Source organism: Triticum urartu, chromosome 1A (genome assembly GCF_056163025.1).
Source record: "Triticum urartu cultivar PI428250 chromosome 1A, HENAU_Tu73, whole genome shotgun sequence".
NCBI classification, from domain to species: Eukaryota; Viridiplantae; Streptophyta; class Magnoliopsida; order Poales; family Poaceae; genus Triticum; species Triticum urartu.
This window is the reverse complement of record NC_141873.1, coordinates 51,200,266-51,272,354: the sequence shown is the minus strand read 5'-3', so window position 1 is coordinate 51,272,354 and position 72,089 is coordinate 51,200,266. Positions and strand designations below refer to the sequence as shown.

The following is a 72,089-nucleotide window of genomic DNA, read 5'->3' as shown; positions in this document are numbered from 1 at the left end:
ATAAATAGGCCCTCCCCGTCCATTTTCGCGGACGAAAACCTAGATCCCACCTCCTCGCACCGACAGACACGTCCACCCCCGCGCCGGACATGTCCGCACCGCCATACCCGACCAATCCGCGCCGGCCACCTGTCCACCACCGCCTTTCTCTCTCCTCCCCTCTTCCCACGGCCCGCCGGGCCCAGGGCAGGCCCGCCCGGGCCCGATCTGCTCCGCCGCCGCTCGGTCGCGCGCCCGAGGCACGCGCCGCCCCGCTGCCGGCCGTTTCCTCGCTGCTTCGCCCCTCCCCGCCGCCTGGAGCCGCGCCTCGCCGCCCGCCATGCGCCTAAGCTCGCCGGCCGCTGCGCGCCTGCTCCGCTCGCCTCGCGTCGCCGCCTCGTTCGCCGCGCGCCGCCGCATAGCCTCGCCAAGCTTGCCGCTGCCGCTTTGCTCGCCGGCCTCCTCGCTGGAATCTCGTCGGCGACCGCTTCAAGCTTGCCGGAGTTCTCTCTCCGGTGGATTTGGAAAAGGTGGACCAGATCCACCACTTCCACGAACCAAACACGTCCCCCTCAATCCGGATCTCCTCATCCCGCTTCGCCTCATCCCCGCGTTGACTTTTCGCGGAGGTAATATTTCACTAAGTCCTGAGATTTCCTGATTCATATGCCTCTATTCATCAGGCCATAACTCATCATCCATTGCTCCGATTCGTGCGTGTAGCATATCAAAATGTTCATCTCGACGAGTACATCATTTCATCTCATTGCATCATTTTCATTTGAGCTCATCTTGATGCCCGAAATGCTGTTGGAAGAGGGCTATGTGATGAATTTGTCAGATCTGTTTCATCAATTAGACTTTTGTCATTTTTGCCATGTTTAATGTGTGCATGATATGATCCCGAGCTCTACATGTGTTTTGTTATATGCCATGCCATCTTTATAGAGGTGCTTTCCATGTATTTTTGTGGTGTTTGTGGTGACTAGCACAAGCTTGCAAAGTAGCGTAATCGGTAATGCTGATTTCAGGGACTTAGTTTTTCACTTTGTCCTTGTCTTGATTTTTTGTCGTTAAGCCATATGTTCATGTTGTTTCCTAGGGATCCGTGCCTCTTTTGAGGATGATCAGTAAGGATGTTTTGTTAATATTGTGGTGCTCTATCCATCCATGTCTTTGTTTGCATTTATGGAGCACCCTAGCTCGAGTCAATCGAGCTCTACTTTTGCTATAAAATGTTCCTGGCAGATTGTTAACATGTTTAGCGATTTTGCCAAGCTTGTTTTTATTGATCCGTGCATGCTGTGTTGTTGTTCTTGCCATGTCTAGCTTCTATGCCATGTATTCTTGTTGGGTGTGTGCTTAGTTTGTCATGCCATGCTCTGTAGTGAGTGCATCGAGCTCGTAAACATGCCTACTCATTAACTGTTTTGCATGCTCCTGTTTTTCCCTAAGTCTGAATCTGTTTATGTTTTTGCCATGTTCACGTGCTTGCAATTGAATGTTCTGATCCCTTTTGTCTCAAGGTCACTAAGGGAATTTTGTTAAGTGCTTTGAGTAGCTCCATGCCATGCCTTGTTTTGCCATGTTAAGTTCCTGTACCTTATAGTTTTCATGCTCCAAAGTATGCTTCCTGATGATAAATTCCAGACTTGTGTTAATTTCACAAAGTCTGAAACCTGTTGTCTTTTGCACTTTTGCCATGCTTGTTTGAACCTGTTAATGGATGAATTAGCCGTAGCTCAGTGTTCATCTTTTGTGAAGCATCTCGAGTGGATCCCTGCCATGTATTTTAATAAAGGAAATCTTAATAAAGGAAAATGACGCTCCAAGCAAAACACATATCATGCGGTGAATAGAAATATTGCTCCAAGTAAGGTTACTGATGAACGAAGACGAAAGAGGGAATGCCATCCGGAGCATCCCCAAGCTTAGGATCTTGTTTGTCCTTGAATATTACCATGGGGTGCCTTGGACATCTCCAAGATTAGGCTCTTTCCACTCCTTAATCCGTAGTTCATCAAAACTTCACCCAAAACTTGAAAACTTCACAACACAAAACTCAACAGAAAACTCATAAGCTCTATTAGTATAATAAAGCAAATTACCACTTAGGTACTATCAAGACAAGATTCATAATTTTTCTCACATGATGCCTACTGTACCCTGTCATTTCTACAATTTATATTAAGCAATATAAGCCATATAAACTAGAAAACAGGCAAACTATGCATCGAAAACAAAATGTGTCAAAAACAGAACAGTCTGTAGTAATCTGTAACTCTCGAATACTTCCGTAACTCCAACAATTCTGAAAAATTAGGAAAGCCTGAGAAGTTTTTTTATTAATCTTCTTCAAAAAATAAGTATTTTATCATGCTTTTGGTAAAAATGAGATTTTTTTCTGAGCACAAAATTTTCTGTTTTTCAGCAAGATCGAATCAACTATCATCGTAGATCATCCCATAGGTCTTACTTGGAACTTTATTGACACAAAAGCTATAAAACATGATTACTATAGTAGCCTAATCATGTGAACACACAAAAATAGTAGGTATAAATGTTGGGTTGTCTCCCAACAAGCGCTTTTCTTTATTGCCTTTCTAGCTAGGCAGGATGATTTCAATGATGCTCACATAAAAGATAAGAATTTAAACATAATGGGAGCACCATGAAGCATACGACAAGCACATTTAAGTCTAACCCACTTCCTATGCATAGGGATTTTGTGAGAAAACAACTTATGGGAATAAGAATCGACTTGCATAGGAAGGTAAAACAAGGATAACTTCAAGATTTTCAACACATAGAGAGGAAACTTGATATTATTGCAATATTTAGAAGCATATGTTCCTATCTCATAATAATTTTTAGTAGCATCGTGAATGAATTCAACAATATAACCATCACATAAAGCATTCTTTTCATGATTCATAAGCATAGAAATTTTATTACTCTCCACATAAGCAAATTTATTCTCATGGATAGTAGTGGGAGTAAACTCAATGAAATAACTACCATGTGAGGCATAATCCAATTGAAAATTAAAATCATGATGACAAGTTTCATGGTTATCGTTATTCTTTATAGCATGCTTGTCATCACAATAATCATCATAGATAGGAGGGATGCTTTCATCATAATAAATTTGCTCATCAAAACTTGGGGGACAAAAAATATCATCTTCATCAAACATAGCTTCCCCAAGCTTGTGGCTTTGCATATCATTAGCATCATGGATATTCAAAGAATTCATACTAACAACATTGCAATCATGCTCATCATCTAAAGATTTAGTGCCAAGCATTTTAATGCATTCTTCTTCTAACACTTTGGCACAATTATCGGAATCCTTATTTTCACGAAAGACATTAAAAGGATGAAGCATATGAGGCAACCTCAATTCTATTTTTTGTAATTTTCTTTTATAGACTAAACTAGTGATAAAACAAGAAACTAAAAGATTCGATTGCAAGATCTAAAGATATACCTTCAAGCACTAACCTCCCCGGTAACGGCGCCAAAAAAGAGCTTGATGTCTACTACGCACCCTTATTCTTGTTGACTCGTGTTGGGCCTTCAAGTGCAGAGTTTTGTAGGACAGTAGCAAATTTCCCTCAAGTGGACGACCTAAGGTTTATCAATCCGTGGGAGGCATAGGATGAAGATGGTCTCTCTCAAACAACCCTGCAACCAAATAACAAAGAGTCTCTTGTGTCCCCGACACACCCAATACAATGGTAAATTGTATAGGTGCACTAGTTCGGCGAAGACATGGTAATACACGTGCAATATGGATAGTAGATATTGGTTTTTGTAATCTGAAAATATAAAAACAGCAAGGTAGCAAGTAACAAAAGTGAGCGAAAACGGTATTGCAATGCTTCGAAACAAGGCCTAGGGTTCATACTTTCATTAGTGCAAGTTCTCTCAACAATGATAACATAATTAGATCATATAACAATCCATCAATGTGCAACAAAGAGTCACTCCAAAGTCACTAATAGTGGAGAACAAATGAAGAGATTATTATAGGGTACGAAACCACCTCAAAGTTATTCTTTCTGATCGATCTATTGGGCTATTCCTATAAGTGTCACAAACAGCCCTAGAATTCGTACTAAAATAACACCTTAAGACACACATCAACCAAAACCCTAATGTCGCCTAGATACTCCAATGTCACCACAAGTATCCGCGGGTTTGATTATACGATATGCATCACCAAATCTCAAATTCATCTATTCGAACCAACACCAAGAACTTCAAAGAGTGCCCCAAAGTTTCTACCAGAGAGTCAAGACGAAAACGTGTGCCAACCTCTATGCATAAGTTCACAAGGTCACATAACTCACAAGTTGATCACCAAAACATACATCAAGTAGATCACGTGAATGTCCCATTGCCACCATAGATAAGCACATGCAAGACATACATCAAGTGTTCTCAAATCCCTAAAGACTCAATCTAATAAGATAACGTCAAAGGGAAAACTCAATCCATTACAAGAAGGTAGAGGGGGAGAAACATCATAAGATCCAACTATAATAGCAAAGTGATGTCGCTTGAAGCTACGGCGGTATTTCCCCAAAGAGGAAGGGATGATGTGAAGGAAATATGCCCTAGAGGCAATAATAAAGTTGTTATTTATATTTCCTTATATAAATGTTTATTATTCATGCTAGAATTGTATTAACCAGAAACTTAGTACATGTGTGAATACATAGACAAACAAACTGTCACTAGTATGCCTGTACTTGACTAGCTCGTTGAATCAAAGTTGATTAACGGGATCACGTCATTAGAGAATGATGTGATTGACTAGACCCATTCCGTTAGCTTAGCATTTGATCATTTAGTATATTGCTATTGCTTTCTTCATGACTCATACATGTTCCTATGACTATGAGATTATGCAACTCCCGAATACCGGAGGAACACCTTGTGTGCTACCAAACGTCACAAGTAACTGGGTGATTATAAAGGTGCTCTACATGTGTCTCCGATGGTACTTGTTGAGTTGGCATAGATCAAGATTAGGATTTGTCACTCCGATTGTCGGAGAGGTATCTCTGGGCCCTCTCGGTAATGCACATCAGTATAAGCCTTGCAAGCAATGCAACTAATGAGTTAGTTGCGGGATGATGTATTATGAACGAGTAGAGAGACTTGCTGGTAACAAGATTGAACTAGGTATTGATATACCAACGATCTAATCTCAGGCAAGTAACATACCGATGACAAAGGGAACAACGTATGTTGTTATGCGGTTTGACCGATAAAGATCTTCGTAGAATATGTAGTAACCAATACGAGCATCTAGGTTCCGCTATTGGTTATTGACCGGAGATGAGTCACGGTCATGTCTACATAGTTCTCGAACCCGTAGGGTCCGCACGCTTAACGTTCAGTGATGATCAATATTATGAGTTTATGTGTTTTGATGTACCGAATGTAGTTCAGAGTCCCGGATGTGATCACAGACATGACGAGGAGTCTCGAAATGGTCGATACATAAAGATTGATATATTGGACGGCTACATTCGGACACCGGAAGGGTTTCGGGAATCTCGGAGAAAACCGGAGTGCCGGAGGGGTTACCGGAACCCCCCCGGGGCTAATGGGCCTTGATGGGCCCTAGTGGAGAGAGAGAGGGGCCGGACAGGGTAGGGTGCACCCCCCTCCCCTTGAGTCCGAATAGGACAAGAAAGGGGGGCGCCCCCTTGCCTTTCCCCTCTCCCACTCCTTCCTTCCCCCTCCTAGAGGGACTAGGAAAGGGGAGTCCTACTCCCACTAGGAGGAGGACTCCTCCTCTTGGCACGCCCTCCTAGGGCCGGCCGGCCTCCCCCCTTGCTCCTTTATATACGGGGGCAGGGGGCACCCCAGAGACACACAAGTTGATCATTGATCTTTTAGCCGTGTGCGGTGCCCCCTCCACCATAATCCACCTCATTCATATCGTAGCGGTGCTTAGGTGAAGCCCTGCATCAGTAGCTTCATCAACGCCGTCATCACGCCGCCTTGCTGACGGAACTCTCCCTCGAAGCTCTACTGGATCGTGAGTTCGTGGGACATCACCGAGCTAAACGTGTGCAGATCGCGGAGGTGTCATACGTTCGGTACTAGGTTTGGTCGATCATGAAGACATATGACTACATCAACCGTGTTGTCATAACGCTTCCGCTAACGGTCCACGAGGGTACGTGGATGACACTCTCCCCTCTCGTTGCTATGCATCACCATGATCTTGCGTGCGCGTAGGAATTTTTTTGAAATTACCGCGTTCCCCAACAGTGGCATCCGAGCCAGGTTTATGTGTAGATGTTATATGCACGAGTAGAACACAAAGGAGTTGTGGGCATGGGTATATACATATTGCTTGCTGTCACTAGTTGATTCTTGATTCAGCAGCATTGTTGGATGAAGCGGCCCAGACCGACATTACGCGTACGCTTACGCGAGCCTGGTTCTACCGACGTGCTTCGCACACAGGTGGCTAGTGGGTGTCTATTTCTCCAGCTTTAGTTGAATCGGATTCAATGAATAGGGTTCTTTCTGAAGATCGAAAAGCAACCACTATACCGCGTTGTGGTTTTTGATGCATAGGTAAGAATGGTTCTTGCTCAGCCCGTAGCAGCCACGTAAAACTTGCAACAACAAAGTAGAGGACGTCTAACTTGTTTTTACAGGGCATGTTGTGATGTGATATGGTCAAGACATGATGCTAAATTTTATTGTATGAGATGATCATGTTTTATAACACAGTTATCAGCAACTGGCAGGAGCCATATGGTTGTCGCTTTATTGTATGAAATGCAATCGCCATGTATTTGCTTTACTTTATCACTAAGCGGTAGAGATAGTCGTAGAAGCAATAGTTGGAGAGACGACAACGATGCTACGATGGAGATCCAGGTGTCGCGCCGGTGACGATGGTGATCATGACGGTGCTTTGGAGATGGAGATCAAAGGCACAAGATGATGATGGTCATATCATATCACTTATATTGATTGCATGTGATGTTTATCTTTTATGCATCTTATTTTGCTTAGATCGACGGTAGCATTATAAGATGATATCTCACTAAATTTCAAGGTATAAGTGTTCTCCCTGAGTATGCACCGTTGTGAAAGTTCGTCGTGCCGAGACACCACGTGATGATCGGGTGTGAAAAGCTCTACGTTCACATACAACGGGTGCAAGCAAGTTTTTCACATGCAGAATACTCGGGTTAAACTTGACGAGCTTAGCATATGCACATATGGCCTCGGAACACTGAGACCGAAAGGTCGAGCGTGAATCATACAGTACATATGATCAACATAGTGATGTTCACCATTGAAAACTACTCCATCTCATGTGATGATCGGACATGGTTTAGTTGATATGGATCACGCGATCACTTACATGATTAGAGGGATGTCTGTCTAAGTGGGAGTTCTTAAGTAATTTGATTAATTGAACTTTAATTTTTCATGAACCTAGTACCTGATAGTATTTTTGCATGGCTATGTTGTTGTAGATAGATGGCCCGTGCTGTTGTTCCGTTGAATTTTAATGCGTTCATTGCGAAAGTTAAGTTGAAAGATGATGGTAGCAACTACACGGACTGGGTCCATAACTTGAGAATTATCCTCATTGCTGCATAGAAGAATTACGTCCTGGAAGCACCGCTAGGTGTACCACCCGCGCCGACAACTGCAAACATTGTGAATGCCTGGCAGTCGCGTGTTGATGACTACTTGATAGTTTAGTGTGCCATACTTTACGGCTTAGAACCGGGACTTCAACGACATTTTGAACGTTATGGAGCATATGAGATGTTCCAAGAGTTGAAGTTAATGTTTCAAACAAATGCCCGGATTGAGAGATATGAGGTCTCCAATAAGTTCTACAGCTGCAAAATAGAGGAGAATAGTGCTGTCAGTGAACATATGCTCAGAATGTCTGGGTACTACAATCACTTGTTTCTACTGGGAGTTAATCTTACGGATGATAGTGTCATTGACAGAATTCTTCAATCACTGCCACCAAGCTACAAGAGCTTCATGATGAACTATAATATGCAAGGGATGGATAAGACTATTCCCGAGCTCTTCGCAATGCTAAAGGCTGTGGAGGTAGAAATCAAGAAGGAGCATGGTCAACAAGACCACCAGTTTCAAGAAAAAGGGTAAAGGGAAGAAGGGGAACTTCAAGAAGAACGACAAGAAAGTTGCTGCTCAAGTGAAGAAGCCCAAGTCTGGACCTAAGCCTGAGACTGAGTGCTACTACTGCAAAGGAACTGGTCACTGGAAGCGGAACTGCCCCAAGTATTTGGCGGATAAGAAGGATGACAAGGTGAACAAAGGTATATGTGATATACATGTTATTGATGTGTACCTTACTAATGCTCGAAGTAGTGCATGGGTATTTGATACTGGTTCAATTGCTAATATTTGTAGCTTGAAACAGGGACTACGGATTAAGCGAAGATTGGCTAAGGATGAGGTGACGATGCGCGTGGGAAATGGTTCCAAAGTCGATGTGATCGCGGTCGGCACACTACCTCTACATCTACCTTCGGGACTAGTTTTAGACCTGAATAATTGTTATTTGTTGCCAGTGTTGAGCATGAACATTATATCTGGATCTTGTTTGATGCGATACAGTTATTCATTTAAATCTGAGAATAATGGTTGTTCTATTTATATGAGTAATATCTTTTATGGTCATGCACCCTTGAAGAGTGGTCTATTTTTGATGTATCTCGATAGTAGTGATACACATATTCATAATATTGAAGTAAAAAGATGCAGAGTTGATAATGATAGTGCAACTTATTTGTGGCACTTCCGTTTAGGTCATATTGGTGTAAAGCACATGAAGAAACTTCATTCTGATGTACTTTTGGAATCAGTTGATTATGAATCACTTGGTACTTGCGAACCATGCCTCATGGGCAAGATGACTAAAACGCCGTTCTCCAGAACAATGGAGTGAGCAACAGATTTGTTGGAAATCATACATACTAATGTATGTGGTCCAATGAATATAGAGGCTCGCGACGGGTATCGTTATTTTTCTCACCTTCACAAATGATTTGAGCAGATATGGGTATATCTACTTGATGAAACATAAGTCTGAAACATTTGAAAAGTTCAAAGAATTTCAGAGTGAAGTGGAAAATCATCGTAACAAGAAAATAAAGTTTCTACGATCTGATCATGGAGGAGAATATTTGAGTTACGAGTTTGGACTTCATTTGAAACAATGTGAAATAGTTTCACAACTCACGCCACCCGGAACACCACAACGTAATGGTGTGTCCAAACGTCATAATCGTACTTCACTAGATATGGTGCGATTTGTAATGTCTCTTACTGATTTACCGCTATCGTTTTGGGGTTAGGCTTTGGAGACAGCTGCATTCATGTTAAATAGGGCACCATCTAAATCTATTGAGACGACGCCTTATGAAGTGTGGTTTGGCAAGAAACCAAAGTTGTCATTTCTCAAAGTTTGGGGCTATGATGCTTATGTGAAAAAGCTTCAACCTAATAAGCTCGAACCCAAATCGGAGAAATGTGTCTTCATAGGATACCCAAAGGATACTGTTGGGTACACCTTCTATCACAGATCCGATGGCCAGACATTCGTTGCTAAAAATGGTTCCTTTCTAGAGAAGGAGTTTCTCTCTAAAGAAGTGAGTGGGAGGAAAGTAGAACTTGATGAGGTAACTGTACCTGCTCCCTTATTGGAAAGTAGTGCATCACAGAAATCTGTTCCTGTGACTCCTATACCAATTAGTGTGGAAGCTAATGATGATGATCATGTAACTTCAGATCAAGTTACTACCAAACCTCGTAGGTCAACCAGAGTAATATCCGCATTAGAGTGGTACGGTAATCCTGTTCTGGAGGTCATGTTACTTGACCATGACGAACCTATGAACTATGAGGAAGCGATGATGAGCCTAGATTCTGCAAAATGGCTCGAGGCCATGAAATCTGAGACGGGATCCATGTATGAGAACAAAGTGTGGACTTTGGTTGACTTGCCCGATGATCGGCAAGCCATCGAGAATAAACGGATCTTCAAGAAGAAGACTGACGCTGACGGTAATGTTACTATCTAGAATGCTCAACTTGTTGCGAAAGGTTTTCGACAAGTTCAAGGAGTTGACTACAATGAGACTTTATCACCCGTAGCGATGCTTAAGTCCGTCCGAATCATGTTAGCAATTGCCGCATTTTATGATTATGAAATTTGGCAAATGGATGTAAAGACTGCATTCCTAAATGGATTTCTGGAAGAGGAGTTGTATATGATGCAACCTGAAGGTTTTATCGATCCAAAGGATGCTAACACAGTGTGTAAGCTCCAGCGATCCATCTATGGACTGGTGCAAGCATCTCGGAGTTGGAATAAACATTTTGATAGTGTGATCAAAGCATATGGTTTTATACAGACTTTTGGAGAAGCCTGTATTTACAAGAAAGTGAATGGGAGCTCTGTAGCATTTCTAATATTATATGTGGATGACATATTGTTGATTAGAAATGATACAGAATTTCTGGATAGCATAAACGGATATTTGAATAAGAGTTTTTCAATGAAAGACCTCGGTGAAGCTGCTTATATATTGGGCATCAAGATCTATAGAGATAGATCAAGATGCTTAATTGGACTTTCACAAAGCACATACCTTGATAAAGTTTTGAAGAAGTTCAAAATGGATCAAGCAAAGAAATGGTTCTTGCCAGTGTTACAAGGTGTGAAGTTGAGTCAGACTCAATGCCCAACCATTTCAGAAGATAGAGAGAAAATGATATGTGTTCCCTATGCTTCAGCCATAGGCTCTATCATGTATGCAATGGTGTGTACCAGACCTGATGTGTGCCTTGCTATTAGTTTAGCAGGGAGGTACCAAAGTAATCCAGGAGTGGATCACTGGACAGCGGTCAAGAACATCCTAAAATACCTGAAAAGGACTAAGGATATGTTTCTCGTTTATGGAGGTGACAAAGAGCTCATCGTAAATGGTTACGTCGATGCAAGCTTTGACACTGATCCGGATGACTCTAAGTCACAAACCGGATACATGTTTATATTGAACGGTGGAGCTGTCAGTTGGTGCAGTTCTAAGCAAATCGTCCTGGCGGGATCTACATGCAAAGCGGAGTACATAGCTGCTTCGGAAACAGCAAATGAAGGAGTCTAGATGAAGGAGTTCATAACCGATCTAGGTGCCATACCTAGTGCATCGGGTCCAATGAAAATCTTTTGTGACAATACTGGTGCAATAGCCTTGGCAAAGGAATCCAGATTTCACAAGAGAACCAAGCACATCAAGAGACGCTTCAATTCCATCGGCGATCAAGTCAAGGAGGGAGACATAGAGACTTGCAAGATACATATGGATCTGAATGTTGCAGACCCGTTGACTAAGCCTCTCTCATGGGAAAAACATGATCAGCACCAAGACTCCATGGGTGCTAGAATCATTACTGTGTAATCTAGATTATTGACTCTAGCGCAAGTGGGAGACTGAAGGAAATATGCCCTAGAGGCAATAATAAAGTTGTTATTTATATTTCCTTATATCATGATAAATGTTTATTATTCATGCTAGAATTGTATTAACCGAAAACTTAGTACATGTGTGAATACATAGACAAACAAAGTGTCATTAGTATGCCTCAACTTGACTAGCTCATTGAATCAAAGAAGGTTAAGTTTCCTAAACATAGACATGAGTTGTCATTAGATTAACGGGATAACATCATTAGAGAATGATGTGATTGACTTGACCCATTCCGTTAGCTTAGCATTTGATCGTTTAGTATATTGTTATTGCTTGCTTCATGACTCATACATGTTCCTATGACTATGAGATTATGCAATTCCCGAATACCGGAGGAACACTTTGTGTGCTACCAAACGTCACAACGTAACTGGGTGATTATAAAGGTGCTCTACAGGTGTCTCCGATGGTACTTGTTGAGTTAGCATAGATCAAGATTAGGATTTGTCACTCCAATTGTTGGAGAGGTATCTCTGGGCCCTCTCGGTAATGCACATCACTATAAGCCTTGCAAGCAATGCAACTAATGAGTTAGTTGCGGGATGATGTATTACGGAACGAGTAAAGAGACTTGCTGGTAACGAGATTGAACTAGGTATTGAGATACCGACGATCGAATCTCGGACAAGTAACATACCGATGACAAAGGGAACAACGTATGTTGTTATGCGGTTTGACCGATAAAGATCTTCGTAGAATATGTAGGAACCAATATGAGCATCCAGGTTCCGCTATTGGTTATTGACCGGAGATGAGTCTCAGTCATGTCTACATAGTTCTCGAACCCGTAGGGTCCGCACGCTTAACGTTCGATGATGATCGGTATTATGAGTTTATGTGTTTTGATGTACCGAAGGTAGTTCAGAGTCCCGGATGTGATCACGGACATGACGAGGAGTCCCGAAATTGTCGAGACATAAAGATTGATATATTGGATGGCTACATTCGGACACCGGAAGGGTTTTGGGAGATCTCGGAGAAAACCGGAGTGCCAGAGGGGTTACCGGAACCCCCCCCCCCCCCCGGGGGGCTAATGGGCCTTGATGGGCCCTAGTGGAGAGAGAGAGGGGCTGGCCAGGGCAGGCCGCACCCCCTCCCTTTGAGTCCGAATAGGACAAGGAAGGAGGGGGGCGACGGCCCCCTTGCCTTTCCCCTCTCCCACTCCTTCCTCCCCCCTCCTAGTGGGACTAGGAAAGGGGAGTCCTACTCCCACTAGGAGGACTCCTCCTGTTGGCGCACCCTCCTAGGGCCGGCCGGCCTTCCCCCTGCTCCTTTATATATGGGGGCAGGGGGGCACCCCAGAGACACACAAGTTGATCATTGATCTTTTAGCCGTGTGCGGTGCCCCCCTCCATCATAATCCACCTCGATCATATCGTAGCGGTTCTTAGGCAAAGCCCTGCGTCTGTAGCTTCATCAACATCATCATCACACCGTCGTGCTGACGGAACTCTCCCTCGAAGCTCTATTGGATCGTGAGTTCATGGGACGTCACCGAGCTGAACGTGTGCAGATCGCGGAGGTGCCGTATGTTCAGTACTACGATCGGTCGATCGTGAAGATGTATGACTACATCAACCGCGTTGTCATAACGCTTCCGCTTACGGTCTACGAGGGTACGTGGACGACACTCTCCCCTCTCGTTGCTATGCATCACCATGATCTTTCGTGCGCGTAGGAATTTTTTTGAAATTACCGCGTTCCCCAACATGATGCAGCATAGCGGTGGTAGGTATTTCCCTTAGATATGAAACCAAGGTTATCGAAGCAGTAGGAGAACCAAGCAACACAACATGAACAGCCCCTGCACACAGATAACAAAGCCTCGCAACTCGATGTGTTAAAGGGGTTGTCAATCCCTTTCGGGTAACGGTGCCAGAAATTGGTGCGTGATGGGAAAAAGTTGTAATAGATTAAATAAATAGATTGCAAATAAAATAAAGTGCAGCAAAGTATTTTTGAGTTTTTGGATTAATAGATCTGAACATAAAAGCAAATAAAAATAGATCACAGAGGCAAATAATATGATAAGGAGACCCGGGGGCCGTAGGTTTCACTAGTGGCTTCTCTCGAGAAAAATAGCAAACGATGGGTAAACAAATTATTGTTGGGCAATTGATAGAACCTCAAATAATGATGACGATATCTAGGCAATGATCATTATATAGGCATCACGTCCAAGATTACTAGACCGACTCCTGCCTGCATCTACTACTATTACTCCACACATCGACCGCTATCCAGCATGCATCTAGTGTATTAAGTTCATGGAGAAACGGGGTAATGCAATAAGAACGATGACATGATGTAGACAAGATCTATCTATGTGGAGATAGACCCCATCGTTTTATCCTTAGTAGCAACGATACATATGTGTCGTTTCCCTTTCTGTCACTGGGATCAAGCACCATAAGATCGAACCCACAACAAAGCACCTCTTCCCATTGCAAGATAAATAGATCAAGTTGGCCAAACAAAACCCAAATATCGGAGAAGAAATATGAGGCTATAAGCAATCATGCATAAAAGAAATCAAAGAAGCTCAAATACTTTCATGGATATAAAAAGATAGATCTGATCATAAACTCAAAGTTCATCTATCCCAACAAACACAACGCAAAAGAGTTACATCATATGGATCTCCAAGAGACCATTGTATTGAGAATCAAGAGATATATATATATATATATATAGAGAGAGAGAGAGAGAGAGAGATAAAGCCATCTAGCTACTAACTATGGACCTGAAGGTCTACAAAGAAATACTCACGCATCATCGGAGAGGCACCAATGGAGGTGGTGAACCCCATCCGAGATGGTGTCTAGATTGGATCTGGTGGTTCTGGACTCTGTGGCGGCTGGATGAATATTTTGTCGACCCCCCTAGGGTTCTGGAAATATTGGGGTATTTATAGAGCAAAGAGGCGGTTCGGGGGGTGATGACCCACAAGTACAGGGGATCTATCATAGTCCTTTCGATAAGTAAGAGTGTCGAACCCAACAAGGAGTAGAAGGAAATGACAAGCTGTTTTCAGTAAGGTATTCTCTCCAAGCACTGAAATTATCGGTAACAGATAGTTTTGTGATAAGGTAATTTGTAACGGGTAACAAGTAATAAAAGTAAAGAAGGTGTAGCAAGGTGGCCCAATCCTTTTTGTAGCAAAGGACAAGCGTGGACAAACTCTTATAGAAAGGAAAGTGCTCCCAAGGACACATGGGAATTATCGTCAAGCTAGTTTTCATCACGCTGATATGATTCGTGTTCGTTACTTTGATAATTTGATATGTGGGTGGACCGGTACTTGGGTACTGCCCTTACTTGGGAAAGCATCCCACTTATGATTAACCCCTCTTGCAAGCATGCGCGACTACAAAATAAGTATTAAGGTAAACCTAACCATAGCATGAAACATATGGATCCAAATCAGCCCCTTACGAAGCAACGCATAAACTAGGGTTTAAGCTTCTGTCACTCTAGCAACCCATCATCTACTTATTACTTCCCAATGCCTTCCTCTAGGACCAAACAATGGTGAAGTGTCATGTAGTCGACGTTCACATGACACCACTAGAGGAGAGACAACATACATCTCATCAAAATATCGAACGAATACCAAATTCACATGACTACTTATAGCAAGACTTCTCCCATGTCCTCAGGAACAAACATAACTACTCACAAATCATATTCATGTTCATTATCGGAGGGGTATTAATATGCGTAAAGGATCTGAACATATGATGTTCCACCAAATAAACCAACTAGCATCAACTACAATGAGTAATCAACACTACTAGCAACCCACAGGTACCAATCTGAGGTCTTGGGACAAAGATTGGATACAAGAGATGAACTAGTTTTGAGATGAGATGGTGCTGGTGAATATGTTGATGGAGATTGACCCCCTCCCGATGAGAGGATCGATGGTGATGACGATGGTGATGATTTCCCCCTCCTGGAGGGATGCTTCCCCGACAGAACAGCTCCGCCGGAGCCCTAGATTGGTTCTGCCTCGTGGCGGCGGAGTTTCGTCCTGAATGCTTGCTTATGATTTTTTCCAGGGCAAAAGACTTCATATAGCCAAAGATGGGCACCGGAGGCCTGCCAGGGGGCCCATGAGACAGGGGGGCGTGCCCAGGGGGTAGGGCGCGCCCCCACCCTTGTGGATGGTGGGTGGCCCCCCTGTGGTGCTTTCTTCGCCTAATATTTTTATGTATTCTAAAACCGACTTCCATGGAGTTTCAGGACTTTTGGAGTTGTGCAGAATAGGTCTCTAATATTTGCTCCTTTTCCATCCCAGACTTCCAGCTGTTGGCATTCTCCCTCTTCCTGTAAACCTTGTCAAATAAGAGAGAATAGGCATAAGTATTGTGACATAATGTGTAATAACAGCCCATAATGCAATAAGTATTGATATAAAATCATGATGCAAAATGGACGTATCAACTCCCCCAAGCTTAGACCTCGCTTGTCCTCAAGCAGAAACCGATATCGAAAAATATGTCCACATGTTTAGAGATAAAGATGTCGATAAAATAAAATACGAACATGAGGGCATCATGATCATTCTTAGAACAGCAATATGTATATATATTGTGTCATATGATTTCTTATGCTAAAGTAACAATCTTATTCACAATGTAAAGTATGAATCAGAAACTTCATTGAAAACTAACAAACTATAATCTCAGTCATTGAAGCAATTGCAATTTATCATAACATCAAAAAGAGTCAATCACTACTGGAATCTGCTTCTTTGCCGTCTGCCATGGCGGATGGCAAAGGCATGCATGCCGGATGGCAAAGTCCTTTGCCGTCAGCCAGTGGACGGTAAACTGTCCGTCTGAACAAGTGCCGGCAAAGGCCTTCTTTGCCGTCTGCTTCATAGAAGCGGACGACAAAGGGTTGTGCCGTCCGCCGTTGAAGGCCAGCAGACGGCAAAGATCATGGATGGCAGTGGGGTGGGATGAGCACCGTTAGGGGTTAACGGTGTGCTTTGCCGTTTGCCAGTGGACGACAAAGAGCCAAAGGTCTTTGCCGTCTGCTGACAGACGGCAAAGAGCTCAGCTCGGCCAGCAATGGGAAGCTGCCACGTTGCCAGCTATGCCGTCTGCCAGCGGAAGGCAAAGATTCGAAGGTCTTTGCCGTCTGCTGGCAGGAGGCAAAGTGCCCAAATAGGCAGCCCAGTGTTCCCAGTTTCTACAGGTAGCTGCCATGTGGCCTCTTTGCCGTCTGCTATCAGTCGGCAAAGATCTTTGTCGTTCACTAGCAGACGGCAAATAGGCTATATATCCCCTGTTTTTATTTGAATCCATTTAATTTGACAGGATTTCACACACAGATATACATACATACATATCCAACATATCCAACAACATATAACAGCATGTACAACAACATATTTCATCAAATCCAACAAATCCAACAACATAGTTCAACAAAGTCCATCCTATCCAACATATCCATATATACATACATATCGAAAAACAAGGTCACAACAACATATACATATCCAAACAAGTTTTCATAAACAACAAGGAAGCCCCAGAAGAATAGTACATTCCATGAATCCAAGCTTCCTCATCAAGCAAATCTGCAAATTGGGAAAGATGAAAGTTAGAAGAAGAAGAAGACTAGCTAGAAGAAAAGGAAGAGGAGGAAAAGAAGAAGAAGAATTTATCTTCTCTTACTTTCTCTCCTCTCCTATTCTTTATCTTCTTCTTTTCTAACTAATGTCGGTAAAAATGCCATTTTTGGGCTAAGTTAGGTAAAAATGCTAAGTGTGTAGGTCAATTTAGAGCTAAGCTAGGTAAATAGGTCATTTTGGAGCTAACGTAGGTTAAATGGATCATATTGGAGCTAACCTAGGTAAACATGGTCATTTTTTAGCTAACCTAGCTAATTATACCATTTTTGACCTAACTAAGCTTATTGTGTCATTTTTTAGGACAACAAGCTAAGTATATGACATTTACAAGTAAGAGGAGGAAAAGAAAAGAAGAAGAAGTTCTTCTTCTTTTCTTATTCTTCTTCTTCTTTTCTTCCTATTCCTTCTTTTCTTACTCTTCCTTGATTTTCTTCATCTTATTATCTCATTTGTGGACTAAATAGGATCAATTATGTCATAAATGGACTAAATAGGCTAAATAAGAAGGAAAATACCATTATCACGGAGGTGAAGGAACAGTCCGGGCTGCGCCAGTGGTAGACGGAGGTGAAGGATCGGTCGGGGTTCCGTCATTGGTAGACGCAGAAGGATTGGTCGATGCTTGTCGGGAGGCATGCTGCACCAAAGATCATTTCCAATAATGTCTCGTTAGCATGATGCAACTGAAATGTGAATACTAGTAACTAACGACCATTCAAATCAAACTCACCGTGGTCGCCGGAGCAATTTGGGGCATCGGCGGAGGGGTCTGACCGTTTTTCTCGCACATGGTCTGCACATTTGGTTCTCACGAGTCAGTCATATTAGTTAGTAATGCGAACATTATGTGCATGATTTGGCTAATATGCATGAGAAACGTACCACGAGGAGCTTGTATAGGGCCCGGTGAAACGCCTCGTTCCGGTTCCTCTCCTCCTCCAACAGCTTAGCCGTCCTCTCCTCCATCTCCCTCTCCCTCTTTGACGCCTCCCTTTTTGCCTCCTCCAAACGCGCCTGGGTGTTCAATCTCTCTTTCTCAACCAATGCTTGCAACACACCACTCCTCGTTAGCATTGTAATCATCGACGGACGCACACACAATGTAATGGAGGAAAGGTGAGAGAGTTCGTATAACTAACCGCCATGGCGAGCTCCGCGGGCTGTGCACGCGGCGTTATCTCAGGATCAGAGCTACTCTGGCGCTTGTTGATCTGCGGGAGAGTCCTAGGACAACGTATAATTCCATCACCAATGGCTATGGAGCCATGGGACCTCCCACCACCAGATATCATCACCAGCTCTGTATCAAAAGGATCCTGGCTCGGCTTAAAGTCCTCCCCTTTCCTCGCCTTCCCCTCGTCTCTGTACCTCACGAGCTTGTGGTGGGAGGAGATGTTGGTGAGGCTCTCTGGATGATCTAAGTCAGACTCCGAGAATGGCTTGGCCTTCTTGTATGGGGCAGTAGGGCCATGCCATAGAGGTCGAACATATTTGGCACGGGCTTCTTGTTATGGTGCACCTGAGAGAGAGAGGAACAAAATATTGGTTAAGGGCTCAAGCTAGCATGAAGAATGATATTGCTATGTAAGTGGTCATTTTGGAGCTAAGTAAGGTTATTATGTCATTTTCGAGGAAAATAAGCTAAGTTTAGGTCATTTTGGAGGTAACCAAGATTATTATGCCATTTTGACCAAAGTATGCTAATTATGTCATTATTGAGCTGTCGGAGGTAGTTATGCCATTTTGCTAACTAAAGCATATTTAGGCATTTTATAGAGCTATCTAGGGTTATTATGTCATTTTAGAGCTAATTATGTCATGAATGAAATAGCTAAGATTAGTTTAGGTCGTTATTAAGCTATCCAAGGTAGTTACGCCATTTTTTAACTAACTAAAGCATATTTAGTCATTTTATAGAGCTATCTAAGGGTATTATGTCATTTTAGAGCTAATTATGTCATAAATGAACTATTCAAGGTAGTTATGCCATTTTTAACTAACTAAGCATATTAAGTCATTTTGGAAGGGATTGCATGAATCATGTAGCAAACCACATACCTAGTGATCCCCATACTCAAATAGGTTGGAGCTCCCGTGATGGTGTGGCACACCTTCCATTTGGTCATGCTTATCCTTGGCCCTATGGTGTTTGGCTAGCCATTGGGGAGAGCAGCACGCATCCACCAACGCCTCCCAGTAGTCCATCTTATCCGCACACCATCTCGGGGGCACCTAAGTTAGTCAAGAGAAATTTCAGGGCTACACCTACGAATCAAATCAAGAAAACTAAGTCCAAGGCCTTAAGAATAGGTAATTACCTGCATGTACTTCTCCTTACTCAAAAACTTGCCGCGACACTTCGTCTTGGCCCTCCTAATACCCTTCGAGGCGTAGTAGAATCGAACGGCCTGCACCTAAGCCTCATGCCGTAAGTTCTGAAGTAGGCGCTTGCACTCCGCTTCGACAACCATACACGCGGCCTCCTGCTCTCCCTGTGAAACCCTGTAGAAGGTCTGCAATCAAACAAGACAACACTGATTAGTACAATCACTAGGTAGTGTTGATTTTTAATTCTGTAAAGGAGAAATTACCCAAAACTGATGGAACACAATGTCGGCCACCGTCTCGCACAAGACACCGACGACCATCTCCTCCGGTGGGGCCGAGGCAACCGAGTATAGCTCCAACTCAGTGCTAGCTGTGGAACCTGACCCTCACCGGGCAACGTGACCCACCCAGGGAAGTGCTGCCGGCAAATCACACCAAGGACCTGGTTGGGCCTACGAACACCACGAGGGCCCCTGCAGTACGACAAGGCCAACGCATTAGATATTAATTTGAAGAAACGTGAAGGCAAAAGGTTAAAAAAGAGTAAATGCACTTACTTCAACCCATTAGGCGCAATCAATCACCTCTGGTTGGGGGTCGTCGGCACGGGCGGGAGCTTTGTACCGCCACGCTGGTAGACCTTCTTGCGCTTCTCAACCAGCTTGTCATCACTGTAGCTATCATCAAAAAAGGTGTCCTCGCTAGCATCACTAGGGCCACTAGCCTCCGGAGTCTTGTGGGAAGAAGACTCTGGGACCGGAGTCTTCTAAGACGAAGACTCTGGGACCGGACTCATGTGGGGCGAAGAATCGGCGACACGAGTCTGGTGGGGCGAAGGATCGGCAGAGTCTGGTGGGGTGAAGGATCGACAACCGGAGGCTCATGGTCCGGAGTCCGAGATGGGTCCACGTCAGACGGAGTAGTCCTATGGTCGGGTGAATCAGCTGGGGGTGGTGGCAAGGAAGGCGTAGCAGCCTTCCTACCTCTCCCGCTGCCATGTCCACCTCTAGCAGCCTTCTTCGTCCTACCTCGACCTCTCCTAGCCGAAGAAGAAGCGCTCGCCGCTGCTATCTGCATACTGTCTAGAAGCGCTCTCCGAAGGGGCTGGGGTGGAATAATGGAACCACCCCTCCCGGTAGCGTAACTTCTTCTTGTTCTGGCTCTTCTTGTTCTGGCTCTTCTTGTTCCGGCTCAAGGGTGAAGTCGGATTCACTATCGTTGTCTACTTCAATGTTCTAGGGTGGAGTAGAGCGGTTCTTGAAACGTTTTTTGGAAAGACGTGTTTCTTGGAAGAATTATCCTTCGTCATATGTGTCTTGGTTAATGTGAGGTTCATAATCCTCTTCATTGGGGGGAGGTGGTCTAACACGTGGCTTCACTTCATAAACGACATCCCAACCACTGAGATTTGGATCACTTTGACAGGCTCACGGTATATAGAAAACTTGGGTTGCCTGTTGAGCCATGATATAGACAATGGGAACATCAAAATGGGTGCTTTGTTTGATTTCGACTAGCTTTATATGTTCATGAGTCCTTCTAGTCTCCCTCGGCTGGAACCAATAACATTTGAAGACTATGATGTTTGGTGGGTTTTCACCATAGAATTGAAGTTCATAAATTGCTTCAACTCTTTCATAATATTCGATATCTCCTTCGCCGATAGCAGAGACACAACAATTTGTAGACTTTCGGTCGGCCATAGATAGCTCTTTGCCATAGGTACGAAAGCGATACCCGTTGATGTCGTATTTGTCAAATGAACGGACCTTATAGTCAAAACCATTAGCTACTTGTCTCAATTTGGCATCCATAATCTATGAATTAGCCTACAAGTTTAATACGAAAGGATTGTTGCATTAGTCGCAAATTAGCCAAATAAATGAAATGGTCTAATGGAAATTACCATTTTTTGAACCAAGAGATGAAACTGGGATATTCGCCTCCTTGCTTTGCCAGAAGCTCATACTCTTTGACGGAATCCTTTTGGATCACCGCTCCATACGAGAATATGACGACGTATCGACTGCATCAAATATCCAGGAATAAGAGTAGTTCAAATGAATTAGAAGTTGTGAAACAATGTACCGAGATCTTACTCGATGTACGGCCGCACTTCTGTTAGGTTGTTGAAGAGATACAGCAAAATGGTACGCCATTCTTCAACATCCAACGATACTGGTTTCCAACCACTGTAACATCCCAAATTTTCAATTTGGAATGTTATACATTAGATCATCATTGCATATCATAATTTTATTGCATTTTGGCTTGATCCTAGAAATTCTACGCAACTCAAGGACCTACTGAGAGAGTTGGGGATTTCATTATTTTCATATTCGAGTTTTCTCGAATTTTGAAAAGAGGATCGTTTGATTTTAATTATTTTCTCTTCGAATATTTCTTTTATAAAAATAAAAGAGAGGGGATAAAATGGCTTCCTCAAAATAGAGAAATATCAAAGATTTAATATTAAAAATAAATAAGATTTTTATTCGGAGTTTTATCGCTATTTTATTTGAATTAGGAAAAAATGCGTTTTTTAAAATTGCATTTTAGGCCCAAATAAATGTTCACCTTGTCCGGCTTATTTTTAGAGGACGGGGAAAATTTATTTCGGGATTTTTTGGAGTACGTTTAGTATTTCTTTTCTTGTTTTTTTCTACACGTCGGAATTATTTATAAAAAAGGGAAAAAAAGTGAACCGACTCCGCACCGTACCTGAGTGGTACTCTGCCCGAGGGGCCTTTTTAAGCCGCGCCGCCGAGCCCACCACAACCCAAACCGCGCCGCCGCCCAAACCCAAACCCTAGCTGCGCCGCCGCCGATCCGTGCCGCCGCTGATCCAACGCCTCGCCTCGCCTCGCGCGCTACCGCTGCCGCCCGCCGCCCGCACCGCCGTGCCCCGCCGCCCGCGCTGTCGTGCCCCGCCGCCACCACCCTCGCTGCTGCCGCCGCCTTCAGCCGCCCGCGCCATCTGCCACCCCATGCCGCCGCATTGGAGCCGCCCCGCCGTCGCTGGACCTCGCCGGACCCGAGGTAGCCGCCTCGGTTTTCGTGAGAAAACCGTTTGGTTTTTTGAAACTCTAGATCCGTTTTTTAGATCCGGTTCGGTTTATTTTTTTCGGTTTAGTTATTTAGCCTGTTCGTCTATGGTTCGAAAATCCGAGAAATGGTCGTTTGTTAGCCTGTTCGTCACTTTTTCTTTTTTCTCGGATTTTTCCGCGATTATTTTCGATCGCGATTTCTGATCCGATTTTCGTTCTAGTATAAATTTTCGCTCGTTTATCGAAATGAGGCGATTCAAGCGCCTAGAGTTTCGTCTCAAAACCCTCTTTTCGTTTAACCAACTTAAACAAGTTTTTGCTACTGTAAAATTTGAGTTTAGTCCATATTAGTAAACGAAGCTTGTTTCTTTCGCCGGTTGAGTTTTGTTGCTTCGTTTGATTTGATTCTTTTTGCAAACCGGAGTTCTTAAGTTGAACTTTCTGGTTAGATCTCTTATTTTAGTTTTACCCGTGCCCTTGCTTGATTGCTTATTGTATGCTTGTTTGATTGTGATAGAGTAACCGGAGTGAGAAGCGTGCTACATTGAGTCTCTAGGTTTCACGGATCATCAGCAAGGCAAGTAACACTTTGATCATACTTCTTCACTACCCAGTTTTATTGAATTAGATCAATCCTCAAACAATTGCATGGTTAGGATCTGAATTTAATTTTTGGGTTTGGGAAGTAGATGAGGTAGTACCTATTCACCTGTTTATTATCAAACCCTTGGAGCTACTTCTACGTTATGCGTATATTTCCATGCTATGCTCGTAGACGTGGATTGGGTTTGAGTGTATCCATGACAGATGTGAGATTGTTAATTAATGGTTCAACTTAAGGTGGCAACTTAAATACACATCTAGGTGGATTGAGGCACTCGGGGTATCCATTGATTGCCTGTTTTTTTGGAAATCCCGGGGTACCGTGTGATTTTCCTATGGACCGCCACCCAGGCTCAAAGGGATCATAAGATTATTCATACTGGAAACTTCCGTGTGCAGCCACATGCCATTATGGGCTCTGGCATAGTTGAGTAAGTTGTGGGAAATCTTTCCATGATGGGCTAGCAGATCTAGGGGATTGTAGGTGTACCGGCCTATCTATCGGTTAAGGGGACCTCTTCAGAAAGACTGTGCTCGGTCATCCGTTTCTCAAACATTATGTAGTGCGAGAAATCCAACAGAGGAGATCGAGTCTTGTGGGGAAAAGTGCACAAACCTCTGCAGAGTGTACAAACTAATCATGGTTAGCCGTGTCCCCGGTTATGGACATCTTGAGTATCTGATTTTTGGATTATCATGTGGATCTCATCACTCTTTAATATAATTTGATTGGGTTAATGATTACTTTTAATTGGGATTGAGTGGGTTTACCTTCTCAATGTTTTCAACCAACTTTGTAGTTAAATAAAATATATTCCTTTACAGTAGGGAAAATTTGGCTTTTCGCAAAACCTATTAACCATACAGCCTCCACCAGCCATATATGCATGTAGTGATAACTTTATTCTGTTCATTACTCTCTTGTGTTACATTGCCAACATATTCCATGTGCTGACCCGTTTTCGGGCTGCAACGTATCATGTTGCAGATTTTTCAGACGATGAGTAAGGAGCCTTAGGTCGTGGTCTTTCACTCAGTGATGCCGTTGGAGTTGATGGACTCACTTTATCTTCCAAGCCTTCCGTTGTTATCGTACTAGATGGCCTTAAGCCATAAGTATTGTAATAAGTTCTCTTTTGACACATTCGATGTAATAAGTGTGTGATTGCTACTCTGTTATAAATCCTCAAGTACTGTGCGTGTCAGCATTACCGATCCAGGGATGACATTGATGCACAGAGATCAGACTGTTTGAGGTCTGGTCGCTACAAGATGGTATCAGAGCACACGCTGACTGTAGGACACAACCACTAAGCTAAAGCCCTAGATCACTACTCTCTTCTCATTTCTGACTCCTCTCCATTTTCTACTCTTTAGGATGGTGGACGCAAGGAACAGTTTGCACAACCAGATGAAGATATGATACGCCTCCAACGTATCTATAATTTTTGATTGCTCCATGCTATATTATCTACTATTTTGGACATTATTGGGCTTTATTATCCACTTTTATATTATTTTTGGGACTAACCTATTAATCGGAGGCCCAACCCAGAATTGTTGTTTTTTGCATGTTTTAGGGTTTCGAAGAAAAGGAATATCAAACGGAGTCCAAACGAAATGAAACCTTCGGGAACGTGATTTTCTCAACGAACAAGACCCAGGAGACTTGGACCCTACGTAAATACACAAAAGAGGAGGCCATGAGGTAGGGGGCGCGCCTACCCCCTAGGCGCACCCTCCACCCTCGTGGCCCCCTGTTGCTCCACCAACATACTCCTTCCTCCTATATATACCTACGTACCCCCAAACAATCAGATACGGAGCCAAAACCCAAATTCCACTGCCGCAACTGTCTGTATCCACGAGATCCCATCTCGGGGCCTATTCCGGAGCTCCGTCGGAGGAGGCATCGATCACAGAGGGCTTCTACATCAACACCATAGCCCCTCCGATGAAGTGTGAGTAGTTCACCTCAGACCTACGGGTCCATAGTTAGTAGCTACATGGCTTCTTCTCTCTTTTTGGATCTCAATACAATGTTCTCCCCCTCTCTTGTGGAGATCTATTCGATGTAATCCTCTTTTTGCGGTGTGTTTGTTGAGACCGATGAATTGTGGGTTTATGATCAAGTCTATCTATGAACAATATTTGAATCTTCTCTGAATTATTTTATGTATGATTGGTTATCTTTGCAAGTCTCTTCGAATTATTAGTTTGGTTTGGCCTACAAGATTGATCTTTCTTGCAATGGGAGAAGTGCTTAGCTTTGGGTTCAATCTTGTGGTGTCCTTTCCCAGTGACAGTAGCGGCAGCAAGGCACGTATTGTATTGTTGCCATTGAGGATAACAAGATGGGGGTTTCATCATATTGCATGAGTTTATCCCTCTACATCATGTCATCTTCCTTAAAGCGTTACTCTGTTCTCTTGACCCTAATACTCTAGATGCATGCTAGATAGCGGTCGATGTGTGGAGTAATAGTAGTAGATGCAGGCAGGAGTCGGTCTACTTGTCTTGGACGTGATGCCTATATACATGATCATACCTAGATATTCTCATAACTATGCTCAATTCTGTCAATTGCTCAACAGTAATTTGTTCACCCACCGTAAAATACTTATGCTCTTGAGAGAAGCCACTAGTGAAACCTATGGCCCCCGGGTCTATCTTCATCATATTAAATCTTCCAATACTTAGTTATTTCCTTTCCTTTTTTACTTTGCTTTTATTTTACTTTGCATATTTATCACAAAAATACCAAAAATGTTATCTTATCATATCTATCAGATCTCACTCTCATAAGTGTCCGTGTAGGGATTGACAACCCCTTATCGCGTTGGTTGCGAGGATTTATTTGTTTTGTGTAGGTGCGAGGGACTCGCGCGTAGACTCCTACTGGATTGATACCTTGGTTCTCAAAAACTGAGGGAAATACTTACGCTACTTTGCTGCATCATCCCTTCCTCTTCGAGGAAAACCAACGCTGTGCTCAAGAGGTAGCAAGAAGAATTTCTGGCGCCGTTGCCGGGGAGGTCTACGCAAAAGTCAATATACCAAGTACCCATCACATACCCTTATCGCCTGCATTACATTATTTGCTATTTTCCTCTCGTTTTCCTCTCCCCCACTTCACCCTTGCTGTTTTATTCGCCCTCTCTCTCTATCCTCCTTCTCTTTCCCGTTTGCCTCTTTTTGCCCGCTTGCTTTTTGTTTGCTCGTGTGTTAGTTTGCTTGCTTATCACGATGGCTCAAGATAACACTAAATTATGTGACTTCACCAATACCAACAATAATGATTTTATTAGCACTCCAATTGCTCCTCTTACCGATGCTGAATCTTGTGAAATTAATACTGCTTTGCTGAATCTTGTCATGAAAGATCCATTTTCCAGCCTTCCTAGTGAAGATGCCGCTACCCATCTAAATAGCTTCGTTGATTTGTGTGATATGCAAAAGAAGAAAGATGTGGATAATGATATTGTTAAATTGAAGCTATTTCCTTTTTTGCTTAGAGATTGTGCTAAAGCTTGGTTTTCGTCTTTGCCTAAACATAGTATTGATTCATGGAACAAGTGCAAAGATGCTTTTATCTCTAAGTATTTTCCTCCCGCTAAGATCATCTCTCTTAGAAACGATATTATGAATTTTAAGAAACTTGATCATGAACATGTTGCACAAGCCTGGGAGAGAATGAAACTAATGATACATAATTGCCCCACTCATGGTTTACATTTGTGGATGATTATACAATTTTTTTATGCCGGATTGAATTTTTCTTCTAGAAATCTTTTAGATTCGGTCGCGGGAGGCAATTTTATGGAAATCACTTTAGGAGAAACTACTAAAATCCTAGATAATATTATGGTTAATTATTCTCAATGTCATACTGAAAGATCTACTAATAAAAAGGTGCATGCGATAGAAGAAATCAATGTTTTGAGTGGAAAGATGGATGAACTTATGAAATTATTTTCTAGTAAGAGTGTTTCTTCTGATCCTAATGATATGCCCTTGTCTGCTTTGATTGAGAATAATAATGAATCTATGGATGTGAATTTTGTTGGTAGGAATAATTTTGGTAACAACGCATATGGAGGAAATTTCAATCCTAGGCCTTATCCTAGTAATCCCTCTAATAATTATGGTAATTCCTACAACAATTCTTATGGAAATTATAATAAGATGCCCTCTGATTTTTAATCTAATATTAAAGAATTTATTACTTCGCAAAAGAGTTTCAATGCTATGATTGAAGAAAAATTTCTTAAGATTGATGAGTTGGCTAGGAACATTGATAGAATTTCTCTTGATGTTGATTCTTTGAAACTTAGATCTATTCCACCTAAGCATGATATCAATGAGTCTCTCAAAGCCATGAGAATTTCCATTGATGATTGTAAAGAAAGAACCGCTAGAATGCATGCTAAGAAAGATGCCTTTATAAGAGCGTGTTCCTCTAGTTCCTATGAAAATAAAGATGAAGATATAAAAGTTATTGATGTGTCCCCTATTAAATCTTTGTTTTGCAATATGAATCTTGATAATGATGGGACTGAATATGATCCACCTTTACCTAGAAGGCGTTCCAAGAATTCGGAATTTTTTGATCTTGATGCTAAAATTGATAAAAGTGGGATTAAAGAAATTAAAACCCTAGATGTTGCTAAACCCACTATTATGGATTTCAAGGAATTTAACTATGAAAATTGCTCTTTTATTGATTGTATTTCCTTGTTGCAATCCGTGCTAAATTCTCCTCACGCTTATAGTCAAAATAAAGCATTTACTAAACATATCGTTGATGCCTTGATGCAATCTTATGAAGAAAAACTTGAATTGGAAGTTTCTATCCCTAGAAAACTTTATGATGAGTGGGAACCAACTATTAAATTTAAGATTAAAGATCATGAGTTCTATGCTTTATGTGATTTGGGTGCTAGTGTTTCCATGATTCCAAAGACTTTGTGTGATTTGTTAGGTTTCCGTGATTTTGATGATTGCTCTCTAAACTTGCACCTTGCGGATTACACTATTAAGCAACCTATGGGAAGAATCAATGATGTTCTTATTGTTGCAAATAGGAATTATGTGCCCATAGATTTTATTGTTCTTGACATAGATTGCAATCCTTCATGTCCTATTATTCTTGGTAGACCTTTCCTTAGAACGATTGGTGCAATTATTGATATGAAGGAAGGAAATATTAGATTCCAATTTCCATTAAGGAAAGGCATGGAACACTAAAGAAAATAAAATTACCTTATGAATCTATTATGAGAGCCACTTATGGATTGCCTACCAAAGATGGCAATACCTAGATCTATCCTTGCTTGTTATGCCTAGCTAGGGGCGTTAAACGATAGCGCTTGTTGGGAGGCAACCCAATTTTATTTTTATTCCTTGCTTTTTACTCCTGTTTAGTAATAAATAATTTATCTAGCCTCTGTATAGGTTGTGTTTTTTTGTGTTTAATTAGTGTTTGTTCCAAGTAGAACCGTTGGGAGGACTTGGGGAAAGTCTTGTTACACTTGCTGTAAAAAACAGAAACTTTAGCGCTCACGAGAACTGCTGCCATTTTTATTTAGAAAGTGCTATTTAGTTAATTACTTTTGCAGATCATTAATATATAAATTACTCACGTCCAGAAATTCATTTTAGAATTTTTGGGGTTCCAGATCTTGCGCTAGATACATATTACTATAGACTGTTCTGTTTTTCGTGTGTTGTTTGCTTATTTTAATGAATCTATGGCTAGTAAAATAGTTTATAAACCATAGAGAAGTTGGAATACAGTAGGTTTAGCACCAATATAAATAAATAATGAGTTCATTACAGTACCTTGAAGTGGTATTTTGTTTTCTTTCGCTAACGGAGCTCATGAGATTTTCTACTTTGAGTTTTGTGTTGTGAAGTTTTCAAGTTTTGGGTAAAGATTTGATGGATTATGGAACAAGGAGTGGCAAGAGCCTAAGCTTGGGGATGCCCATGGCACCTCCAAGATAATCTAAGGACACCTAAAAGCCAAAGCTTGGGGATGCCCCGGAAGGCATCCCCTCTTTTGTCTACATCTATCCGTAACTTTACTTCGAGCTATATTTTTATTCACCACATGATATGTGTTTTGCTTGCAGCGTCTTGTATGATTTGAGTCTTTACTTTTTTGTTTACCACAATCATCCTTGCTGTACACACCTTTTGAGAGAGCCATACATGATTTGTAATTTGTTAGAATACTCTATGTGCTTCGCTTATATCTTTTGAGTTATATAGTTTTGCTCTAGTACTTCACTTATATCTTTTAGAGCACGGTGGTGGATTTGTTTTATAGAAACTATTGATCTTTCATGATTCACTTAGATTATTTTGAGAGTCTTAAATAGCATGGTAATTTGCTTAAATAATCCCCATATGCTAGGTATTCAAGATTAGTAAAAAAATTCCTAGGAATGTTTTGAATACTAAGAGAAGTTTGATGCTTGATGATTGTTTTGAGATATGGAGGTAATAATATCAAAGTCGTGCTAGTTGAGTAGTTGTGAAATTGAGAAATGCTCGTGTTGAAGTTGGCAAGTCCCGTAGCATTCACGTATGGTAAACGTTATGTAACAATTTTGAAACATGAGGTGTTATTTGATTGTCCTCCTTATGAGTGGCGGTCGGGGACGAGCGATGGTCTTTTCCTACCAATCTATCCCCCTAGGAGCATGCGCGTAGTGCTGAGGTTTTTGATGACTTGTAGATTTTTGCAATAAGTATGTGAGTTCTTTATGACTAATGTTGAGTCCATGGATTATACGCATTCTCACCCTTCCATCCTTGCTAGCCTCTTCGGTACCGTGCATTGCCCTTTCTCACATTGAGAGTTGGCGCAAACTTCGCCGGTGCATCCAAACCCCGTGATATGACACGCTCTTTCACACATAAACCTCCTTATATCTTCCTCAAAACAGCCACCATACCTACCTATTATGGCATTTCCATAGCCATTCCGAGATATATTGCCATGCAACTTTCCACCATTCCGTTTATCATGACACATTCATTATTGTCATATTGCTTAGCATGATCATGTAGTTGACATAGTATTTGTGGCAAAGCCACCATTCATAATTCTTTCATACATGTCACTCTTGGTCCATTGCATATCCCGGTACACCGCCGGAGGCATTCATATAGAGTCATCTTTTGTACTAGTATCAAGTTGTAATCATTGAGTTGTAAATAGATAGAAGTGTGATGATCATCATTTTCTAGAGCATTGTCCCAAGTGAGGAATTATAAAAAAAGAGAGAAAGGCCATATATAAAAAAAGAGAAAGGCCAAATAAAAAATGAGAGAAAAAGATAGAAGGGACAATGTTACTATCATTTGGCACACTTGTGCTTCAAAGTAGCACCGTAATCTTCATGATAGAGAGTCTCTTGTTTTGTCACTTTCATATACTAGTGGGAATTTTCATTATAGAACTTGGCTTGTATATTCCAACAATGGACCTCCTCAAGTGCCCTAGGTCTTCATGAGCAAGCAAGTTGGATGCACACCCACTTAGTTTCGTTTGTTGAGCTTTCATACATTTATAGCTCTAGTGCATCCGTTGCATGGCAATCCCTACTCCTTGCATTAACATCAATCGGTGGGCATCTCCAGAGCCCATTGATTAACCTCGTTGATGTGAGACTTTCTCCTTTTTGTCCTCTCCACATAACCCCCCTCATTATGTTCTATTCCACCCATAGTGCTATGTCCATGGCTCGCGCTCATATATTGCGTGAAAGTTTATAGGTTTGAGATTACTAAAGTATGAAACAATTGCTTGGCTTGTCATCGGGGTTGTGCATGATGAGAGTATTCTTGTGTGACTAAAATGGAGCATGACTAAACTATATGATTTTGTAGGGATGAACTTTCTTTGGCCATGTTATTTTGAGAAGACATAATTGCTTTGTTAGTATGCTTGAAGTATTATTATTTTTATGTCAATATGAACTTTTGTCTTGAATCTTTTGGATCTGAATATTCATACCACAATTAAGAAGAATTATATTAAAATTACACCAAGTGGCACTCCGCATCAAAAATTCTATTTTTATCATTTACCTACTCGAGGACGAGCAGGACTTAAGCTTGGGGATGCTTGACACGTCTCCAACGTATCTATAATTTTTGATTGCTCCATGCTATATTATCTACTGTTTTGGACATTATTGGGCTTTATTATCCACTTTTATATTATTTTTGGGACTAACCTATTAACCGGAGGCCCAGCCCAGAATTGTTGTTTTTGCCTGTTTTAGGGTTTCGAAGAAAAGGAATATCAAACGGAGTCCAAATGGAATGAAACCTTCGGGAACGTGATTTTCTCAACGAACAAGACCCAGGAGACTTGGACCCTACGTCAAGACACAAAAGAGGAGGCCACGAGGTAGGGGGGCGCGCCTACCCCCCCAGGCGCGCCCTCCACCCTCATGGGCCCCCTGTTGCTCCACCAACGTACTCCTTCCTCCTATATATACCTACGTACCCCCAAACGATCAGATACGGAGCCAAAACCCTAATTCCATCGCCGCAACTTTCTGTATCCATGAGATCTCATCTTGGGGCCTGTTCTGGAGCTCCGCCGGAGGAGGCATCGATCATGGAGGGCTTCTACATCAACACCATAGCCCCTGCGATGAAGTGTGAGTAGTTCACCTCAGACCTATGGGTCCATAGTTAGTAGCTAGATGGCTTCTTCTCTCTTTTTGGATCTTAATACAATGTTTCCCCCAATCTTGTGGAGATCTATTCGATGTAATCTTATTTTTGCGGTGTGTTTGTTGAGACTGATGAATTTTGGGTTTATGATCAAGTCAATCTATGAAAAATATTTGAATCTTCTCGGAATTCTTTTATGTATGATTGGTTATCTTTGCAAGTCTCTTCGAATTATCAGTTTTGTTTGGCCTACTAGATTGATCTTTCTTGCAATGGGAGAAGTGCTTAGCTTTGGGTTCAATCTTGCGATGTCCTTCCCCAGTGACAGTAGGGGCAACAAGGCACGTATTGTATTGTTGCCATCGAGGATAACAAGATGGCGTTTTCATCATATTGCATGAGTTTATCCCTCTACATCATGTCATCTTGCTTAAGGCGTTACTCTGTTTTCATTACCTTAATACTCTAAATGCATGCTGGATAGCGGTCGATGAGTGGAGTAATAGTAGTAGATGCATGCAGGAGTCGGTCTACTTGTCTCGGACGTGATGCCTATATACATGATCATGCCTAGATATTCTCATAACTATGATCAATTTTGTCAATTGCTCAACAGTAATTTGTTCACCCACCGTAGAATACTTATGCTCTCAAGAGAAGCCACTAGTGAAACCTATGGCCCTCGGGTCTATCTTCATCATATTAATCTCCCAATACTTAGTTATTTCCTTTGCTTTTTTACTTTGCTTTTATTTTACTTTGCATCTTTATCACAAATATACCAAAAATGTTATCTTATCATATCTATTAGATATCACCCTCGTAACTGGCCGTGTAGGGATTGACAACCCCTTATCGCATTGGTTGCGAGGATTTATTTGTTTTGTGCAGGTGCGAGGGACTCGCGCGTAACCTCCTACTGGATTGATACCTTGGTTCTCAAAAACTGAGGGAAATACTTACGCTACTTTGCTGCATCATCCCTTCCTCTTTGGGGAAAACCAACGCAGTACTCAAGAGGTAGCAAGATACACCTTTTGGACACCACCTGAAGGAAGTCACTAGGTACCTAAACATCGGAATACCAAGCTTCACCGGGACTTACAACGCCACTTTACCAGAAGAGGAGCGATGGATTATTCAAGTTCAAATTCCAGGAAGGACATTCACGCCAGTCACTGAGTTCATAGAGTTTTCCTTTGATGCCGCAACCTGGAGTCTAGGAAAGAGTATGGCAGCTCACATCACCATGGGACACATTGGAGAAGTTTACCACAAGGATCTCAAGGATACTATCTACCAGATTTGTGGGCACCGAGATGAGCAATGGGAGATGATCAGCACCAGGAAGGATAGATCAATTGCCGCTTTCATCCAGGTGTTAAACCAGCATATTCGCCGCCAGGAAAATCAGGTGTGCGCAGGCATGATAGATCTGAAGAAGGCGATGACAAGGCTCACAGAGCTTGAAGAAGAACTCAAGGAAACTCACGAAGATTATGAGGAAGAAATCGTCGTACTAGTGGAGAAGAATGACGACTTGACAAGGAAGCTAGGAGTATTCATGGGAGACCCCGCGCCAGGAGGAGAAGATGACAGTTCCACTTTCCCGGAAAACTACATCATCATCGACGACACCGACTCGGACCCCGACGATAGTGATGATGATTATGTTGATGAAGCTGGAGCGGATATCATGGAGTCATCGACCGAACAATATTTCTAGTTGACCATCAAAACAGTAGTAGTAGTCTACCATGTAAATAGTATAGTCCAAGCACTTTGTAACGATAAGTTCTAGACCGATTGTATGCCCTTGCTTGATTGATTGAGTGATATGATTGTGTTTGTCTCATGTGCATATGGGTAGTGTCTTCTCACTAGACCTCATTCTATCCTATTCTCTCCCCTCTAAACCCTCAAATGCCTCCGAGACGTGACCCCGGATTTACCTTTCCACCGGAGCTCACTCAGTTGATCCAGCAGCAGAATACCCTGATGCAGTTGTTAGTTTAGAACCAAGGCAACAACAACAAAAACAACAACAACCCACCACAACCACCCCTAGTTGACAATTTAGCCCGTTTTCTGAGGTTGCAACCGCCGGTGTTTTCCAGTAGCACCGAGGCGATAGTGGCAGATGATTGGCTCCGCAGGATTGGAAGGGAGTTAACCACTACAGGATGCACAGATGCTGAGAGGGTGCATTTTGCCGCGCACCAATTGGATGGACCAGCAGCCTGCTACCTCTTGAGAACTTGCGTTGGTTTTCCCTTGAAGAGGAAAGGGTGGTGCAGCAAAGTAGCATAAGTATTTCCCTCAGTTTTTGAGAACCAAGGTATCAATCCAGTAGGAGGCTACGCGCGAGTCCCTCGCACCTACACAAAACAAATAAATCCTCGCAACCAACGCGATAAGGGGTTGTCAATCCCTACACGGTCACTTACGAGAGTGAGATCTGATAGATATGATAAGATAATATTTTTGGTATTTTTATGATAAAGATGCAAAGTAAAATAAAAGCAATGAAAATAACTAAGTATTGGAAGATTTATTATGATGAAGATAGACCCGGGGGCCATAGGTTTCACTAGTGGCTTCTCTCAAGAGCATAAGTATTTTACGGTGGGTGAACAAATTACTGTTGAGCAATTGACAGAATTGAGCATAGTTATGAGAATATCTAGGTATGATCATGTATATAGGCATCACGTCCAAGACAAGTAGACCGACTCCTTCCTGCATCTACTACTATTACTCCACACATCGACCGCTATCTAGCATGCATCTAGAGTATTAGGGTCAAGAGAACAGAGTAACGCTTTAAGGAAGATGACATGATGTAGAGGGATAAACTCATGCAATATGATGAAAACCCCATCTTCTTATCCTCGATGGCAACAATACAATACGTGCCTTGCTTCCCCTACTGTCACTGGGAAATGACACCGCAAGATTGAACCCAAAGATAAGCACTTCTCTCATTGCAAGAAAGATCAATCTAGTAGGCCAAACCAAACTGATAATTCGAAGAGACTTGCAAATATAACCAATCATACATAAAAGAATTCAGAGAAGATTCAAATATTGTTCATAGATAAACTTGATCATAAACCCACAATTCATCGGTCTCAACAAGCACACCGCAAAATAAGATTACATCGAATAGATCTCCACAAGAGAGGGGGAGAACTTTGTATTGAGATCCAAACAGAGAGAAGAAGCCATCTAGCTAATAACTATGGATCCGAAGGTCTGAGGTAAACTACTCACACTTCATCGGAGAGGCTATGGTGTTGATGTCGAAGCCCTCCGTGATCGATGCCCCCTCCGACGGAGCTCCGAAACAGGCCCCAAGATGGGATCTCATGGATACAGAAAGTTACGGCGGTGGAATTAGGGTTTTGAATTCAACTTTCTCTTTATAAAAACTATGAAACAAGCCTCAAACATCAGGATCTCTTATTCAAATATTTGAATTCAACTTTATATTGATTATTACTTCACCTATTCTTTTACACCCACACAGTAGTCTTCTCTTTATAATTGTACCACTAACTTTCTCTCGTGCATGCATGCACACACACTACCAGTCGGCATTATCCACCGCACGCATGCAATCTTTTTCTTCAGGCCGGTCTCCCATGAAGGCACACACCCACACACATCCCCCTCTCCATCATATCGGGCATTCTTTATCTCTCACGCGTGCATGCGCAACGATCGATGTTCCTCTATGTATGTGTGTATATAGCTAGGTATTTCATAGTTTTTCACACAAACCGATCAATCGATATATCTAGTGAGGTCTCACCCTCTTTCCCACGTCCACATCGATCAATCTATACCTCTCTATATAGGATTAACATATATAGCTAATACACCCACATTAATTATATATCCAATGTCCCCCTATCATCATCCATGCCTTCTGCTTCATCTCTCAGACGCGTGCACAATGGCGAAGACAGGGGCAGTAAGGGCCCTGCCCCCCTCCCCCCTAACATCACTATATATCGAGGCTAATATGAATGTGATCATTAGACAATTGCTGCTAAAAATGGTTTAAGTTCATGAATTGACCCTCCTCGTAAAGGATTAGCAATGCTTGGCCCCCTAGCTCATTTATTTTTCATGACTCCGCCACTGCGCACAACAGTGCATGTGTTCGCCCCCTCTCTCTAAATATCGATCTCGCACTTGTGCATTCCTTCATAGTCTCCCTCCACTCGGCCCCTCGCACCATCTTCTAGCCCCCACCGGACTTTTCCACATGTACAATCTAGCAAACTCCATGGTTGAACTTAAGCATAATGCACAAACCTCAAAACAACAGTGGTTCTCTTTTGTTCTAGAATCTTCCGTATTATAATTGCCCAAACTTTTTTTCTAGTTCAATTGCCATTGTTTGTTTTTTACTTTATGCTTTACAACGCACAATTCCATGAATCATAAAATAGATTAAGGGCTTCTTTGATTCAAAGGATTCTCAAAGGAATTTTGGAGGATTCTAATCATTAGGAATTTTTCCTATCTTGGTTGTTTGATTCGTAGGATTGTAAACCATAGGAATTTTTCCATATGATGCATTTGCACTAGATTTCATAGGAAACATCCCATCCACTTAGACCTCTTTGAAAGAATTCTGCGTTTTTTCTATGCACAATCAAACACTCGTACAATCATGTAGGATTCAAGACGACATTCCACTATAATCCCATGTTTTTCCTATTCCTGCGTTCTTAGCTTTTTTATAAAAACAAATTGATTTTGAATGAGATGAACTATAAGAATTAAACGAAGGGCTACATCAGGCATATATGACTCAGAGCTTACATGCTATAGTGTGCTATTTATTCATAATTTGGTTGCAAAATATGATGCGTGCAATGCACGTGTACCTTACTAGTACTTCGAGTATGTGCAAAACACGTAAATTAGAATACCAATGGCACGCTACACAGTGTCTCTCTTATAGTTCATGAAACCGCGTGGCACATGTGGAGGCATTGTCGCGACCTCCTTGCGTGGATTGATCACAGTGACGTGCTGCTGGTTTCAGAACAATGTACTTGTCCTCCCTGAGCCATACTAGCGGTACATGCACGAAGCGAAGATGTGCACGCATGCCACGCACGCACTCATTCCCTTGCATGCACACGCGGGTACACGGGCGGACGCAATTTTGTACCAAGATCCACCCAATGTGATAATTTGACGCATGTAAAGTCGTTCACTTCATTGATGGTCAATTAATACAGCGCATGCAAATTGAGTGGACGTGAGGGCGGAAGAAAGACATTATTACTCCACTGCGCGCATGCGAGTAGTTAAATCGTGGGTTGCTAATAGTACTTCCATTGGTCTCCTTCGTATTTTGTGCCAATTTTTGACAGTAACATAGTATTTACGCATTTGAGCAGTGTAGAACTTGAAATTTATGTTCCGCTAAACTCATCAGGAGCCGTTTCGGGCCTCGAAACCAAAACCATCAATTAATCTTTACCTTGTTCCCATCATATTCGAAAGCCTGCTCACACCTACTAGTACGTACCAAACTTGAACGTGTTCCCACTATGCAGGTATTAGTACTAGTGCTAGTACTTAGGTTATAAAAAGGGGAACTACCTAACCGAAAATTACTCTACTTTTCCTCCTCATAAGTGCTTCTTCTTCGTCTGTCGTTGCCATGGCCGGTGAGCAGAGCCCTAGGTGGAGAACTACTCGTAACAAGGGAGCGGCAACCAAGGCTGCGGAAAAAAAGAGAGGGCTCACCGCCACGCAGAGACCTCGAAAGATATATCATGGGCAGGCGATGGCTCCCAGGAGCGCCCTAGCCGCGGAGGCGAACATGCCGAGCCGGCGGAGCTGGAGTCGTTATCCCTCGACGAAATGCCCGATCAGCTCAATAAGCACCTCAATAAGCAGAAGGAGTTCATCCAAGGCTTGATGGAGTTGCTGAAGGAGAGCCTCAACAACATGCCCGCTAAGCTCAATCAGTAGGGGGAGTTGACCGCCGGCTTGGTGATGCTGCTGAAGAAGAGCATTGCCTCGGAGAATAAGGCGACCGGCGAAATCCTGCGACTTCAGGAGGACAAGACGAAGCTCTGCCACGAGATCGACATGTTGAAGGAGAAGAATGCCGACTAGAAGAAGCTGCATGAGAATAGTAGTTCCTCGATGAAGATGCTACAGGCCCTCATCATGGAACAGAAGGAGGAGTTGGCGAAGCTCCAAATCGAGCACCCGGCTGCTGTCAAGGTACGTAATGCGGCCGTGGAATAGATGATGAAGGCTCGTGTCGAGAAATCCCACGTCATGGACAGAATGAAGAAGATGGCGGAGGAGACGTGCAAGGAGATGGAGGTCGTGGCGGAGATGAAGAAGCAGTTATGACTCCGCGGCGAATTAGATCATTTGGGGTGATAATCTTCCTTCTTCTTTTGCTCCTGTGTTTCATCTTTTGCTTCGGGTGTTTCGCCGCACATGTCACGTTCTCTGCGAGGCATGAATAGAAAAATGGTTTTTTTGAGGGAATGAATAGAATAATGCTAACAATGAGATGACTAGCAAATTAGATCATTTTTATCGCCATATGGCACTGGGCTGCCGTGTTTTATGCTCCTCCTTCGCAGTACTACTCCAGTGGAAAACTTGAGTATACCGCACGGTTCTTTGCTCCTCCTCGATCAGGTCGTCGGCGCATTTATACGAGCAGTCAAATCACAAGGCCCTGCCTTCCAACAGTAATGAGCCGTCAAATCACAAAGGCACTCGCCTCTCGGGAAACCGACCTAGCTAGACTGCCCCGCCCTCTGGCCTTTTAAAAAATGTATACTTTTGTACAACAGTAGTATCGATGGATTGCGCCATGGAGCAAAACTTGAAATTAAAAAAAAGGTGGTACATATAGAGAGCGATCGTCGCCAAATTATGCATATAGTACTATTAAAAAGGCTAGTCACAATAATGTTCTCCGGCACAACCCACCCCTCAAATAAAACTAAGAGGGTGCTTGGATACGTTTTAGTCCCATGACTAAAAGTAGTGGGACTAAAACATGCTAGCCTCACCCATGCTTGGATCCAAATACTAAAAAGGCTAAAATCAAGTTAATGAGCATTTAGTATCCTCCAAACCCTCCAATCCAGAACTCGCCTGTGTTAAAGGATAGGAGTTAAATGAGTAGAGAGAGGACTAGTCCACATTTTAGTAGGGGTAGCCCTGACTAAAAAGATTTAGTCTCAAGACTAGTTTTAGCCCCTCTTTAGTCAGGGGTGCTTGGAACTTTAGCCTCTTAAAGATACTATTTTTAGTCAGACTAAAATAAGTCCCTTGGATCCAAGCACCCTCTAAGCATCCTGGAATTCTTTGACAAAACTAACCACCCTGAAATTCTTTGACAACTAAACTGCTGGCTATATAATGTTGGCCATATGTGACGCCCCGAGACCACTGTGCCAGGTGTCCTCCAGTTATTCGCTGTTGTTGCCTTGTCTTTGCTTGCGTGTCATGTATCGCATATCATGTCATCATGTGCATTTCATTTGCATACATGTTCGTCTCATGCATCCGAGCATTTTCCCCGTTGTCCGTTTTGCATTCCAGCGCTCCTATGTCACCCCGTGTCCCTTTCTACCTCTTTTCGTGTGCGGGTATTAAACGTTTTTGGATTGGACCGAGACTTGCCATGCGGCCTTGGTTTACTACCGGTAGACCGCCTATCATGTTTCGTGCCATTTGGACTTCGTTTGATACTCCAACGGTTAACCGAGGGACCGAGAAGGCCTCGTGTGTGTTGCAGCCCAACACCCCTCCAAAGTGGCCCAAAACCCACCTAAACCTCTCCCATCATCTCGGTCGTTCGATCACGATCGCGTGGCTGAAAACCGCACCTCATTTGGACTCTCCTAGCTACCTCTACCTATAAATAGGCCCTCCCCGTCCATTTTCGCGGACGAAACCCTAGATCCCACCTCCTCGCACCGACAGACACGTCCACTGCCGCGCCGGACATGTCCGCACTGCCGTACCCGACCAATCCGCGCCGTCCACCTGTCCACCGCCGCCTTTCTCTCTCCTCCCCGCCTCCCGCGGCCCGCCGGGCCCAGGGCAGGACCGCCCGGGCCCGATCTGCTCCGCCGCCGCTAGGTCGCGCACCCGAGGCACGCGCCGCCCCGCCGCCGGTCGTTTCCTCGCTGCGTCGCCCCTCCCCGCGGCCTGGAGCCGTGCCTCGCTGCCCGCCATGCGCCTAAGCTCGCCAGCCGTCGCGCTCCTGCTCCGCTCGCCTCGCGTCGCCGCCTCGTTCGCCGCGCGCCGCCGCATAGCCTCGCCAAGCTCGCCGCCGCCGCTTTGCTCACCGGCCTCCTCGCCGGAATCTCGCCGGCGACCGCTTCAAGCTCGCCGGAGTTCTCTCTCCGGTGGATCTGGAAAAGGTGGACCAGATCCACCACTTCCACGAACCAAACACGTCCCCCTCTATCCGGATCTCCTCATCCCGCTTCGCCTCGTCCCCGCGTTGACTTTTCGCGGAGGTAATATTTCACTAAGTCCTGAGATTTCCTGATTCATATGCCTCTATTCAACAGGCCATAACTCATCATCCATTGCTCTGATTCGTGCGTGTAGCATATCAAAATGTTCATCTCGACGAGTACATCATTTCATCTCATTGCATAATTTTCATTTGAGCTCATCTTGATGCCCGAAATGCTGTTGGAAGAGGGCTATGTGATGAATTTGTCAGATCTGTTTCATCAATTAGACTTTTGTCATTTTTGCCATGTTTAATGTGTGCATGATATGATCCTGAGCTCTACATGTGTTTTGTTATATGCCATGCCATCTTTACAGAGGTGCTTGCCATGTATTTTTGTGGTGTTTGTGGTGACTAGCACAAGCTTGCAAAGTAGCGTAATCGGTAATGCTGATTTCAGGGACTTAGTTTTTCACTAAGTCCTTGTCCTGATTTTTTGTCGTTAAGCCATATGTTCATGTTGTTTCCTAGTGATCCGTGCCTCTTTTGAGGATGATCAGTAAGGATGTTTTGTTAATATTGTGCTGCTCTATCCATCCATGTATTTGGTTGCATTTATGGAGCACCCTAGCTCGAGTTAATCGAGCTCTACTTTTGCTATAAAATGTTCCTGGCAGATTGTTAACATGTTTAGCGATTTTGCCAAGCTTGTTGTTATTGATCCGTGCATGCTATGTTGTTGTTCTTGCCATGTCTAGCTTCTATGCCATGTATTCTTGATGGGTGTATGCTTAGTTTGTCATCCCATGCTCTGTAGTGAGTGCATCGAGCTCGTAAACATGCTTACTCATTAACTGTTTTGCATGCTCCAGTTTTTCACTAAGTCTGAATCTGTTTATGTTTTTGCCATGTTCACGTGCTTGCAATTGAATGTTCTGATCCCTTTTGTCTCAAGGTCACTAAGGAATTTTGTTAAGTGCTTTGAGTAGTTCCATGCCATGCCTTGTTTTGCCATGTTAAGTTCCTGTACCTTATAGTTTTCATGCTCCAAAGTATGCTTCCTGATGATAAATTCCAGACTTGTGTTAATTTCACAAAGTCTAAAACCTGTTGTCTTTTGCACTTTTGTCATGCTTGTTTGAACCTGTTAATGGATGAATTAGCCGTAGCTCAGTGTTCATCTTTTGTGAAGCATCTCGAGTGGATCCCTGCCATGTATTTTGTTGCCATGTTTGAGTGTTGTAGCATATTTAACTTGATGCATTTAGATGGCTACTTGCTGTTTATCGCAGACCAGTGCCATATTTGTTTTGCTTGCCATTTCCAAACCGTGTGTCCGATTCCGGTGATCTTTATATCGATTTCAACCGAAATCACCTGACCTTTCCAGTGGCACTCTTGGATTTCCATGTTGAGGCCAGGTTCAATCATTCCTTGTCAAATCATGCATATGTATCACATACCGCATCCCGCATATCATACCATATTCGTGTGTTGGTTGTTTACTATGTTGTGTGCTTCTTTCCGGTGTTTCTTCTTCAGGTTGGTTCCGATAACGTCGCGTTCGTGAGGATCCGTTCGACTACGTTCGTTTGTCTTCTTCATGGACACGTTCTTCTTCCTTGTGGGATTTCAGGCAAGATGACCATACCCTCGAAATCACTTCTATCTTTGCTTGCTAGTTGCTCGCTCTTTTGCTATGCCTATGCTGCGATACCTACCACTTGCTTATCATGCCTCCCATATTGTTAAGCCAAGCCTCTAACCCACCTTGTCCTAGCAAACCGTTGTTTGGCTATGTTACCGCTTTGCTCAGCCCCTCTTATAGCGTTGTTAGTTGCAGGTGAAGATTGGAGCTTGTTCCATGTTTGGAACATGGATATTTGGTTGGGGTATCACAACATATCTTATTTAATTAATGCATCTATATACTTGGTAAAGGGTGGAAGGCTCGGCCTTATGCCTGGTGTTTTGTTCCACTCTTGCCGCCCTAGTTTCCGTCATATCGGTGTTATGTTCTCGGATTTTGCGTTCCTTACGCGGTTGAGTTATAATGGGAATCCCTTGAAAGTTCGCCTTGAATAAAACTCCTCCAGCAAGGCCCAACATTGGTTTTACCATTCGCCACCTAGCCTCTTTTTCCCTTGGGTTAGGCCAGCCCAAGGGTCGTCCTTATTTTTTAACCCCCCCCCCCGGGCCAGTGCTTGTCTAAGCATTGGTCCAACCGAGCGATGTCCGGAGCTACCAGGGGCAACTCTGGGCTGGCCCACCCGACGTCTTGCTCATCCGGTGTGCCCTGAGAACGAGATATGTGCGGCTTCTATCGGGATTTGTCAGCACATCTGGGTGGTCTTGCTGGTCTTGTTTTACCATTGTCGAAATGTCTTGTAACCGGGATTCCGAGGCTGATCGGGTCTTCCCGCTAGAAGGAATATCCTTCGTTGACCGTGAGAGCTTGTGATGGGCTAAGTTGGGACACCCCTGCAGGGATTTGAACTTTCAAAAGTCGTGCCCGCGGTTATGGGCAGATGGGAATTTGTTAACGTCTGATTGTAGAAAACCTGAAGTTGACCTTAATTAAAATACATCAACCGCGTGTGTAACCGTGATGATCTCTTTCCGGCGGAGTCCGGGAAGTGAACACGGTGTTGGAGTAATGCTTGACGTAGGTTGTTCTAGGATCACTTCTTGATCATAGTTGTTCGACCGTGCTTTTGCCTTCTCTTCTCACTCTCATTTGCGTATGTTAGCCACCATATATGCTAGTCGCTTGCTGCAGCTCCACCTCATACCTTTTACCCTTCCTATAAGCTTAAATAGTCTTGATCGCGAGGGTGTGAGATTGCTGAGTCCCCGTGACTCACAGATACTTCCAAAACCAGTTTGCAGGTGCTGAAGTTACCGAGCAGGTGACGCAACCAAGCTCAAGGAGGAGTTCGATGAAGATCTTGTCCTTTGTGTTGTTTCGTTCTAGTTGATCAGTAGTGGAGCCTAGTTGGGGTCGATCGGGGATCTGTGTAGCATTTGGGGTAGTCTTCTTTTATTTTGGCTCCTTAGTCGGGCCCTGATTGTATCTGGTTGATGTAATGCTTTATTCATGTAATCTCTTTCCCTTATGTATTACATGGGTTGTGTGAACATTACCTCACTTGCGACATTGCTTTCAATGCGGTTATGCCTCTAAGTCGTGCTTCCACATGTGGGAGATATATCCACATCGAGGGCGTTACAAGTTGGTAATCAGAGCCTTCCCCGACCTTAGGATCCCCCTTCTTGATCGAATCGCTGGCGTTATTGAGTCTAGAAATGTTTTGAGTCATTTAGGAATTATATATATCGGAGAGTTAGGACTTCTTTTTACTCCTCAGTCCCTTCGTCGCTCTGGTGAGGCATCCTGACGTAGAGTTTTGACTCTTCTCTTCTCAAATTTCACTAAAAAAATTTAGGATCACGCGAGTATCTTGGAATCGTTCCGATGGTTTTGTGACGAGAACATTGTTCTTGGTGCCTCCTGACATTTAGGGGTTGTGGCAGTGTCCCGGGGAGTTGAGCTCCGAGGTGTTGTCATCACAATTTTATCGTTGCAGTTCTGGAATACCTGAGATTAGTTTCGCTGACATCGAAAATCTCTTTTATGCAGTTGTTGGTGAGATAACCTCGACGCCACCCAGTACTGGGGCGGGAGTTCAGGAGTATTGCCATAACTCGTATAACGGATGCTTTTCGAAGGTTGAGGTAGATGATTTCCGAAGGTTTCTTGGTTATGTGTTGAAGGATGGATACATCTGGATGTAGGATTTGTTAGTTTGGGTGAGATATTATGCTTCCCCTGTATCCCCAACACCTGATTGCATAACCGGAAAGTTTCGGGAGTTTATAAGTGGGAATTCAAGTAGCTCTTAGGATATCATTCCGACAGATGTATGATATGAAATTGGGGTTCGACGTCTAGTGGTCCGCCTATCCATGGTTGGTTTTACAGTGGCCTCGTTGTGTCTTAAAGAGTCTTTCGCTATGCCGACTCGGGGACACTTCGTATGTCATGTGCACTGCCTTGTACATGATGGTGTTGTATGATCGAGCCCGTGTAGGCCCCACCATGAAAACTTCGGAGGAATTCTCTATCATATGTTTGTTCCGGCTTATTTTGCAAGCCAATCCTTTGTTTTTTTTTTGAGTTGTGGTATTCGAGTTGCTTCGAAGTCAAATGTTGATTCCATACCTTTTCCAAGCGGTGTTCTCATATTTCTATGTGAATACAAATCCTTCATGATCATCGAGATTGTCATCTAAATTTCTTCTCGACCGGCGTGTTTCTCTTCAAGTGAATCCGATCACTTCAACATTTGCAAGATCAATTATTAGTTCTTCTCAACGGTGTTTGTTTCATCCATCTCCAAGTTGCCTTTGTTTTTCCCACCCTCCCTCCCTTTGTTTTCTTCAAGGACTCGGATTTCTTAATCAAGTATCTTTTTATTCGTGTGAAGTCTCTCCATTCTTTTCCGTCAATGTTCTTACCCGGTGGTTCTCACAAAGATTCTAACAGAGCTTCAAGTTCGTCACTCTTCACTCATTTTCTTCTCCGGTGGAACCAATTCAAGCTTGGTTGATCATATCTTTTCCTCGTTTCAAATGCCTTCTTATGCCGGTGCACCTCATAATCATTCCCCGCTTGCTATTCAATTGTTCCGAAGTGCTCAAGATATCTCGAAGATTTGTGTTTTCCACTCTGCATTCGTTCAAGATCCTTTGAGGATATTCTCTCATTCAAGCCATTTGATTCAGCCGGTGCTATCTATTTTCCAGGCGACCTTTTCAACGGTGTAACTTTTGAGTGGGCCCTAACCCACAGGTCTTTTCCCAGGATCTTACCTGACTCTTCTTATTCTCCCGGAGCTTTTCAAATTCATCTCAAAGTTTGACGTAAGAATGAGTTATCATTAGTCAAATGCCCGTCTCCAAGATCTTTCCAACTCTTTTCATCGTTGGCTCAATCTCTTCGCTTTTGATTCTTCTGGAGTGCCTAAACAATGCATGGTGGTGTTTCTCATCGTCATTCTCGCATTTTGAAGACGAAGAAGATTTTTCTCTCAATCTTGCTCCATTCTCTTCGAGATTCATGATTCCAGTCGAGCCATCGTCTTATATTTGTTTTTGATTGTCAGAATTCTTTTCACCTATCCGGAGAAATTCAAGAGCCTTCTCAGTTGGATTATCCGGAGTCCATAAATTCAGGTTTATTCATTCCAGCTTTCAGCTCTCATACTCTAAATCATACCGGTGTTTATATCAAGGACCCTCTAATCAGCTCATAATCTCTTCGTTCTCATGGATCTAAATTCTCTCAAGTATCCTCGTTCATTTCATAATTCTTCCTGGTGTTCCTTTATCTTCCCTTCTGTCATTTTAATTATTACGGTGGTTCATGCAAGATTCCTCTTCTTTCGTTATCATATCAATTCATTCGTTGTTTCGATTCCACCGGTGTTTCGTTGAAGACGTTCTCAAGTTATGCTATACCTATCTTAATCCTTTCTACGAGAATAAGTAGTGTGCCATGTCCGTGGATTGTCATCAATTTAATTGGTGAAGGATACGCATAATGTAATTCTTATTCTTGTTTCATCGAGTTTACTCAATTCCTTATTCTGGAGCCTCATCAAATTTTTGATTTCATTTGTTCATCTTTCTTTCCCGGAGTCCCAGGCTCGCGCAATTACATCATCACGGAGATCCATCTAAATCATTGCAAGGGTTCACCCTGTGTTTTCAACTTCTCTTTCCTTCGGTTTGATCATTCTTTGTTTACCAGAGTTCTTCATGAAGGTTCTACATGATGGTTCATCAAGGTTTTAATTCCTTCTCGAAGTGTTCATCGAGATTCTTTTCAGAGGAGCTCAAGCATTTTTCATCTTGCAATCCGGAGTGCAATTCTTTCACGCATATCTTTTGAGGTGGTGTTATGTCATTCTTGATAATTTCCCTTCGTGCTTCGTGTTTCACAAGTTATCAAGATGAGGTATTTTAAATCCATCAATCTCATCATTGGAGTTATCTGGGGTTATATTCCACCTAAAGCCTTCCCTAAGGATTGTTGCTAATTATGGTGCTTATGAGTGACCCAAGTTCTTCATCTATCCTCCTGGTGAAATATTGTCTTGTCTCCTTGTTCATATCAATCAAATTCTTTTTCCCGTGAGTGGTAGAACGTCACCTCATAATTTGAGATGTATTCTATAATCCCACATCAAGTTTTTCCTTTTCGTTGTTGGGTTTCCAACAACTCCGTTCGAACCTTCTCCTAAAGATGCTTTTTGCAAGCTCATTTGAGGTAGAAGATGTTGTTTTCTTCTCCGTTCTTTTGTTCCGATGATCCAACTTCTATTCTTTCTCCCGGAGGTCTAGCGATGTTGCTCTTTTCACCCCATCATCTTGCTTTGTCAAGATCATGTTCAATTCCTTCCATGTCCAACCGAAGTGTTGTAGTAATTGATCTTTATCGTCCCTTGTACATCTCATTTCAATCGGAGTGCTTTCATGTACCTATTGTCCATTGTAACACTTTTCTCATGTCTTTCAACCTACAGGGTTCTCGTGATGTTCCTTGTTCCTCTTTTCTAACGGAGGTTTTCAACTTTGTTCATCTCCGTTGTATTATCCTTTTCAATTTGCTCAACCTTGCAAGGTTCGTGGTTTCACCCGTTTGTCAAAGAAGCAACTTAGTTTTATCTCTTCTCTTTCTTTTCCGTTGTCCCTCTGGTGCCATTCGAGATCTCGAGACGAGATCCTCTCGTAGTGGTGGAGTGTTGTGACGCCCCGAGACCGATGTGCCAGGTGTCCTGCAGTTATTCGTTGTGGTTGCCTTGTCTTTGCTTGCATGTCATGTATTGCATATCATGTCATCATGTGCATTTCATTTGCATACATGTTCGTCTCATGCATCCGAGCATTTTCCCCGTTGTCCGTTTTGCATTCCGGCGCTCCTATGTCACCCGGTGTCCCTTTCTACCTCTTTTTGTGTGTGGGTGTTAAATGTTTTCGGATTCGACCGAGACTTGCCATGTGGCCTTGGTTTACTACCGGTAGACCACCTGTCAAGTTTCGTGCCATTTGGACTTCGTTTGATACTCCAACGGTTAACCGAGGGACCGAAAAGGCCTCGTGTGTGTTGCAGCCCAACACCCCTCCAAAGCGGCCCAAAACCCACCTAAACCTCTCCCATCATCTCGGTCGTTCTATCACCATCGCGTGGCCGAAAACCGCACCTCATTTGGACTCTCCTAGCTCCCTCTACCTATAAATATGCCCTCCCCGTCCATTTTTACGGACGAAACCCTAGATCCCACCTCCTCGCACCGACGGACACGTCCACCACCGCGCCGCCGTACCCGACCAATCCGCGCCGGCCACCTATCCACCGCCGCCTTTCTCTCTCCTCCCCGCCTCCCACGGCCCGCCGGGCCCAGGGCAGGCCCGCCCAGGCCCGATCTGCTCCGCCGCCGCTCGGTCGAGCGCCCGAGGCATGCGCCGCCCCGCCGCTGGCCGTTTCCTCGCCGCGCCGCCTGGAGCCGCGCCTCGCCGTCCGCCATGCGCCTAAGCTTGCCGGCCTCCGCGCACCTGCTCCGCTCGCCTCGCGACGCCGCCTCGTTCACCGCGCGCCGCCGCATAGCCTCGCCAAGCTCGCCGGAATCTCGCCGGCGACCGCTTCAAGCTCGTCGGAGTTCTCTCTCCGGTGGATCTGGAAAAGGTTGACCAGATCCACCACTTCCACGAACCAAACACATCCCCCTCGATCCGGATCTCCTCATCCCGCTTCGGCTCGTCCCCGCGTTGACTTTTCGCAGAGGTAATATTTCACTAAGTCCTGAGATTTCCTGATTCATATGCCTCTATTCATCAGGCCATAACTCATCATCCGTTGCTCCGATTCGTGCGTGTAGCATATCAAAATGTTCGTATCGACGAGTACATCATTTCATCTCATTGCATCATTTTCATTTGAGCTCATCTTGATGCCCGAAATGCTATTAGAAGAGGGCTATGTGATGAATTTGTCAGATCTGTTTCATCAATTAGACTTTTGTCATTTTTGCCATGTTTAATGTGTGCATGATATGATCCTGAGCTCTACATGTGTTTTGTTATATACCATGCCATCTTTATAGAGGTGTTTGCCATGTATTTTTGTGGTGTTTGTGGTGACTAGCACAAGCTTGCAAAGTAGCGTAATCGGTAATGCTGATTTCAGGGACTTAGCTTTTCACTAAGTCCTTGTCCTGATTTTTTGTCGTTAAGCCATATGTTCATGTTGTTTCCTAGTGATCCGTGCCTCTTTTGAGGATGATCAGTAAGGATGTTTTGTTAATATTGTGGTGCTCTATCCATCCATGTCTTTGTTTGCATTTATGGAGCACCCTAGCTCGAGTCAATCGAGCTCTACTTTTGCTATAAAATGTTCCTGGCAGATTGTTAACATGTTTAGCGATTTTCCCAAGCTTGTTGTTATTGATCCGTGCATGCTATGTTGTTGTTCTTGCCATGTATAGCTTCTATGCCATGTATTCTTGATGGGTGTATGCTTAGTTTGTCATGCCATGCTCTGTAGTGAGTGCATCGAGCTCGTAAACATGCCTACTCATTAACTGTTTTGCATGCTCCAGTTTTTCACGAAGTCTGAATCTGTTTATGTTTTTGACATGTTCACATGCTTGCAATTAAATGTTCTGATCCCTTTTGGCTCAAGGTCACTAAGGGACTTTTGTTAAGTGATTTGAGTAACTTCATGCCATGCCTTGTTTTTCCATCTTATGTTCCTGTAGCTTATAGTTTTCATGCTCCAAAGTATGCTTCCTGATGATAAATTCCAGACTTGTGTTAATTTCACAGTCTGAAACCTGTTGTCTTTTGCACTTTTGCCATGCTTGTTTGAACCTGTTAATGGATGAATTAGCCGTAGCTCAGTGTTCATATTTTGTCAAGCATCTTGAGTGGATCCCTGCCATGTATTTTTTTGCCATGTTTGAGTGTTGTAGCATATTTAACTTGATGCATTTAGATGGCTACTTGCTGTTTATCGCAGACCGGTGCCATATTTGTTTTGCTTGCCATTTCCAAACCGTGCGTCCGATTCCGGTGATATTTATATCGATTTCAACCGAAATCACCTCACCTTTCCAGTGGCACTCTTGGATTTCCAAGTTGAGGCCGAGTTCAATCATTCCTTGTCAAATCATGCATATGCATCACATACCGCATCTCGCATATCATACCATGTTCGTGTGTTGGTTGTTTACTATGTTGTGTTCTTCTTTCCGGTGTTGCTTCTTCGGGTTGGTTAAGATAACGTCGCGTTAGTGAGGATCCGTTCGACTACGTCCGTTTGTCTTCTTCATGGACTCGTTCTTCTTCCTTGCGGATCTCAGGCAAGATGACCATACCCTCGAAATCACTTCTATCTTTGCTTGCTAGTTGTTCGCTCTTTTGCTATGCCTATGCTGTGATACCTACCACTTGCTTATCATGCCTCCCATATTGTTAAGCCAAACCTCTAACCCACCTTGTCCTAGCAAACCGTTGTTTGGCTATGTTACCACTTTGCTCAGCCCCTCTTATAGCGTTGTTAGTTACAGGTGAAGATTGAAGCTTGTTCCATGTTTGGAACATGGATATTTGGTTGGGATATCACAATATCTCTTATTTAATTAATGCATCTATATACTTGGTAAAGGGTGGAAGGTTCGGCCTTATGCCTGGTGTTTTGTTCCACTCTTGCCGCCCTAGTTTCCGTCATATCGGTGTTATGTTCCCGGATTTTGCGTTCCTTACGCGGTTGGGTTATAATGGGGACCCCTTGACAGTTCGCCTTGAATAAAACTCCTCCAGCAAGGCCCAACATTGGTTTTACCATTCGCCACCTAGCCTCTTTTTTCCTTGGGTTAGGCCAGCCCAAGGGTCATCTTTATTTTTTAACCCCCCCCCCCGAGCCAGTGCTTGTCTAAGTGTTGGTCCAACCGAGCGATGTCTGGAGCTACCAGGGGCAACTCTGGGCTAGCCCACCCGACGAATGGAGTGGCGGGGGTGGGGATGCTGGTGCGCCAACAATTAGTTGGCTTGGAGCTTTTCACCCCTGTACCAGCTCACCCCGATGATGATGAGGATGACCCGGCTTGAGGAAGGGCGTCAGTGCAGAGTGCCATGCGATGTTCGCAGGAGACGGTGTCGTCGGAGTGAGGGCCTTCCACGACGGCGTAGACAACCACTATGCCTCTCTCTCTATCTCTGTCTCTCTGCAGGGCAGAATGTGGGGAATTTGACACGGATGCGCTCGTGTCGAGCGTGGCCACATGAACAGGTTGGGTTGTTTGAAAGATTCATGTTTCTAATCCAACAAGTAACAGGTAGTTCGCTGGGAAGTGTCAGAAATCTCTGGATACTATTTCCATTTTGCATATTACTATTGGTATTATTTTAGAATATAAGCCGTGAGAGAACGCTATGTATCACAAGACAAGTCAAATCGTGATTGGACGGACGAGCACATGCGACGCGGTCGACTCAACAAGAAAATTCAGCTGGCCGGATGTTCCTTCCGGTTACTACAATATATACTTTCCAAAAAGAAAGAGGATACTTTCCCAAACTTACACTAGTCTGTTTGCAGCAAATTGGTAACCATGCATGATTTCCTTCCAAAAGTTGATGGCATCTCCAACTCCAACACGGATTCGACTCCGCCGTTCTTCTCCTTATATTTCCCTTTCGTTCAAGGCCAACCAGAGAAACAGCCTCCGCCGCCGACGACCAACCAGCATGCAGCCGCCGCTCGGCAAGAAGACAAAAGGGTGCCAGTGCCGCGAGAACCGGCTGGTGGAGGACAGGGAGTCCCGGCAGGTGACCTTCTCCAAGCGCAAGTCGGGGCTATGGAAGAAGGCCTCCGAGCTCGCCCTGCTCTGCCGCGCCAGCCTCACCGTCATTGTCTTTTCCGAGGCCGGCAAAGGCTTCGCGTTCGGCAGCCCCTCCACCGACGACGTCCTGGCCTACGCCGGCTACGGCAACACCAATGCTCATCCTGCTGCCACTGATGACGTGGAGTGGGAGGCCCTGGAGGCTCTATGCCGGGAGACGGAGAAGAAAGGCGTGGAGGTGGCCGCGGAGGCCGCGCGGATGAGCGCCGTCGGGAAGAAGGTGGTGGACGTGCAGACGCAGGTGGGGAGGTGGTTCTGGTGGGAGGCGGACGTGGAGGCGCTCGATGAGGCCGAGCTGCCCGAGTTCGCAAGGGTGCTCCAGCATCTCAGGGACAACGTGCGCCGCCGTGCCGACAACCTGGTGTCTGCTCTACCGCCGCAGTAGTCCAAGGTAGGCTACACATCTGTTAAGATTACCAGAGACTCTTTTACTAGTGGTCCAAGGCATTTGTTCAGAGAAAAGGGTGAGTCATCCCTTATAATCCTTGTATTATGATGGCGGGGTGTATTAGGTAGTTTAGACATCATAAATGTTTTGAAAAAAGGGTTGTTGTTGTTGAGACAAGTCAAATCGTGATTGGCCGGATGTTCCTTCCCGTTACTACAATATAAACTTTCCAAAAAGGAGGATACTTTCCCAAACTTATACCGATCTGTTTGCAGCAAATTGGTAACCACGCATGAGTCCAGTAATTATTCGCACAAGGTGATTGATTTCCTTTCAAAAGTTGACGCATCTCCAACTCCAACACGGCTTCCACTCCGTCGTTCTTCTCCTTATATTTCCCTTTCGTTCAAGGTCAACTCAAAAAGATTCACGGATTTCCAGGCAAAGTCGTTAAATCATCATCAGTATATATCTGGTCGAAAAAGACCCCCTCCCCCATTGCACATGGCTGGCCCTTTGGCATTTACAAAAAAAATAGTGCCACACAAAGGCTCATTTTCGCCCCATGTGCAAAGTGGTGGATTCAAATAGCTATATCATGTGGTGTGACCGGTGACACACGGTTGGTCATAAACAAATGTTCACGATGTGAGGTGTAAAACTATCGATATTTCTTTCTGAGTTGGCATGTGCAACACGTTACTACTTGCACACAGCCGACCAAAAAAATGTGTGCAGTGTCCATGGGGTCTATATAAATCAGTTCACTCCCCTGTGAACCTAAACATGATTACTCTGCACCTCTCCCTCTCCACTAAGAAACTCGTCCACTAAAGGCAATGATGTTGGCCATCGTGGGTTTGGTTGTGGCGCGGATGTTCTCCCAAACATCTGTGCCGTCCATGAGCTAGGTGTCGTCTTCGTTGATCTCCATGCGTAAGGATAAGGCTGGTCATAGTGGGGAGTAACTTAGACTAGTGTCATATGCATGACACTAGTCTAAGTTACTACCGCCATAGTGCAAAGTATCTTAGTAGTAGTGTCATAGTTTGTATCATTTATTGCTTTATAGACTCATTTTGCTTCGAGAAGCGCTATGTTACAGTAACATATTATGTTACTCCAAACACCTCTCTCTTTATTAAATACTTGCCACGTAAGCAAAATTGTCTTGGGATGTGTTAAGTTACTACCTAAGTTACCCTCACTATGGCTAGCCTAAGGACCATTGTCATTGTGGTCTTAACTACTACATCGGTCGAGCCTGGGCCATCATGGAGGAAGGGTTCCGGAAGGATGTCGGTTTTGCTGTAGGTCTCGTCCGCCTATTTTATATCATGGGCCCCTCATGACGATACCGACCATGCATGTATTTACTCGCAATGTCGGTCATGTTCATAGTTTTGAATGCAACTTCATTCTTCATTGTAATAAGAAAAAAAAAGAATGCCATTAGACATTTCAAGCAATTAAGAGATGCACGTATTGTATATGTATACATACACTAATTTGCGCACAATCAAAATAGATATTATTTTTTAGCATAATCGTAATAAATACTTAATTCTTTTAGGGGTCAAAATATATTTATTTATTTTGAATGAGAGGGCTGGTTCGCAGTTTGGGGCTTGGTGTGATGGGCCGCGTAGAGCATGTCCGGAGTGTTTGGCTTCATGGGCCGTCAAAATTTCTCTTCTAAAAAAATTCTTAAAGAAAGGATAAATGATGAAAAATGAAAAGCAGAGCAGAGAGCTCGTCGTCTCCATCCCCTCGCTTGGTGGGTCGTCGATCCACACCCACGCTGGCGTCCGGAAGATTATATTTCTTCCTCAGAGGTTCCCGCCGGTGGCTAATGCCGGAATCGAATTTCCCGTGGCGCTGAGCTGGCCGGCGGAGCGGAGATGGAGTGAGAGGAAGGAGTTGATGGCCATCGCGGAGGTGATGGGGATCAATGGAAAACGTGGTCGAAGGGAACTAGGACCTGGCAGTGTTGGCCGTAGATGGAGGAGACGAGCTCGCGAGCGGGCGATGCCCGCAGCAGTGGAAGAGGTGAGGTTATCGTCTTGTTCACGGATGCCGCGTTGCCAGCCTGCAGGGTGCTCCCGGTCGTGGGGGGCGGCAATAGTCAATGGAGGCAGCCGCAGCCCCGAGCGTCCACTGCCGCCGCTCCTGGCGCCTCTTGTTGTCCGTCGTCGGCATGGGGGGAACTCACGAATGGAGTTGAGTTGGTTAGGATGCGAAAAAGATGCGTGGCGGGCGGGGTGGTGTGAGGGATGGAGTGGGAGATGGTGCCGGTCGACGATTCATCGGCGGGTCTGACGATTCAAATCGCGTCGTGCACGCCGGAGGCGAGGAAGAAGGCGTTTCCTTGGCTGGTCTTTGACGGCGCCGTGCTCGCCTAGGTCCGGTCCAGAGTTAATTGCACGTTGGTACCACACTTGCGCACGCTGTGACGAGTCAGTACCGTTGCTCGTGCATGTCGCAGTTCAGTACCACTATTCGGCCTAACCATTACAAAATGGGCTAACAGACGTATAAGTGTGTATTGACCATGTATCTGATAGACTAGGCCCACCTATCAGGTGACACGGTGGCCAATCGGTGCGTGCCCGATGCACTGACTAGGACGAGGTTGGTGCGGTGGTCTAAGCAGTCTCGGTCGGATCGGTCGTCGGTCGGTCCTCACTCTCCCTCGAGCTCAGTCTCGCTCTCCCTCCTCTCACTGATTCGCCGCCGCCTCCGCCACCTCAACCGGCTCGCCATCGCGCATGGAGGACGAGAGCAGCCAGGACTCCAACGTTCAATACATGAACCTCTCCGAGATGAAGCCATGCATTACCGGGTGAGTTGTAGAGCTAGGGTTAGGGTTAGGTTTCTCTGATTTGGGGATTTGATTTGATTTGGGGATTGTCTCTTCCTTTTGCTCCTCTAGATCCCTGGTAGCATTGAAGACCAAGACTACAGTGGCATTGAGACAACACCCATCGTTCTTTGCCCTATGATATGAACAGACAAAATTAAAAACGAGGGACTTACAACACTCCATCCGCTCCACTGGTCCAGTGATGGCTTGTGGTTGGGTTGGCCAACCACATCTCAGTGAGCCGCAACCGTTGCTCCATGGACAGGGGCGCCTCCTCCTCCTCTTCCTCGTCGTCGGTGGAGTTGGACGACCCGGAGCAGTCCAGCCCCACGTGGTCATCGCTCCCCAGGCCGGGAAGGTCGTCGTAGCCGCCCACGACACCGCCGCCGCCGGGGGTCGCCGCAGCCATCGCCTGAGATCCACGGGGAGAGAGGAGATGGAGAGGGGAGAAAGAGGATAGGGTTCGTCTGGTTCGTCGGGTGGGATCCGGCTCGGTTCGACCGCACCAGCCTCGTCCTAGTCAGCGCATCGGGCACGCGCTGATTTGCCACTGTGTCGCCTGACAGCACTACAAGAAATATGTCAACTTGTGACCTTGACTATTGGTCACTGAAAGGTCATTATTTTTCATTTGCGACCTTTTTGTGACCAAAAATAGAAGGTCAAAAGCTGGCGGTCGTAAACTGAAATTAACGACCTTCTCTGTGAGAAGGTCGTAGATGTTTATGACCAAAATATGCCTACTGGTTTGTTTTGGTCACTAGCAACCTCCCCAGGCCACGTAGGCATCCAGCGTGGCAAGCTGATGTGGCATAAGATTCAGCCCGGTCCAATTCGGTTTTCTACATGGGCCTAGCCCATTAATTCAGCCTTTCTATATATTTTTTCATGTCAAATTTTGGTCAGACTTCATGGGCCAAGCCCAACAATTCAGTCTTTTATTTATTTCTTGGTTGTGGCCTTTTAACATTTGTTTGGGCCTAGGCCATTATATTTTATTGCTGGTCCCACCAATCAGATGGATACCACTTGTCATAATCTCACACATTAGACCCACGTGACAGAAAATTCAAAAGTGATTTCATAAGTGGGCTCCATGAGTCAGGTTCCATTTCACACACTTTGAAACCACATAATGAATATTTCAAACAGAACATAACAAATGTAGTTCATCAAAGAAGGATAAATAAGTCAACTACAATCTGTACATAGTCTATTACAATATTATTCAAATCTTTCCAGTCTATTACACATAAGACAGAACATATAACTCTTTGCTACACGGCTTAGAACTTCAAATATACTTCCTAGTTCACTTTGCTGGAGCTCTTGTAAATGAGAGGAAACACCATTTTCGGGTATGTTTGTAGAGGCTGAACCAAGGCATCTAACAATAAACCAAAAGAGTTAGAAACAAAATAAAAACAAATATACAAAGCAGATAGGGACTAAATCCTGAAGTATATGTACATGTAACAACCACAACGAATAGCTAGTTAAGAGCAAAATAGAATAATCTTACAACAGAATATAACCACACGTCACCTCTATCTATTCTGTGTGTATAAGTAAAGAAAATTATGTACCAATAATTATATTATGGGACGGAGGGAGTAGTACATATGATTACTTTCAGGTTATAATTTTTCTTCACCTACAGTCTACTCCTATATTCACGGAACCTTAGTCAGGTATCACTAGTGAGCACAGAATAAAACAAAACAAAATAAAGGTGTTGTCTATATAAGTGAAGACTATTCATGGCTTTTTAGAACGTACAATAAACCAACAAGGACTTACAAGTTGCAAATAATCAAAACTTAGTAGCCACTGAACCTTGCAAAACACATATTGTGGCATAGTTCATCGAAAAGAAAGATGATCGCAATAACAATTAACAAGATTGTGGTGGCCAGAAGACCACCACCACAGATGCATCTTAACAAGATTGTGATCGCAATAACAATAACAATTAACAAGATTGTGATGTACGCTATCAGGGAAGAGGGGGAGGGAGATGGAGGAGCTACCTGCCGCGGTCGCAATGGAAGCAGAGGAGCAGACCCCTCCTGCCCCTCCCCCACGAGCAGGACAGGGCTGCCGGCTGGGCACGCCCCTACTCCTCCGCCTCCTTGATCAGGAGACCCCCTTCCCCTACTGCTGCTTGGCGCGCCGCATCACTAGTCACCTCCTCATGCAAGAAGTACACAATAAATAGACAAATGGTCAGTGAGGTACATTTTCACAGCAACAGAAGCTTAAAATTAACAGAAATACACACATCAAATGAAGTCACTAAGATACTTAAGTGCACCACATGGTGCAGAATTATGTGGTATATAATTGCAACACATGAACCAAAAGAGGAATAACATTATCACCAAGAGTTTCTGATGATAAGCATAGCTCCCTACAAAAAAGAACTAAGGGCACAGTGACTAAAGCATGCAGACCACAATATTCAAAGCAGAAGGAAGCGGGCAGTATGAGCTACCTATTGGCAAAGTATAAAACCTAAATCATATAGTATAAATGAATCAAGAAAACAAGAACTGACAATGAGAACTGCATACTAATGCACCAGATGATCAACATCAAGTGTAGTATATTCACATAAGTTTGCTTATTTGGTAAATTATTGTATACAAATAGCTTCAGTTGAAACTTATAGAAAGATTAAGCACTTTCAACTGCCAGATCTAGACCCATAGTCTGCATGTTGCAATGTGACATTCCTAGAAGCATACAGTTACAGAACAGAAGCAATTTTAGTTACCCAGGTACCCACGACACAACCCCACTACATCTGAAACGCCTGCTGCTAATCAATAATCCAAGACAAGAATTAACGCAATAGACATACAGGTATGGTAAGGTCACAGAAACAGGGGCAAAGCTAGTGGTTTGCTTAATCCTGGTTCAGTTACTTACACAGTTAAGGGGAAAGAGAAAATGAAATTCGTTATCCTACTTGTACAATTCATACCAACCATGCGATTTCCTTAACACCAGGACAGACAGTTACAGGAACAAGAGCTTGTTCCTGACTGCATTCATGGCATAGTTTTTTCAAATGATCTCAGAAATGAGCTATCATGGGTGAAGATTCATGGCTTTCAAGCCAAATGATCAATGTTATGGCCACATTCATGGCATAGTTTTTTTAAATGATCTCATATTGTGCACAAGGGTGCATATTGGAATGGCAAACAATGTTGCCTAAGGAAGTTTTCATTTTCTTTGGACAAAAAAACCATTTTCCATTTTTCGAATGCCTGAGAGGAGGTTTTTTTGTGAAGGACCTCCCAAATAATTGTTGCAAAATTGGACCAAATCAATTTTATAAAATACTAGGACATATTTAATGCACAATTGACAAAATGGTTGGTTGTAAAAAGGTTTGATCCACTTCTTGTGAAAAAGACAAATTCCCGCCGATTCAGCTGGAAGCGGGTCAAATTTGAACTGCAGCTGCCTCATAGTTTGCTATTTATTTTTTCCAAAAATCATTTCTAGGTACATAAGTACCTGTTTAATCAGAGAAACACCAAAAAAACAATCCAAGATTCAACCACTAGCTAGGAACGGTCATTCCCGCCGTTTTGACCGCATTTTGAAACAGGCATAAAAAATTCAAAAAAAATCAAAATTTGGGAAACCATCGCATTGTGTCATCATATGTGACCAAGTTTTCAGGAAAAATAACAAACTTGTAATACGGCAATTATTTAAAAAAAAGTGTTCTCAGAAATGAGCTATCATGGGTGAAGATTCATGGATTTCAAGTCAAATGATCAATCTTATGGCCACATTCATGGCATAGTTTGTTCAAATGATCTCATATTGTGCACAAGGGTGCATATTGGAATGGAAAACAATGTTGCCTAAGGAAGTTTTCATTTTCTTTGGACGAAAAAACCATTTTCCATTTTTTGAGTGCCTGAAAGGAGGTTTTTTTGTGAAGGACCTCCCAAATAATTGTTGCAAAATTGGAACAAATAAATTTTATAAAATACTAGGACATATTTAATGCACAATTGACAAAATGGTTGGTTGTAAAAAGGTTTGATCCACCTCTCGTGAAAAAGACAAATTCCCGCCGATTCAGCTGGAAGCGGGTCAAATTTGAACTGCAACTGCCTCATAGTTTGCTATTTATTTTTTTCCATAAATCATTTCTAGGTACATAAGTACCTATTTAATCAGAGAAACACCAAAAAAATTCCAAGATTCAACCACTAGCTAGGAACGGTCATTCCCGCCGTTTTGACCGCATTTTGAAACGGGCATACAAAATTCAAAAAAAAATCAAAAAATTGGGAAACCTTCGCATTGTGTCATCATATGTGACCAAGTTTTCAGGAAAAAGAACAAACTTGTAATACCGCAATTATTTAAAAAAAAGTGTTCTAAAAAATGAGCTATCATGGGTGAAGATTCATGGCTTTCAAGCCAAATAATCAACCTTATGGCCACATTCATGGAATAGTTTGTTCAAATGATCTCATATTGTGCACAAGGGTGCATCTTGGAATCCCAAACAATGTTGCCTAAGGGAGTTTTCATTTTCTTTGCACGAAAAATTCATTTTCCATTTTTTGAGTGCCTGAAATGAGTTATTTTTTGTGAAGGACCTACCATATATTTGTTGCAAAATTGGACCAAATCAATTTTATAAAATACTAGGACATATTTAATGCACAATTGACAAAATGTTTGGGTTTCAAAAGTTTTGATCCACTTCTGGTGAAAAAGACAAATTCCCGCCGATTCAGCTGGAAGCGGGTCAAATTTGAACTGCAGCTGCCTCATAGTTTGCTATTTATTTTTTCTAAAAATAATTTCTAGTTAAATAAGTACTTATTTAATCATAAATACATGGTTTGGTGGCGATACGTTGAGGTTTGTACGGTGGCCGAGGGCCCCAACTCTAGAGCGTGTAAACTCGCATGCCCGCCGTGAGGTCACCGCGTGGCCGTGGTGTTGCCATGTGTTCTGGGCGGCCTAGGCATGTCTAGTGGGTTGGGCACTCCCCAGGTAGGTGCTAGGGAGAAAATTACAACATAAGATTCTCACGAGGAGACCGATCGATGCTCAAACATAAATAAGCAGCCAAGTGTTTGATTAGCGGTACGGGAAATGCACATGGCTAATGGGCGTGAGTTTTGGCTGAGGATGATCAGTTACTAAGAAGACCGTCTTCACAAATTTTCAGCTCAAAAGGAGGAGCCTAGGTGGTACTTGCTTTGCAAAGTACCACACTGGACATAAATACGAATGTTGAAGCTGGGCTCAAAATAATGAATGGATTGAGCTGGCATTTGGTGGAGGATGGTTATTTATGCATTGGAAAGCACTGTAGAAAATGGATACTATTTGGACATGCCAAAGTGGTACTTCCTTCACAAACTGTTGTTCTGAACATAATAGGAAAATGAATATTTTTGAATTATTTTTGAACTAGGCAAGGAAGGTTTTTTACATATTTGACGAAGATATGACCCAAATAATTCATGAGATTTTTTTGGGAATTTTGGGAATGACAGAAATATAGGTTGCTTCACAACCTAGGGCAAAAACTGCCACATGGACATGACACATAGGCAAAACTGATGAGGTGGCGCCTAGTCATAGCAACCCACCATAATTTACAAGGTTATGACCATCTATATTGGTCATGATCAGCTAGAAATAAGGCATCAGACCAGTGCTATCTGCTTTATGACCATTTCGTGTAAGGAAATTACGACCTTTCTGAGCAAAATGGTCGTTATAGTTTAGGGTTTGGAGCCCCCCGAACAGCTTTTGACCAATTGGTCTGAAATGGTCATAGATCTACGACCAATTCTTCCAGGGTCACTGACAGCAGGTCACTAGTTGACATATATCTTGTAGTGCGGGTGGGCCCGGTTTGTCAGATACATGGTCAATACACACTTATACGTCTGTCAGCCCATTTTGTAACGGTTAGGCCGAATAGTGGTACTGAACTGCGACATGAACGAGCAATGGTACTGACTCGTCACAACGTGCGCAAGTGTGGTATCTCCTTGCAATTAACTCTCCGATCCATGAGGAGAAGGAGGGCGGGAAGAGAGATGCTAGGAGAGGAGAGAGAGGAGGCGCTGATGGTGCAAGTTCGAAATTTCTGAGAAGACGAGCGGAGGCAACGGATGGCATGGCCGGTGCCGGAATTCAGGAAGAAGGAGGAGGAGGAGGAAAAAGCCAGCTCTTTTGAGGGAGGTCGGGGGCGGCGGCGAACGTAAGGTGGTCAGGACGAAGGGAGGTCGTCGGCGAGGAAGACGCACGACGGCGACGAATCGACGAAGGAAGAAGGTGTGGGGATTGGATCAGATTGCGCCAGCCAGCAAGCCAGTCGTGGGCACGACGAGTCCTCCTCGTTTCCTTTCGCGTGTGCATACTCGGCTACATGTTGTTCTGCGCGAGCGCGACACAAGCTGGGACGGACAAGCGACTCGCATGTATACTTTCCCAAACTTAGAGCATCTTCAGCCGTTGGCCCCCTAGGGGGCGCGTAAAATCGCCGCCTGGGGCGAGCCGGTGCTAAAATCGGCGTGGGGGTGAGCCGGTTCCCAGCTGCTCGCCCTAGGGATGCCCCAAGACGCGGGTTTAATTTTTTTTAACGGAATTTGGCAAATTGGACAAAACATTCGGCTAAAGTTCGGCAAACTTGACATATATTCGACATGTTCGATGTTTTACATAATTTATTTAAAAAAACCTAACTAAGGGGCGAAGAAGTCGCTGAGCGCGGCGAAGTCGCCGACGTCGCTGCCATCCTCCTCGCCGTCGTCGGCCTTCTCCTTCTTGATGTGGCCGCCCCTGCTGAACCCCTCCCCGCCCGCCCTGGTGGACCGGTGGCGGCGCCGCGTCGTCGTTGCTGTCATCGAGGATGACGACGCCTCCCTCGTCCCGGCTACGGTGCCGAGCTTCGAAGCGCTCGTAGGCGAGGCGCTGGCGCTCCAGCTCCGTGCGTGCCCAGTCTTCACACGCCCATTTGAGGGCCACCACGTCATCGAGCTCCTCGCCGCCGGCGAGCCCGGGCTCCGTCTTGACAGCGGCGAGGCTCGGCTCCGTCTTTGGCTTGACGAAGCGCGGGGGAGCCGAGGAGGAAGCGTGCTGGCTGCCCTCGTTGATGACGATACCGGTGTTGCGCGTGCGCCGGCCGAGCAGCGTCTCCGCGGCAGGCTCAGCCTTGACGCCGAGCAGCGCCGGCGAGCCGAAGGAATGGGAGGAGGAGCCGAGGCAGGGTATGCCAGTGATGGCTTGTTGCCGCCCTCGAGGTACGTTAGCACCTCGTAGAGCGTGCGACCGGGGGCGCCGCACCATACGCGGTGCCCGTCGCTGTTCTTCACGTCGCCCGCCACTGACGCCCCGTTGGTGGACGCCAGCCGTCGTGCCTGCCGGCGCTGAAAGTACGCCGTTGACGACGCATAGTTGTCGGCGGCGTACTGGGGGAGGGCACGCTGCTCCTCCGGCAGGGACGCCCTCACGCTCTACAAGGTGATTGTTTTCCTTCCAAAAGTTGACGGCATCTCCAACTCCAACACGGCTTCCACTTCTAATGGTACGCCTTCTTCTCCTTATTATATTTCCCCTTCCTTCAAGCTCAACCAGAGAAAAAACAGAGCACCCGCCTCAGCGGCCGACGACCAGGATGCAGCCGCCGCTTGGCATGAAGACGAAAGGGCGCCAGCGCCGCGAGAACCGGCTTGTCGAGGACATGGAGTCCCGGCAGGTGACCTTCTCCAAGCACAAGTCCGGGCTCTGGAAGAAGGCCTCCGAGCTCGCCCTGCTATGTCGCGCCAGCCTCGCCGTCGTCGTCTTCTCCGAGGCCGGCAAAGGGTTCGCATTAGGCAACCCCTCCACCGACGTCGTCCTGGCCTACGTCGGCTACGACGACGCGATGTTCATCCTGCGGCCGCTTCCACTGACGACGTGGAGTGGGAGGCCCTGGAGGCGCTGTGCCGGGAGACGGAGAAGAAAGGCGTGGAGGTGGCCGCGGAGGCCGCACGGATGAGCGCCGTCGGGTAGAAGGTGGTGGACGTGCAAACGCAGGCGGGGAGGCGGTTCTGGTAGGAGGCGGACGTGGAGAGGCTCAGGGAGGCCGAGCTGTCCGAGTTCGCCAGGGCGCTCCAGCGCCTCAGGGACAACGTGCGCCGCCGCGCCGACAATCTGATGTCCTCTCTACCGCCGCAGTAGTCGAGGCTAGGCTACGCGTCTGTTAAGATTACGAAGGACTCTCTTACTGGGGATTCACATTTTCGCAAGTACAGTTGAAAGTTACTTGTTTCAAGAATCAAGATGAATGGACCTGTCTCCTACGCTTGTATTGAAAAGCAAAATATTATCTGCATGTGATATTCGCTTGACAATGGAGTTTTCATCCGTCCATTTTGAAATACATGATAAATATTTTTAAATTCACATTATTTTTCAGTATATAATGATCTTCTTTTTGGCACACAATGACTATTTTCAAATACGCACCATTTATTTAAAATACAGATGACCATTGAAAAATGATGAACATTTTTGAAGCAGTTAAAGTATTTTTGAAATAAACAAACAAGATTTCTTAATATAATGTGATGAACAGTTTTTAAAATGCAATGAGTATTTTTTAAATACACGATGTACTATTCATAAATACATCCCAAATATCTTCAGAAATATGTGATGACCATTTTTTCAACACACTAAACATTTTTTAAATATGTGATGAACATTTTTTAAAACATGATCAACAAATATATAAGATCCATGTGTATATTGAAATAAAGAGAATAAATATAAAGAAAAGAGTAAAAAAAGAATATCTATTTAAAATAGATGAATAGGGAAATTATAAAAGAACAAATAAAGAGAAATAAAAAGAAAATAAAATGGGAAATAAATTTAAAATAAAATGAGACTATTTTTTAGAAACTAAAATCGAAAAAAGGGAACAACAATAATGGGGAAAACTATTAATGTACCAAGAAGAAATAAAAGCAGAAAAGCCAAGAAATTCACGGTCCATGCTGAGAGTGACCTGTGCACATGCAGAAGAATAAATTAGTAGATTGTGCCGACCCAAATCGGAGCTTGTTTGTATGGTGCGACTAAGGCAACCTTTGTTTGTAGGAATTTTACAATTATGAACTTTTTTTAAATACACATCAAATATTTTCTTATTACATTATTAACATTTTTAATAGATCGTTAGAGTTTTTTAAAATACAAAGTGACAAATATTAAATAAGTAATAAACATTTTATAGTATATGATGAACATTTTATATTACACTAACACAGTTAACACATTCAAAAATACACAAAGAATACATTTTAAAATATGTTATGAACACTTTTTAAAATGTGAATCCTTTTTAAATACACGATGTACTATTTTGAAATACACCCTGAACATCTTCAAAATATCCAACGAACATTTTTTTTGGATGCACCAAACACTTTCTTAAAGCTGATGAACAAAGAAATTCGAGTCATATATATTGGAGTAAAGATAAGAAATATAAACGAAAAGGTAAAAAAGGTAAATCTACTTAAAAAAGGTGAACAAGAAAAGAAAATAAAAACAAAATATGAAAAAGGAACAAGAAAATAAAAAGGTTGTCGTGGAAGACTGAAAGCTAGAGCTATATTTTCCTTCTATTTGTTTGTTTGGGCAGTTATATTTAGCGCTCGTGACGATTCATCGGCCAGTCGCAATGGGCATGAATCCTATTCGGCGCCCGATACACCGGTTGAAGGCATCGCTTCAAACAGGCACACACCCCCGCCCCCACCTCCTTCAATGCTGCATGGGCCGGCTCATTAAAAGGTATACAGGGATTTCAATCACTGGTTTTAGGAAGCTTTCTGAAGCTTCCTAGCCGGTTTTAAAAACTGTTAATCATGTACTTAGAAAATTTAAATGTATATATAAAAAATGCACTTGATGTATGCAAAAAAACTGTACAATGTGTATACAAAAAAGTAGAAATAAGAGAATATATTTTTAAAAATGTTAATTATGTTTTAAAAGAATGTTAAACATGTGTAGAAAAAATGTTTATGGTGTATAAAGAAAATGTAGAATGTCTATAGAAAAAGTTGTGTCTACCGGGGGCCAACTTGGCCCGGGACGAAGGAGAAGCCTTAAGGAAGCGCCGGAGACCTTCGTGCCCAAGACAAGGGCGGCGATGCCCCAAATCGAATCTACTGGCGTGTAAACATTGTCAAATATCATCTAGATGTGATTTGGCAAATCTGATAATATTTGAAAGAAGTCAAACTCCATAAGTTTGACTAATTTTATATTAAATAAATACCAACATTCACAACACAAAATCAGTAGGCATCATTAGATGCATCACAAATTTAATTTTTATCTTATATAACTTTAATTTTGACTTTAGACAGTTCTCATATGCAGAGAAAACAAGATCACACTGCACAACACCGAGTCAATGACCGGACACACACTACAGACAAGACAAAGTACAAAGACGCTTATTCGTGGCCACTTCCCCAACGCCCGGCATGCGGCGCTCCTGACCCATTGGTCGGCTCAGCTTAACGTCCGATTCAACGGCGCGTTAGCTCGTCGACAAACTCATCGAAGCTCTGCTGCGATGACCCACCGTGCGCCGTGGCGGCCTCGAGCGTCGCCCTCACCTTCTTCACCGCCTCCCGGAGCTCCTCGCCCTCTTTCCCGGACATGATGCCCTCGATCCTCGCCCTCACCTCGTCCTCGAACACCGCGCCACGGTCCCCGATGGGCATGCCGACGCGCCACTCCCGCACGATGAGCCGCCGGTTAGTGAATTGGTCGGTGAGCAGCGGGAAGCAAAGCATGGGCATTCCAGCCCATACGCTCTCCAGCACAGAGTTCCACCCGCAGTGCGTGAGGAAGCCACCCAGCGCGGTGTGCGAGAGCACCTCCACCTGGCAGCACCAAGGCACCACCAGGCCACGCCCGGCGGACGCGGCCATGAACCCCTCAGGCAGTGGGTTCGGGTCGTCGGAGCTGACGATGTCTGGCCGCATCACCCACAGAAACCTCGTACCGCTGGCCAGGACTCCCCCAGCGATCTCGTGCAGCTCTTGCTTGGTGACGTGCGCGTAGCTGCCGAAGGAGATGTAGAGCACGGACCCCGGCGGCTGTTCATCCAGCCAGTGGGAGCAGTCGGACTCGGCCCACATGGAGGTGGCGACGGTGCTGCGGGCGAAGCCGGCGGGGAAGATGGGGCCGACGGCGTAGAAGGGTTTCTCGGCGCGGAGGGCGGCGATGGTGGACGGCTCTAGCTCCTCCACGGTGTTACAGAGCACGTAGTCGGCGCCGCGCGCCTCTTCGAAGGCCTTGAAGATGATGCGGTGCACCACGCTGGTGGTGTCCGTCTCCTGGAGGTACGACATGAGCTCGTGCGGCTCGATCGCCGGCACGCCCGGAATGTAGGTGATCGTGTCCTTCCGAGGCTCTGCAAAAAAGGAAACTTCAAAATCGATGGCATGGCAAACCATTTTGCAGCAACCAAATTTACTACTACTCCCTCACTTTAGTGATCTAAACATTCATATATTTTTTGGGGCAAAAATATTAGTGTCACTCTATTGCATTGAAACATAAGCATATTGGAGTGGATTCCAAAAATCGTATTTTTCACCGTTGCAACCGAAGTGGCCGTTGTTGGTGAGCAGGTGAACGTGGTAGTAGAGGTTGAAGATGAGCGCCGGCTCCGTCCAGAAGGACACGTACGCGATGCCGAACTTGCTGGCCAGCGTCGCCGGCCACACGAAGAAGGTGTCGGCGACGAGGCACGTCGCGGCCGGGTCTACGACGACGCGGCCGAGCACCTCCTCCACGTGGCCGGAGAGCGCGTGGAGCAGCGAGCCCATGAACTCGTCGTGATGCAGCGACCGGTCGAACCCCACGGGAAGGCCGTCGCTGATAAGCTCGTAGCGCACGTCCATCCCCGACGCGCGCGCGCCGGCAAAGAAGTCATAGCCGGCCGGGTCGACGCCGAGAGCGCGCGCCGTCTGGTCGTGCACGGCCTCCGTGTTGACGACCGTGACGGCGAAGCCCCGAGCCGCCAGCCGCAGCGCGAGGTGCGTGACGGGGATGACATGGCCCTGCAGCGGGTACACCACCACCACCGCGTGCGGCTTGGCCTTGCCGCCGCCGCTCGTGGCTCCTACGCCGGCCTCCTTTTGCGCCATGATCACCTACCTCGAGCTAGCTAGTTCCTCTGGTTTCCTGCGAACCGTCGCTGGCACTTCACTTGTAGTGGGCATCGGTGTGACCCCATGGTAATGGTACGTAGCATAGCTTATGAAACCGTCGTTATCTCTGTAGCCGCCGGCCTTCGTCGGATTCGTGCTCATGAAATTTGTTGCCAACGTTTAGTCAAAATTTGTGTACTTCGTTAATCTGGTGCGCGCACACGCACACGCATTGTCCGTAGTGAGACGAATGGTGTGCTTACACGATGGCGCGGCTTACGAGCTGCCACCATATCTGGCGTTTTTTGTACGGGGGATGAGTGCGCAGGTGATGTAAGCTGACGATGATCTCGATGGAGAAGTCGCCTTTCGTTTAGACCGTACATGCAAGAGTATCTAGAACCGAACCTCTGGAAACCTCGCTATACATCCGGCCGGGTCATTACCCAGTCACGAAATTATTACCCAATCCGATCTTTTATAGGTCATCTCAAACACGGATCCGCATCACTCCGTGAACAGAGAGACTATTCCGCGCCCCCGCGGACAACGGATAAAGAACCATCCATTCGATGCTAACCTCATACATTCGGCCATAATTTTTTAATATTAGCATGCTTAAATAGCCACATATATAGCTTCAATTTAGCTAAAATAGTTCAAATGTAGCAGTAGTTCTAATTTAAAAAATATAAACATTACGCCCAATATTGTTATCCCTTTAACCAACCATAGATGATCAATCAAATCCTTTTTAGTTGTTTGATGCTGAATTTGTTAATGCATTTGAACGATCTCTTCAAATGTAGCGGTATTCTGGTCTAGAAGTTCAATAAAATCATTCATGTTCTTAAATACAAGACCTACGACAGCATCGTCACCCTCATCCTCCACAATCATGTTGTGCATTATCACACAACAGGTCATCGCCTCCCACCAGGTCTCTGGATCCCATTATTTAGAAGGTCCACGAACAACTACAAAACATGCCTACATAACTCCAAATGTCCACGAGTGTCTTTTCTTCCTCTTCTTTTTTTCTTGCCGTGCAGGTAAGTTGCTTGGAATGGGACTGGTGACCAGTCGACTGAAAATGAATTAGGGCCAGTCAACTTGTTTTTAGCTATCCGATGCAGAACCAACAGCCAGAACCCGAATCATTTTTTTTCTATTTTTTCTTCTACACCTTCTAATCGGTTTTTCTGTTCATCTTCTAGCCCGAACCCCGAGCTACCACCGGCCTAACCGCCTGACACCGCCGCCCGTGGCCGGCGGCGCTCCTGCGCCAACCTCTCCGCCCCACCTTTCCCCAGCCATCCCTCTAACCCCAGCAAACCTAGTGAGCCTGCACCCCTAGGATAGACACAGAGGCTCATGCTTCCGTGGCAGGCCGGCGGCTGCTCCTTCCTTCGCTCTCTCTGGCGGCTGTTGCTTTCTTCCTTCGAAATTGACTGACCCAAATATCATATTCAGGTGACTGACATCCAGCTAAACTGGCTTGGAATTTGTATGGTAATAAGTTGATTTTTTTTAAGTCGCCTGATCCATATCCAATGGCTGTTGTGCTCTCTCCTTCCTCCAGCTGGGCAGCTACCTTCTTCTGAAGTAAACTGTCGAGTGTCGAGTCTCCCGTGCAGTGGGATACTTTTCGTGTTGGGACCAAGTCGGGTGGCAAAATGGAATTGGTATTTTCCACACACACACACACAAGAAGCCAACAAGAAGGAAAAGGAAACGCCATCGCTGTGCCTCCTAAGCGATTGGGGGACACTTCTCCTGTCCGTATACACAATTATGGACCAGCCAGGGACACACGTTCCAGGTAAGAAACAGCGATGGCTGGAAGGAAAGGAGCAAGAAGCCAATGCAAATATGTGATGCTGCTACGATCGATCGACCCCCAATGAATTTCAGTAATTAACATGCAGAAAACTATGAACTCCTGACGCATGATTTGCAACGTGGTCATGCATGGTGCATCTCAAGATATGAGCGTGTGGTAATTTGTGGTAGTACCTTTGCATTTGAAGTGGCCGTGCTCGGCGAGCAGGTCCATGTGGTAGTAGAGGGCGAAGATGAGCGCCGGCTCCGTCCAGAAGGAGACGTAGGGCACGCCGAGCGCCCTGGCCAGCGTCGCCGGCCACACGAAGAAGGTGTCGGCGACGAGGCAGGTGGACGCCGGGTCCAGGACGACGCGGCGGAGCAGCTCCTCCACGTGCGCCGGGAGCACGTGCAGCACGCCCTCCATGTACTGGTCATGGTTCAGCGACCGGTCGAAGCCCAGCGGGAAGCCGTCGCTCACCAGCTCGTACCGCACGTCCTCCGACCCCCGCGCGCCGGCGAAGATGTCGCAGCCCCGCCGGTCGACGCCCAGGGCGCGCGCGGCCTGCTGGTGCACCGACTCCGTGTTGACGAAGGTGACGGTGAACCCGCGCGCCGCCAGCCGCAGGGCGAGGTGCGCCGCCGGGATCACGTGGCCCTGGAGTGGGTACGGTATCACCACGGCGTGCGGCTTCCGCTTCGTCTGGCCGCCGGTGCCGTCTGCCGCCATGTGGCCGGCCGGGTACGGCTGCTTCAGCGAGGGCGAGTGCGTGTGCGTGTGCGCTGGGCTATAGACGTAGTGTCACACTGTGAGTGAGATCGATAGGGAGGAAGAACGAATGGTAAGCAAGTGTGTAGGGACGGAGCGGGAGGTTGAGCGGTGGACGTGCGCTCGTACTACGCGGGTGGGCGTCCGCGCGGTCGATTCATTTGGCCATTTGGGGAAGAGTGTACAAAGTGGCGGGGCTCCACGAAGTAGACGTACGTAGCTTTTTTTTCTTCTTCTTTTTTTTTGAGGTGATGAAGTAGACGTTGCTTTTTTTTTCTGAGACAATTCGCAAAGCTTTATTTCGTCGTCACCAGTTGGACCGGGACGAAAGAGAGGTTTCCGGGATGACTTGACTGATGAAGCTATGTATCTAGGTTAGGGTCATGGACCTGTCCAGTATACCCTCCCCAAGGACATCTTTACAAAGAATCAGAAGCAATCGAAGAGAAATCATCATCCACTCGACCGCGGAGATGCGCTCACTCGACCACCTTGAAGACACTCGACCACCAGAAGATGAGGAACCCTCCACTCTGCAACGGTTGGGACTTAAACCATAGCATTATGAGCATTTATGACATTTTACTGTAAACGTTACCAGTAACGCCTTTCCTTTATAAGTATTGAACCCTGAGTAACGGAGGGGAGCTGGGGTCCTGGCGCACTCTATATAAGCCACCCCCCCTTCTCTGGGACCAGGGTTCGCACTTTTGTAAACTCACACACACACATATAATCCAGTCGACCGCCTCATGGCACCGAGACGTAGGGCTGTTACTTCCTCCGAGAAGGGCCTGAACTCGTAAAACTCGTGTGTACAACTACTCCATAGCTAGGATCTTGCCTCCTCATACCTACCCCCCATTCTACTGTCAGTTTTAGATCCACGATAGTTGGCGCCAACCGTGGGGCCGGTGTCTTAGCGACTTATTGGAGAAGTTGCAATTTTTCCGATAACCATCATCATGGTTCCAGGCGGAGGTTTGGCTGAGGGCCGCGAGATCCGTCTCGGCGCGCTCGTGTTTGTCGCCGACGACTCCGCTTGGCTTCAGGAGGCACCACTCGACGTCGACGCGCTCCCCGCCCGCGGGGCGACGCACTTTCACGCGTGCGCCCGCGGCGTCCTCCTGCGGCAACCGTCGACCCAGTACCAGTCGACTCCAACGGCTTTCCCCCTCCCTGCGACCCGCCGGAGCAAGCGCACCGGCCGGTCGAGGATTCAACGGTGGGTGAAGCATGCGGTGGCCCGCCAGTCGGCCACCCCTCAAGTCACGGCGCTCGAGCCCGACGAGTCTCTCTACGGCCTGTTCGATCTGTCGACTGGCTCCGTAGAGACTGCATCCGAGTGCGGCAGCAATGACTCGGCAGCGGAAATCCTGATGGTCAATGGACCACGCGGTCCTCCTGGCTTCGATCGTGAAGACGGAGGTGACGGGAATGGCGATCCGTCGCGCGTTCACGAGGAGTACCGCCCCGAGCCTCTCTCCTCGTAGCAGAGAGAAGAACTTCGTCGCCGAAACATGGATGCCCTCCATACTCCTATAGTTGGAGAAACGCCCGAGGCCCAGGCCTTGGAACAGGCTCGCTTGGCCAATCTGGCTGAGTGCACTCGGCTGGAGAACCTACAACGTGCACTCGACGATCGCGCTCGTCAACGTGCTCCTGAGTCCGGCCGACGCCAACTTTTTCCACCTCCGACTCAGGTATACCGGACACCGATCCAAAACCTAGCAGCTGCTGCCCGGATAGCAGAGTTGATTCAACCTTCCCAGTCAGAAGCTGGCCGAGGTCTGGCGCAGATCAGGGCCTTGCTCCGGGCAGCAGGAGAGCAGAATACGGCCGTGTCTCAGTCGCGGGATAGGATCCATAGCAGATCTGTGGTCGCATATACGGTCCAGTCGGCCCATAGCCCGAGATCGTCCCCGAGGCGTGAGGGACGTGGAGAGCGGCGTGATCAGTACAGAAATCAGGAGCAGTATGATCGTCGAGCCGATCGCGATGGTCGTCGTCGAGTGCCCACGCCTCCTCCAAGGAGTGGGTCATACATGTCACGGTCACATGAAGACAGGCGCCCTAACAGCGTCGGAAGAGGTATTCCAATTGACCCCAGGGAGACAGGCTTTGATGCGAGATCTATTCTCGTACAAGGCTTGGTCGACAGAAACAGAGCTCACCGAGATGGCCATGACAGAGGCCCGCAAACCAGCAATAGGGTGCATGTCTCTGGCCCAGAGTGCTTCAACAGAGCTATCAGAGCTGTAGTGATTCCCCCTAACTTCAGGTTGGCGACTAGAGTCAGTAAGTTCACTGAAGAGTCCAAGCCTGACACCTGGCTCGAAGACTACCGAGTGGCTGTCCAGATTGGTGGCGGCAATGATGAGGTGGCCATGAAACACCTTCCTCTGATGTTGGAGGGCTCGGCTAGGGCGTGGCTGAATCAGTTGGCACCTGGCAGCATCTATACTTGGGAAGATCTCGCCCGAGTGTTTGTCAGGACGTTTGAGGGTACTTGCAAGCGGCCAACAGGTTTGACAGAATTACAGTGTTGCATCCAGAAACCGAATAAAACTTTGAGAGATTATATCCAGAGGTGGATCACCCTGCACCACACGGTGGAAGATGTGTCTGATCATCAGGCAATTTGTGCTTTCAAGGAAGGCGTCAGGTACCGGGAGTTGAACCTGAAATTCGGTCGGACAGGAAACATGACTCT

General features: G+C 44.9%; 2 protein-coding genes and 1 pseudogene across 2 annotated transcripts; 2 read left to right on the top strand and 1 right to left on the bottom strand.

Moving 5' to 3' along the window:
• Positions 1-51,153: 51,153 nt before the first annotated feature.
• On the top strand, positions 51,154-51,693 carry LOC125532682 (agamous-like MADS-box protein AGL61). The gene has a single exon (XM_048696644.1). The coding sequence runs from the start codon at positions 51,154-51,156 to the stop codon at positions 51,691-51,693; it is 540 nt and encodes a 179-aa protein (XP_048552601.1).
• Positions 51,694-62,065: 10,372 nt separating this feature from the next.
• LOC125552142 (agamous-like MADS-box protein AGL61) lies at positions 62,066-63,178 on the top strand (annotated as a pseudogene).
• Positions 63,179-64,932: 1,754 nt separating this feature from the next.
• LOC125545748 (UDP-glycosyltransferase 86A1) lies at positions 64,933-69,521 on the bottom strand. The gene is made up of 4 exons (XM_087536569.1): positions 68,803-69,521; positions 67,067-67,152; positions 66,231-66,789; positions 64,933-66,044 (listed from the first exon to the last, which is right to left on the bottom strand). The coding sequence occupies exons 1-4, from the start codon at positions 69,335-69,337 to the stop codon at positions 65,152-65,154; spliced, it is 2,073 nt and encodes a 690-aa protein (XP_087392695.1). The 5' UTR covers positions 69,338-69,521; the 3' UTR covers positions 64,933-65,151.
• Positions 69,522-72,089: the final 2,568 nt, after the last annotated feature.

Coding starts and splice junctions, on each gene's coding strand:
- LOC125532682 (XM_048696644.1), top strand. CDS start 51,154: ATGCAGCCGCCGCTCGGCAAGAAGACAAAAGGGTGCCAGTGCCGCGAG.
- LOC125545748 (XM_087536569.1), bottom strand. CDS start 69,337: ATGGCGGCAGACGGCACCGGCGGCCAGACGAAGCGGAAGCCGCACGCC. Junction 66,790..67,066: donor GCCAGATATGGTGGCAGCTC/GTAAGCCGCGCC, acceptor AGCTCGAGGTAG/GTGATCATGGCGCAAAAGGA. Junction 66,045..66,230: donor CGGCCACTTCGGTTGCAACG/GTGAAAAATACG, acceptor CCTTTTTTGCAG/AGCCTCGGAAGGACACGATC.